Source organism: Nansenia antarctica (assembly GCF_963989245.1).
Source record: "Nansenia antarctica genome assembly, chromosome: 4".
NCBI lineage: Eukaryota > Metazoa > Chordata > Actinopteri > Argentiniformes > Microstomatidae > Nansenia > Nansenia antarctica.
Window position 1 is genome coordinate 70,848,490 of NC_137689.1, and position 71,318 is coordinate 70,919,807.

Sequence of the window (71,318 nt, forward strand, 5' to 3'; positions counted from 1 at the left end):
GGTAAGACGTAGTTAGACAGACACATAACATTCTGGGGTGGTCCAGTGGTCCAGCACCATTACATGGACTACAATGCACACATAATCATTCTATTCCGGCCCTTCCCCCTGTTCCTTACTTTCCTGTCTCTTTCCACTGTCTCTATCCAATAAAATGAAGAAATATAAGAGTTTGACTGGCCCACTCCAAAAATATCCTTTAATAAAAAATCAAACATAACATTGATGAATAGATGGCAACTGGCAAACTGTCCAGCCTGCAATGCAGAACCAATCATGTCTAAGCCTGGCGGATCGGGCTTGGCAAGGACGGGTCCGCTCCGTGTCCTGCCAGCGGTCCAGCCAACGTGTTTGTCCAAAACTCTCTAAATTCTTGTTTAACAGACTGACAAGGAGAGTCAAAGTCCACACTGGAGGAGAGTCACACACTGGAGGGGGTTTTAGCACTGGAGGGGGTTTAGCACAGATACAGAGACCACATGGCGTGCGTATTATCCTGCCTCACGGCTCGTTGAGAAACTTGCTGATCTTACTGGCTACGGAGAAAGTTGGAATCTGAAATGTGTGTGTGTGTGTGTGTGTGTGTGTGTGTGTGTGTGTGTGTGTGTGTGTGTGTGTGTGTGCGCGTGCGTGTGTTTTTGTGTGTGTGTGTGTGTGTGTGTGTGCATGTGTGTGTCTTCTGTGTGGTCCATATGGATCTAAAATGCAGCATTTCAGATTGGCTCTGTTTTGGGGATTATGTTTTCTGTAGTCTGGTGGTGAGAACATGTCTCACACTCAGACACTCTGATCATCTTACTGCTGCTGTTGTGAAACACACCCAGTTAAACAGTTAATGTAACTGAACACCCCCCATATATCTTTTGGCTGAAAGCTCTCTCTTTCTCTCTCTCTTTCTTTCTTTCTTTCTTTCTTTCTCACTTTCTATCTTCTACCTATCCCGCATGAACTCACTCACACACACAACACATACCAGGGCTTGAGGTTTGTTTTCTATGGAACACAGTCATACCCCACACATGTTCTACTGGGAGGATAACACTACTGTATGGCTGCACCCTGATAAGAGGCATGCAGATCACATTTCTTCATGGAGAGAGAGACAGTGTGAGAGAGAGAGAGAGAGAGAGAGAGAGAGACAGTGTGAGAGAGAGAGTGAAAGAGAGAGAGAGAGAGAGAGAGAGAGAGAGACAGTGTGAGAGAGAGTGAAAGAGAGAGAGAGAGAGAGAGAGAGAGAGGAGAGAGAGAGAGAGAGAGAGAGAGAGAGAGAGAGAGAGAGAGGATTAAAGTTGGAACCAAACAGATATGAAACCAGAGGACAGGCTCATTGTAATGCATGGAATGGAATGAGGACCGGTATCAATCACACACAATACCATTCCTCATTCCATTCAATGGATTACATAATGAGCCCGTCCTCCGATTCTACCTTCACCAGCCTGTGGGAGTATGTTGGATAATGAGAGAGAGAGAGAGAGAGAGAGAGAGAGAGAGAGAGAGAGAGAGAGAGAGAGAGAGAGAGAGAGAGAGAGAGAGAGAGAGAGAGAGAGAGAGAGAGAGAGAGAGAGAGAGAGAGAGAGAGAGAGAGAGAGAGAGAGAGAGAGAGAGAGAGAGAGAGAGAGAGAGAGAGAGAGAGAGAGAGAGAGAGAGAGAGAGAGAGAGAGAGAGAGAGAGAGAGAGAGAGAGAGAGAGAGAGAGAGAGAGAGAGAGAGAGAGAGAGAGAGAGAGAGAGAGAGAGAGAGAGAGAGAGAGAGACACTGTCGCTCTGTACATCATGGGAGAGGAGTATACCTTGTTTGAGAACCTGATGAAAGAGTTGAACTAGTGTGTGTGTGTGTGTGTGTGTGTGTGTGTGTGTGTGTGTGTATGTGAGACTAGCATGAAGCCAGTGACCAGCCACTGGTTACTGAATGCATCTGATCTATTAGTTCAGTCAGGACACAGACATCAATTAATTAGTTTAATGAAAAAGGTAACACAATAGGTTTGATACTAACACAATAGGTTTGATAGTAACACAATAGGTTTGATAGTAACACAATAGGTTTGATAGTAACACAATAGGTTTGATGCTAACACAATAGGTTTGATACTAACACAATAGGTTTGATGCTAACACAATAGGTTTGATGCTAACACAATAGGTTTGATGCTAACACAATAGGTTTGATGCGAACACATTATGTTTGAGGTAGTTGGATGGCTCCATTCTAATATAACTTCCCACCTGAAGTTAAACAATAAAATACAATATCATAAGGCGGCGGGGAGCCCATAAACTTAAATGTAGGTTGGTAAAAAAAACAACACTGAGTGAACCCTCAGGTGGGAGCTGGAGAGGTGGGTGGGACGACCGAAAGGTAAACTTCCCACTGCTGTCAGGGCTGCAGAGTCTCTCCCTATCTGTCCCTGTAGACTGAAGACCCATCTCTTCAGGCTACACCTGAACTGTCCCTCTTGTCCCTCTACTACCCCCCCTTGTACTGTTTCCCCGGTGTCAAAAACTCCCAAAAGAAAACATTATTTCTTCTAGCACTGAACGACTGCCAATGGCTCCAGGCCTGAGCGTAGATTACTTTTTCCTGCAATGACTGGTGCATAAACGATTCACTTACTTAGACAAATGTGTTTGTTGTAAGTCGCTTTGGATAAAGGCGCCAGAAATGTAAATGTACAAATGGTAAACTAGGCAAAGCACCTAGGCCAGCTGCCATCTCCTTGGAAGTGTCTGGCCTGAACACAGGTAGACTTCACGATTGAGACCGACCTTGTAGGAGAATCACACAATGAATCACACCGGTACATAAACGTACACATTGTACAGAACTCCTGTTTGACACAGAGATGAGCAGTAGTAGCACGACTGGATGACATCATCATGTAAAATGGATCCAGGCCTCGTTGAGAAGTCCAGAGGACGGCGTGCTAGCGACGCGCCTTGGCTTTTGCCATTTTCCCTGGCGTTTCCTGGCCGTGATTGATTCTCTAATAAGCGGCGAGCAGCGGTCCTCGGCACTCTGGGTAATTGTCATATTTGTCACCTTTAGAAAAGAGCTGCTTGGGCGGTGAGTGCGTGTCCCTCTCTGTGATCTAATTGGACAGAGTTATCAGGAGAGGAGCAGCCACAGGAAGAGAGGGGTGATTCATATGCTGCGGTCGGCAGGAAGAGCCGTCGTTAGAGAGACAGAGAGGCATTAACAAGCACTCCACACTGCGCCTCCCCAGTTAGCTGTACTACCACGTCTGTGCACTTCTGCAGGATTTATTACCTGGGCTACTTGATTTTTTTCGTCGACAACACGTTGTGGCGCGGCGGGTGCGCACGCGCACACACACACACACACACGCACACAGACACACACACACACACACACACACACACACACACACACACATACCCACGTTATGATCTCTGACAGACAGATCTCTGTGTGTGAGAGAGAGAGAGAGAGAGAGAGAGAGAGAGAGACAGAGAGAGAAGACAGAGAGAGAGAAGAGAGAGACAGATCAAGAGAGGGAGAGAGAGACAGAGAGAGAGTGAGAGGAGAAACAGATCGAGAGAGAGAGAGAGAGGGAGAGAGAGAGTGAGAGGAGAAACAGATCGAGAGAGAGAGAGAGAGAGGGAGAGAGAGAGTGAGAGGAGAAACAGATCGAGAGAGAGAGAGAGAGGGAGGGAGAGAGGGAGAAGAGAAACAGATCAAGAGGGGGAGAGAGGGGGAGAGAGAAGAAGAAGAGAAAGAGAGAGAGAGAGGGAGAGAGAGAAAGAGAGAGTGGGAGTGGGAGCAAGACACTGTAGCTCGTACATCATGGGAGAGGAGTATACCTTGTTTGAGAACCTGATGAAAGAGTTAAACTAATGTGTGTGTGTGTGTGTGTGTGTGTGTGTGTGTGTGTGTGTATGTTCCCCTGCAGCTGTGATAATAGCAGTGCTGAGCAACATTCCACAATGAAAATGATGGGGTGTGTTTCAGTATCATGATAACAGAACATTGCTGTATAATTTATCTGTCGGCATAAAATATGCAATGACTTTTGTCTAATTTGTTTGGAACACATTGATCACTGGTCTCTCAGAATATTGCCCAGAACACCACACAATATCAGCAGAACAATACTTGATGTACCAGTCAGAGGTTTGAATGGGAAAGTGTGTCCAAACTTTTGACTGGTACTAGGGCTCTTCAGTTTCTGAGGGCACAACAAGATACACAGTGCGACTGCGTAAGTAAGGGCCTCTATACTCCAAAAGTTTGGATTTGAAACCAAGCCATTACTTCTCCTATACCGTTGCCATAGCAACATGTTTTTCAGGGCCAAAAGAGGGAAAGTTCATTGCTGGCCAGAAAATACATCAAAACAAACAGCAACCGAAGACGTCTGCAGTACAGGCCTGGCAGAGCATCACCCGATCTATAATACGCCCAGCGTCAGGTGGGGTCGATGGATCGCAGACTTCAGGCAGATATTGAACACAAAGCATTGTCGACCAAATACTAAACATGAGAGCTTAATTCGGACATTCTACGAATCTGTCCACTTATGTTTGGTGCCCTGAACTTACTCCGGACTTTTCTTTTGAAACACGAAACTACGTTTCAACGTTGTTGAGAATCTCAATACAAACTCGCTAGTCGCTGTGCAAGCTGTGTTAGTTGACTAGCGATGTGTCATTGATTTTCAACAACGCATACATGTATTCACATCAAAGAAAAGTCAGATCATTACATCGGATCCCGACATGAGGACCAAAGCATTAGAACGTGTCACATATGTACACCAATACCTGGGAATCTCTACTTTAACCCCAATCTCATACTTTAACCTGCATTTAGAATCCAAACTTTTGGAGTATAGAGCCAAAAAAGAAAGCATGCTTCAATAACCCTTTACTTATGCAGTGCAGAGTGTTATTGTTTGTGGTAAAACATTTTGAATATTCAAACTGATTTGATCTTTGATAGCATGAGCTATCATGAGTCCGTGAACAAATATTGTAATTGCTATTTCTGGCGCTGGACATATGTCAGTGCATAGTTATATTCTCTATATGATGAGTCATCTAACACAGTTTCCCATGGAAAAAACAATTTTCTTCCTTTCTGTAGCCATAAAATCTGTTTTCAGTTTGAGCTATTTGAGCTAGCTCCTTCGTCGTCAGTAATATACTGACCTTTGTGATGTCACAGTGTCACTCTGGGGGCATGGCTCATCACAGCTAACACATCAAAGTTTTATTTATTTATTTAATCCAGCCAGTCTTCATTAAAGAGAAACCCTGGCTTTGATAGCCATTTCAGAGTACTTTGCTGGTAATATCTCAGCCAACATTATGACTGTAATTATGTGTATGTCAGTCCAACCAGGCATTCAACATAATTGAGTCATAAGGAATTAGCATAAGGGCTAATTTGTTTGATTATGCGTGAATTTATTTTAATTCTAGGACTGAATGACAATGGCAGGGAGGAGGTGTGGTCAGACATAGTTTCACAGAGGATTGTTTACACACTTAAACAGACACATACCGCCATACAGTCATCTACCACAAGCATAGCCGCTCTCTCTCTCTCTCTCTCTCTCTCTCTCTCTCTCTCTCTCTCTCTCTCTCTCTCTCTCTGAGAGAGAGAGAGAGAGAGAGAGAGAGAGAGAGAGCAGCTATGCTTGTGGTAGATGACTGTATGTCGGTATGTGTCTGTTTAATGTCGGTATATGTCTGTTTAAGTCTGTAAACAATACATGCATATAAATCAAACACACACACACACATTAGCAGACACACTTCTACGGTCCCTTCCTTCTTCTTGTCGCGCCTCAGCGTCAGTCATCACACACCAAATGAGGTCGAGCCGGGCCTTTGATTTCCACCATTAAAGAAGCCGCCGGGGAAAATATCATTCCTGTGAAGTGATGTGTAATCTCCTGAGTGAGGAGCCATCGCTGGTCGATGACGTGTGAGGCCAATTTACGCCGTATACATGAATGAACCAATAATCAATTCATCCGAGAGGATCGCTAGGTAGCTAGCAGCCTGTAAACCCAATGCCACGGCCCAGTCGCACGTGTCCCCGTGTCCACGTGTCTCCGGGTCCTGGTGGCGGCGGAGGGGAGAGACTCTGGCCGGGACTGGTGTAATACAGCCGAGGCAGCCAACTGTAGAAATCCAATTTGCTGTGTGGAAGTATTAGCCTTCCTGTGTTTAATTCTGTCTGAAATGACTTCCATTGGCTTTGAGCAGGGGGGGGGGGGTGTTGGAGGAGGAGGAGGGTAGGGGGGGGGGGGCATAGCGTGAAGGCTTGGGGTGTGGGAACTCGGGTGGACATAAGCCCAGAGAGAAATAAGTAACTGCTTTCCAACGGGCGGTGCAGTCCGGTCACATACAGACGTGCTAATGCTAACGAACAGGAGGAAGAAGGGGGAGGAACCCTAGCAGCCCGTCCTCTCCTCCCTGCACAGTGATGAGTAAGTGATGTTCCCTCTCTCTCTCACTCTCTCTCTAACTCTCTCTCTCCCTCTCTTTCTCTCTCTCTCTCTCTCTCTCTCTTTCTCTCTCTCTCTCTCTCCCTCTCTCTCTCCCTCTCTCTCTCTCTCTCTCTCCCTCTCTCTCTCTCTCTCTCTCTCTCTCTCTCTCTCTCTCTCTCTCTCTCTCCTCTAGCTCGGCCTCAGACAGTCACTCCGTTGGAATGCAGACGCTGCGGGCCGCTCCGTAAAACACGCCATGAGCCATGACGACGGTGATGAGTGACACACGTCGACGGTGATGTCACCTGCTTGTGTTTAGGTCTGAGCACACGTGTGTGTTGTGTGACGGAACAACGACACACTGTAGGCTACGCTCTCGGTCTGACTTTCCTAAAGGTCGTTGACGGGGAAGTTCAGAGTTCACCCTTTCACTGTAGGTCAGGCAGAACCTGGTAAATGGACCGCACTTATATAGGCGCCTTATTCCAAAAGGGCTTTACAATGGTCTCTCGTTCAGCCGTTCGCACACCGACGGCGGCAAGTTCATCGGGAGAGATTCAGGGTTCAGTGTCTTGCCCGAGGACACCTCGATACGTGGCCAGCCGGGGATCGGACCGCTGAACCGCCGATCATTAGCGATCATTAGACGCCGGCTCTACCTCCTGAGCCACAGTCGCCCCAGCCGAATAGCAGAACCTGGCTATTTGTTGGAGGCGCAGTGCTGAAGTCAGAGTAGTAAGGCTTGAGGTTAGCCAGCCAGTCAGTGTCTTCGGGGCCTCCTCTAATGGTACATTAGCATACCTCGCTAAACACACACTTCCATTGTTGGGTTGTCAGCTGAGACCTCTCCTGGCTACATGGCGTCCAGATTGTTAGCAGAGCATAACGTGGATACCGCACACGTGCACGTGCGGGCACACACACACATGCACACACACACATGTGGGCACATGCACACGCACACACACACACACACACACACACACACACACACACACACACACACACACACACACACCTGGAGGACAAACACACGACTGTCTGTGTAAACACCTCCTCTTCCTGAACCTAGCTGTGGAAAACTCATCTGTTCCTCATGCAAACACACACATGCACAGACACACACACACACACACACACACACACACACACACACACACACACACACACACACACACACACACATGCACATGCAGTGCGCACACACACATGCACCTCGCTCTCTCTGGGTGGTCTATTTCTGACACAGGAAGTGTCAGGTTCTACCCTGTCCTGTCTGAGGTGCCATCCGTCTGTTCTGATGTTGCTGGTTGTTGACATGAGCAACGAGACTCTTCCTCTCCGAGGTGAGTGGGTCCCAACCAAGAAAATACACAATATACATGAGTAATTGGAGCTAAAACAAATCATATGGAATGGAATGTTTTTTTTTTTTTTTTTAAAGCCTAGTATATGCATAGCTAGCCTAGTATATGCATAGCTAGTGTTTTGAGGGAAACGTTCCGTAAACTATTTAAAGCTGTGTAAATGCAGTGACAGATTATCACTTTAGAGAAAAACGTCACTGCAGTTTAGGTTTCATTCTTGGCCACTAGGTGGAACCGTTGCTCTATTATCACTGGCCAACAATTCCTGAATAGTCCACTAGAGGGCAGTACCTATCAATGGAAGGTGTTACAGAAGCAGTAGACTGAACTCCAGCAATCCAAATAATATTAATAATAATTTATAGCACCTTTTTTAAACAATGTTACAAAGTGCTATACAACTAGATAAAACATCTAAAAACAAAAATATACGTTAAAACAGTAACACAGAGAAGAATAAGAACAGCATAAAAAGTACAAAAAACAGTAAACACACACACACATACGCAATAAGGGCAGCACCAGTTAAAGGCTAGTTTATAATAATAATAACAATAAAAAAGAAGATATTTAAAAGAGACTATTGATCTTGCAGTACCTTGGTTTTACGCCTGCAGTACCTCGATTCTACCAGTAGATGGCATGTGTCCTACATCACAATGGGACGCCAGGGCAGCGACCAGCAGCAGGTGTTCAGGAGTGATGGTGCGTTTCCTGCCTCTGAAAACTGACTCACAACACAAGGCCAGAGTCGTTAACGTTTGTTGTCATTACAAATGCTACATTTGCAAATGCAAATCCAATTTCCTTTTCAGAGTTTGTATGGCCAGCATCTGATGAAAGCAACATTCATGCAGAAATACTCCCTGTGTGTTTTGGGATATGCATAATATAAACAATCTGATGATTCAAGCACACGTTACAGAATCCAGGGACAACCAGGTAAGCGTTTATCCAACCAGATCTGCACAGGGGCGGGGGGAACTTACAGAAGACGTAACAGATAGCCATTACTTGTTTTTTAACAAGACTTAACCGATACATTTCGGCCCTTGTACAACTAATTAACAAGACTACTAAACAAGCTACCCTCTCCTCTTACTAAAAACAACACACGCCTCACTGGTGGTGAGACATACTCCACACAGCTAATTAAGACGAGCTCCATTACTGAGACCACAGAATCCCTTTCTCTCTGTCCTTTGTAGTGCTTGGGTGCTGGAGGGCCAGAGGGCTAGTAGAGCCAAAGCTGAGCTGCTGTTGGCTGGGTCCTCCGCCCCTGCGTGGGCCCGTGGTGGTAGTGAGGGTGATTCCTGAACAGAGGAGTGGGCTGTGTCCATATGGCTGCCCTCTGGGGCTGCTTTGTGCTGTGACTGATGGCCTCACGTTAATGCCTGTCAACTTTAAAGGCTCTCTCTGTCTTCTCCGTAAAGCCCTGATCGTAAACCCAACTCCAGCGGCCCCCCCACCCTCCCCTCTGCTGCTGTGTTGGGCCTCTTTCTCTCTCTCCCTCTCTCTCTGTCTCTCTCTTTCTCTCTCTCTCTCTCTCTCTCTCTGTCTCTCTCTTTCTCTCTCTCTCTCTCTCTCTCTCTCTCTCTCTCTCTCTCTGTCTCTCTGTCTCTCTTTCTCTCTCTCTCTCTCTCTCTCTCTGTCTCTCTCTCTCTCTGTCTCTCTGTCTCTCTTTCTCTCTCTCTCTCTCTCTGTCTCTCTTCTCTCTCTCTCTCTCTCTCTCTCTCTCTCTCTCTCTCTCTCTCCAACAACCCCACCCTCCCCTTTGCTGCTACGTTATCCCTCTCTCTCTCTCCCCCCCCCTCTCCAGTGGCCCCACCCTACCCTCTGCTGCTCTATCTACCCCTCCCTCCCTCCCTCCCTCCCTCCACCCTGCACACTCCCCGGTCCAGACTTTGTGTTTGTGAAAGGGACCGTCTCAAATGTCGTCTCTCTGCGGGCCCGGCAGCTGCTCCTGGACCACGCCATTCTTTCAGAGCCTTGACGGGAGAGGGGGGGGTCTCAGTGTACCTTTGTACAGTGCCCCCCACCCCCCACCCCCGCCTATTGAAGAGGGTGTAAGAGTGCTGGCTGCTGCTTTTGTCTGAGCTTTGTTTTGGGGAGGGAGGCGGAGGAGAGGGGAGGGGGGGGGGGGGCGTCCACACGACCACATTTAACCATCTTATCTGGGCCTAGACCAGCACCCCTCCACCCCCCCCTACATGGGCCCCTCATAGTCCCCTTAGGGCCCTCCGGCCCAGCCTGCTGACACTGGCAGCACTCAGAGCACAGCTGGCGAGCAATGCCTCTATAGCCTCAATGCCCCCCTACACACACACACACACACACACACACACACACACACACACACACATACACACACACACACACGCCTAATGCACACACACAGAATATGGAGCTGAAGAGGGGTGCAGGGTGTGTGTGTGTGTGTGTGTGTGCGTGCGTGTGTGCGTGTGTGTGTGTGCGCGAGTGTGTGCATGAGTTTGCATTAGGGGGAGGTGTGTGTGTGTGTGTGTGCATTAGGAGGGGGTGTGTGCGTGCGTTTGTGTGTGTGTGCATTAGCTGAAGAGGGGTGCAGGGTGTGTGTGTGTGTGTGTGTGTGTAAGGGGGAGGGGTTGCTCCTTCAGCGGTGTTTTGGCAACAGTTGGCAGCATGCGTCAGCAGCATAGATCCATGGTAACAGCACTAGACATGACAAAGCTGTACTCCCCACCACGCCTGCAGATCAGCATCAACACACACACACACACACACACACACACCCTTCAACTGAATGGTAAATTGGAATACACAAACGCACACAAACAAACACGCACTTAGCTGCACCTGCTGCCAGCCTTTCCAGTATAGTGGAGTGGTGTTTTGATGTAAACAAAAGACAGTTTCTTCAGTAATCTGTGCAGAACGTCATGCAGGCAGGTTAGAGATCTCATAACAATGATATCAGATGAAATGTTATCAGCCTCACATCAACGTCAACATGAGAGTGAAAGGGCTTGTCGCCTCTGCATGATGTCTTAACAGAGAGGAACTGGCAGATGTATGTTAAAGGGGCAATCTGGGATTCATACAACAAAGCGGGTCTCCCTGCCACTGTTTTGGTGACCAGCTGAGGGATGGGGAAATTATGTTAGTTATGAGTGTGAGGACGGATCATCCATGATATTGATGATACTTTAACCATGTTTTAAAGCTGTACAATGTGAAAATTAATGTACATCCCAGATTGTCCCTTTAAGAATGTTGAACATGTAAGCGTAATCAGTGTGTAAACGTAATCAGTGAACAGATAAATCATGAATTCATGAATCAATTGAAAAGAGGATGCATGCACAAAACCACCAATCATTTGCATATCAACATTAGGAGGGGCTGAGGTGTGTGTGTGTGTGTGTGTGTGTGTGTGTGTCTCCCTGTGAGTGCGCGTGTGTGTGTGCGTGTGTGCGTTTGTGCGTGTGCCTCCCTGCGACTGTGTGTGTGTGTATGGGACAGCATGTGTGCATATGTGTGCCTCCGTGTGTCTGCATGCATACGTGCACACGTTTAATGCATTCCTGACGACCTCTGACCTCCTGCAGTCCGACAACAACGGCAGCTCTATGCTAATGAGCTCCATTAGCATCGCCAGCAGACTGGACTGAAGACAGCAGCGTGTCGCTACAGAGCGCTAACCAGCTGATGCTAGCATCTCTCCACACCCCCGACTGAACACTGGTTTCATCACAACCACCATCTCCAGTAACGCTTCAACGCATTTTGATGCTTTTTCGAGTAAGCGGTCTTCCTTTGCCACCTCTGCAGTGCACGTTACGTTAACCTTTCGCTCACATCATTGAGTCGAGAAGAACAGCAGCTGTTGTCAGACAACATTACAGTATTATGCACAGCAGCTGAGGCGACGTCACACAGCGTTTTACGCCGTTGTGATGTTGTGAATGATCGGTGCGACGCACGACAAACCGACAGTAGAGCCGTGTCGTAAAAATCTTGTTTTGTCACCAAACTGTCTCCATTGACTGGAGTCCAGAGACAAACAGCCAGTGGTCCCAAACCTGCTCCAGACCGTGTGCAGGGATTCCGATGGCTCAATCCTAGGCAACAGGCCCCCCCCAACACACACACACCCCCACCCCCACCCCCCCCTCTACCCCCTGCCTCAGCACCATCTGCTGTTGCTCCTGGGGCATCTTCACCTCGCTGGAGGGGCTGGAGAAAGAGGGAGGGGGGAGGGGGGGCGGGGCGGGGGTCGTCGTGTTGAAAAGACACTTGAGAAGAGCCATGTGGCTGGAACACAGCCCTAGTAGAGTGGGGTGATGCGGGGGGCATCCAGGATAGGGGGGTGGGGGGGGGTGGAGATAATGAAATATTATGACACAGAGCAATTAAAGCTCCCTGAGCCCCTTACCAGTACACACACACACACTCACACTCACACACAGGCACACACAGGCACACACACACACACACTCACACACAGGCACACACACACACAGGCACACACAGACACACAGACACACACACACACACACACACAGTGTGCATATCAGAGCAGCTGTGCGGTGTGCAGAGATAGAGACAGAGTGCGGCCTTGTGTGCTGTGTGTGTGTAGCCGCAGCAGCCATATCTGGTGTCATATATCTGTGCAGTAAAACCTCCCGGGTGTTTAGCATGAATGATGTCTTCCATCACTCCATCAGCCCAGATAAGCCTCAGCCACGGCCTGCTGCTGTGGACCTCTTGGCCTGGCCCGGGTCTGCTGGGACTCCCTTTGTATTGCCTCATCCAGGGGGGGGGTGGGGGTGGTGGTGGGGGGGAGGGGAGGGGGTGTCTGAATGGATGAATGAGAGCTGGCTTGTGCCAGGCACAGGGACCTCCCTCCCTCCCTCTCTCCCTCTCTCCTCCTCCTCCTCCTCCTCCTCCTCTCTCCTCCTCTCCTCTCATTACGCGGAGCAGCAGATGGAGTGAGGGTTTACGGGCCCGTTGCCGGGCAGATTGAAGGGGGGGCGGGGGGGGGGGTGCGCTGGGGGGGTTGGTGGTTGTTGTAGGTGTTTTGGTGGGGGGTTCGACGGGGTTGGTTTGTGGTGTCGGCAGGCACTCGCTGTCTGAGAGCGGGGACAATGGAGCCGGCTGGCTGAACGCTGACCCACAGTGCACTGGGGCGGCTCGTTAAACACACCAGGCTGGGGGGGGCGGGGGGGGGACTGCTGCCATGGGCTGCTCAGTGGAGGGCCACAGATCCTGGGGTCAGATAGGATTGTGGGTGTGTGTGTGCGCGTGTGGGTTTGCGTGCGTTTGTGTGCATGTGTGTGCGTGTGCGCGTGTGTGCGTGTGTGTGTGTGTGTGTGTGTGTGTGTGTGTGTGTGTGTGGTGCAGAGGGGGGTCAGGGGCGAGTCGGAGCATGTGGGCAGGGCAGCTGTTGACTGCTACATGGGACACAATGCTTCAGGAGGGACGTTCAACACGCTGGGCCAGAGTGACTTCAGAGACGGGCTCCTGGAGCACAAAAGCCCCGCCGCAACCCCACCGCAAAGTTCAGACCCTCGCCTGAAAGACGGCGACTCTCACAATCACAAACGACGTGTGCCCACCGCAGCCCAAAGTGCACAATGAGCCGCTCGATGTAGGTTTAGTTCGCTTTAGCTTCGCTGTACTAGAGGACAATGTGTGTGTGGAGTAATTGCCTGACAGAGACAGCAACGGTCTTCAGTAACAGTCTGTCCTGTAGGTTTTTAGTGGGTGAATATTAGGCTATTGTCTTGTTGTCACTATTGTCACAACACCTATTGAGGTGTAGTATATTATACTGTATCAACTTGTAAATGATCCATATTCATATTCATGAATTCGCAATTATGTTCATTGACTCAGCCTCTGTACCTCAGAATTCATCTCAGCTCAGAGTATTCTCAGAGTATTTCAGGTTACATCTTAACTGCTCCTCCTGAGACATCTTCTGACCCTCACCACTACGTCTCCTAAAGACACCCGCTTTCCCCTCTACTGTGTCCCTAAGAACTTCTATTGCCCCCCTTGTACTGTTTCTCAGTTTCTCCAGAAAAATAATAATAAAATAAAGTAAAATAAAACGTTTTAGTAGAAGGCGATAATAGGGAGAAGGTTTTTCCTTCTATCAGTGGCCCCGGGCAGTGGCCCAGTACTCTTCCTGCAACGAATGGTGGACTGCTGATTCACATGCTTAGGATTCAAATGTATTGATTGTAAGTCGCTTTGGAATAAGGCGTCTGCTAAATGCCAAAAATGTAAATGTAAATGTAAATTTCCACTGCAAATTAGCCGCCCGGTGTTGTTATTGCTACGCTAATGGTAATCTTGTGAACATATCCCACTATATGGACATCAAGCAGTATGGAATTAAAACTATTTGTCAGAACCCAGATCTCCTCTCTCAGCAGAGACTTTCATCTATTATCAGACTATGAGTCCCATACCTAATTAATTTACACTGCAGCTAATACCAGGCCAGACCAGGGCTGATTATTGGGCTGTATTTCACTTCACAGTAACAAATTGCTCTGGATGTGCAGTAGGCTGATTGAGAAATTATATTTCACTCCCGTGGTTTCTCTCCACTAACTTTTTGTTCATCCATCTCTCACCACTCCCATCTATCCATCTGTCTGTGTCTCTCTCTCTCTCTCTCTCTCTCTCTCTCTCTCTCTCTCTCTCTCTCTCTCTCTCTCCACTCACTCTCTATTCATCAATCTCTCTCTCTCTCTCCACTCACTCTCTATTCATCAATCTCTCTCTATCTATGTATATATGTATATGCTATTCAGTTTTTCCTCCTTTGTCTCATCTCATTTGGGAGATGAAAGAGAGTGTTTGAATACCTGTGGTATTGATGGGTGGAGGCATTTAGCAGCAGATTGCATTTAGCAGCTGATTGATACGTCACGTGTGAAATCAATAGATACTGGGACTCAGCTGAGACTAATCAGCTCATAATCAATAGATGAATGGCATAGAAATCACATGATTGTGCTGGAAAAAAACTAACAAGATTAATTGCCTGATTAATTGTTTTCTTTCTTTTCTCTACCACTCTAACTACTTGTGGCACTTAATCTTATAGAATAGTCTTAGATGAGATGATTGTGATAATAATAATAACTTTTCCTGCAAACGTTGCAGCTCAAAGTGCTCCAATCATTATATAATCATCATTTAATTATTTAGTCATTTAAAAAGATGGGTTTTAGTCTTGACTTGAACATGTTTGCTGAGGTTGCATCCCTAATGTAAACTGGCAGTGCACTCCACAATCTGGGTGCATAAAATGAGAATGCAGCCTCACCAAATCTCTGCTTTTGTGATGTGTTAGTTACATACCCCAAGACCTATTGCACTTGTTCTGTACCTCTCATACTGTACATATCATATTGATATTCATCTCATGTATATTCACTTTATATTCATGTATTTATACCATAATACCTTATACTTTAATATGCACTGTCTACATTGTCATATCTTTTGCACCATGCCACTATTTGCAATATCTGGTTAGATGCCAAACTACATTTCGTTGTGTACATTTTCACTCTGTGCAAAGACAATAAAGTTGAATTGAATCGAATCTAATCTAATCTAGTTGTTTCATTTACTGGAGGAGAAAGTACATTGCCAGTCGCTCTGGCTAAAAGAGTCTGCTAAATAAATAACAGATAGGCTACATTTAGTTTCCTCTGCTAGTTTCTCTCTCCTGGTGAAAAAAATCCAACAGTGGTCTGACATGGTTTATGAATCTGTAACAGCCAAGTGACAGACAGTAATAACCTATAATCTATTATATTGTTGATCTCCATCCACTACCTGTCAGATGCAGTCCCTCAATGCCCTGCATCTATTCTAGAAACCTGCACATAGTACGTAGGCAATAGGCATACAGGATAGTTAGCCTCGCTAGCACCAATGCTAATCCCTCTGTATCCTATCCTGTGTGTGTGTGTGTGTGTGTGTGTGTGTGTGTGTGTGTGTGTGTGTGTGTGTGTGTGTGTGCGCGCGTATGTGTGTGTGTGTGTGTGTGTGTGTGTCCGTCCGCTATGTGTATGTGAGAGGTGTGTGTGTGTGTGTGTGTGTGTCCGTCCGCTATGTGTATGTGAGAGGTGTGTGTGTGTATGGGCCTCAGCTCTGTGTCATTGTTACAGGTATGTGTAATCAGATGAGATTACATTAGGCCTTTCAGACGTGGGGTCAGGAGTCAAAGTGGATATGCATAAGTAATAACTATAACTAGTAGTTAGAGCAGCAGATGTTACTAACAGATGCAGGTTAGTGGAATGATTTCACTTATACCAGAGATGTGTTTTGTTGCATTCTCTTGGATGTAGAAAAAGAAGTGCACTATCTTTGGTCAAGAGAACATTTCGAAGACAAGATATTATGTTCAACTTTTTATTAATCAGTTTGTAACACATGAAAACCATTATAGAACAACAAAGTCTTTCACTTTCTTTTTTTTTGCCCATAATACATAGTTGTGAAGTGAAACCTTCAGACAATTGTAAGTACACTCAGTTGATTTCTCCTTTTTGTTTGTTTTTGCCATAATCAAGATTTCTAAAGTGAAACCTTTAGTTTTTTTTTCTTTTGCTCAATCTTTGCCATCATCAATATGTCTAAAGTGGAACCTTTAAGACAACAGTTAACTCATTCATTTATCTTTCTTTTTTTCTTTTTAAAATCTTTTGTCATAATCAAATTTTCTAAGGTGAAACCCTTAGAGAATTAAAAGACAATTCTGGAAAGAGGGAAGTATTTTTTCGCCGAATGCAAAGAGGTGGTATGTTGCTCAGCGAAGAAGACGTTTCAAAAAGTCCCTTTTCGATAACGCTTCTTCAAGGCACCGCTTCATCTCCTACTGCGCATGCTTCAACGTGCGACGTTCCGCGCCGTGGTGTGGACCACAGGACGCAGGACGCGCTCCTCCTTTCTCTCCAAACCTCATCCGCACAAAGAATGAGGGCCGTGGGTGTCGCTCTGGTGGCATGCCTGACCTCATTCACATAAAGAATGAGAGTCATCTTGGCATGGACGGTACCGAGAGACGACGATCGCGGGGGCCACTCGGGCCGGCCACGCGCTGCCTGGACAGGAAGCCTCCTCAGGAGTATCCAGGGATGAGAAACAGTGTCATCCTGTGAAGGATGAGTATTTCCTTTAAGAAGTAGGTTTTACAGAATCTCAAGAGAGAAGAGTAAAGTCCCGGATCAGCGCTCAGCGAGGATGACCTCAGGGACCCAGTCGTTTAGACTGCGGCTCTCCTCACAGAACCGGTGCAGCTTCTCCAGAGCCGGGTCCTCCCAAGAACCTTCAGTTGGGTTCTGTTGAGACAAGAGAGGGAGAGGGGAACATTAGTGACATGAACACAATATAGGCCTTTTCTAATCATCCGTAATGAAATGGTTTAAGAGTCCGTCTGTTTTGGGTTCTAATACATACCGTGATGAGGACACAGTGGGCGTCTTCAAGCTGACCGGCCTTGTCACCGACAATCTCGGCCAGGCGCTGCGCGTCGCTCACTCTGACGATGCTGATGTCGTTGTCGAAGCAGAAGGACTGGATGAGAGTGAAGTGGATCTGCAGAGCGATGTCGCACTCCCACTCCTCGTCAGTGGCCAGCACGCAGAAAGACACACTGTCTGGGTCACTGTGGAAACACAAGAGAAGCTTTCATTAGTCACTGTTCAATGCAACAAGGTGTTATGCTGTTCAGCAAAGATGTCATGTTTTTTTACCACTATTTGCACTTCTGGTTAGATGCTAAACTGCATTCCGTTGTCTGGTACTTGTACTCTGCTATCCATGACAGTAAAGTTTAATCTAATCAAATGGCATACAGTATGATAACAGCAGTTTGAATTTAAAGAACAATATAAAGGAGAAGAAGAAGAAAAAAAAGGCACAATCTGATCAACTTACTCATTCATTATTTTAGCACTCTCATAGACTCCAACGGTGAGCCGACCCTCACTCTGTGCAGAGTTGAGGGCTTCCTTGAGAGATTTGCCAGTAGACTGCATCTTGAAGTTAGTTCAGTGGATGGATCAATGCTCCGTTCGATGAGTAGGTGTCAAGAAGACTCAAGGGAGAAGAGTGTTTGTGCTGAAGTCAAGAAACGGCTCGTATTTATAGTGGGGACCCCGGCACACGCGCGCTCTGTGATTGGCTGCTGGGACACAATACCCTGGCGACCCCCCCGTGCAGGCGCGTGCCTATAGACGGAACTTTCGAAGAAAGGATCAAATGCGAAACTCCCTGACCTCGATCCGACACTCTGAACTTACTGGAATAATTAATTCAGACATATCATAGAGGCTCGTGTCGGTACATTCAGTGGTGTTTGGATTAATTATGTCACTCAAAACTCACAAATATTTACACTTTCTAATAGATTAAATGTCCAAAACGCGTGCAATGCACCCTACTTCAGCGATTGCACGGTGTATGATAGCTAGATATGGACATCCACTATTTCATGTTTTAGAGCATCTGGTCAATAAATGTTTGCAAAGTCATCTCAAACTTACTTCTGCGCAACATAGGCTAGAGTTTCTTACTTGTATATATATATTGTATATATATCCAGATAGGCCTACATCCGACCGAGTGTATCATTCTGCTGAATAGACGACTATTGGTGACGGGAGTTTCCGCTTTCGTCAGATTGTGGCACGCGTCGCAATGTGCACTGTCCTTGGTCAAGAGAACATTCAGAAAACAAAATGTTATGTTCAACGTTGTATTAATCAGTTTGTAACACATGAAAACCATTATAGAATAACAAAGTCCTTCACTTTCTTTCTTTTTCCCATAATAAATAGTAATAGTGAAACCTTCAGACAATAGTACATACACTCAGTGTATTTCTTCTTTTGGTTTATTTTTGCTCTAATTAAGATTTCTTAAGTGAAACCTTGAGAGAATAGTAGGCTATATTAATTAGTTTTTCTTAAATTTTTTATATCAAAATGTCAGCAAAAAGACAACAGTTAACTCAAACGTTTTTTGTGTTTATTTATTTTTTAAATAACACAATAAAATGTTCTAAAGTGAAGCTAATTCTAAAGTGACAGGTATTAGTGACAGAAGTTTCCACTTGCATCAGACTGAGGCACGCGCCGCCTGCTCGCCCTGACTCCAGGCGCGTGGCCTCCGGGATGCCTCCAGTCCTCTCCATGGCAACCCGGCGGAAAGGGAGGGGCTTACAAAGGAAACGTCTGCTGCACCTGCAGGGTGTAATAACAGCTCATCTAATCCCTCTGCTGCTACTGCTGTTGTCCCATATAGCAAACAATTAATATGTTATTCTTTGAACAACAAATTCGAACAATACATTAATAAACAAGTAACAGCAAGTGATAAAGTACAATTTATTGGTTGCAGATATAGATGCTGTAAATTCTGCTTAGGCCTATATGTTTCTGAATAGTCCAAATCATAGGCTAGTATGTGTTACCTTAACCCTAACCTATAGGCCCGTCAAAATAGTTTGTTACCAGGGGTATATTAAGGCCGATGAGGGTGTTAAACGTATGTTGGTATATACAAACTGTGGATGTTCCCCATCTAGTCATGGTTGCCTTCATAAGCCTATGTAAGATGATGACAGCATTTTGTTAGCTACAGTATTCTGAAGAAGTTGAAGTTATGTTATTAAGCTTTGTGCTCATTTGCATCTGCACAAAGAGGCTTAGGCCCAGGCTCAGTGTTCATGTAACCGGGCTGGGCTGGGAACACCTGTCACGCGTTGCTAGGGAGGGGGGGGAGAGAGAGGGAGGGGGGGGAGAGAGGCCCCCGTCCGGCAGATGTGCGCTTCAAGAACAATGCGTCGGTATCGACTTGCACGCGTCTGCCGTGTTGCCATGCTCGGCTGATCCTTCCAGAAATAGCCCGAGTCTTTCAGCTGCAATCAGCTGCATCTCTCTCTGATTAACTTTGATGTGGTCACCTTATCTGAGCAATGTTTACAAATGGGTGCGCAGTATGCTGGTTGATGTTGTGTGTTACGCAAGCTTTACAACTGTTGTAGACCAATGATGGTCCGTTGATAATAAACCAATTACGGCATGGCTACAATATAATTACCACGTATTCACTTTCTTTGTGCTGTAGCTGAGGAATCTTGTTTAATCAAAACATTCTCTTTTTATTATTATTTTTAAAAAAAATACGTGTGTTTTGACCACAAACAGATTCACTCCCGGGCCGCGAGTCAGACGCGTGGCCACTTTTAGAGATAGGCCTAGGGCTGGGCTGATCACACTGTCGGGGATTCATAGTCTTGAGTTTTGGCCAAATAAAGCTTGGTTTGTTCGCATTTAAATTGGATCAAAACTCAGACAACAGACTTCTCTCGCCCAGTGAATGTAAAGACTCGCGGACAATGGAGCGTCGTGCCTCGGGGTCGGCCGGGTGAGGGGGGGGTGGGGGGGGAAAGGGGGGGCTCCTCATAGCGACAGTTCTCCATCTGCCGCATCGCTCTCCGTCGAACAATGGTGCTGAATCAATCACTACCAACCTGTTATCTGGGGCCCTCTGAAATTACGCAGCAGCCCCCCTCCAGGTTTATATATGCAACTATAGAGAGCATGAAACTGCGTTAAAATGTATATGCTTATCTGCACCATGTCTGCAGATGTTGCATGAAATAAGTCTGATCTTTAACTAAGCAGGACTACATGTTGGTCAAAGTTTATATTGTTATGAAATAAGGAATACATATAATATAGGCTACAGTAAGTATAGGGTATGTCGTTACTTGGCTGTGGTAAAACAGTGAATGTAATAATTGGCTGTGAATGTAATACAACGTGCATGGTTCTCAATGGCACTCCTAAAAGTCCGTCAATGTTGGAGAAATCGAATAGTATTCCGTCCATGCAAAAGTAAATAAATAACAAACCAAAAAAACATGCATGGGTTTTGGACAGCTGACGGTCGGTCACGTGGTCAGCAGGGCACGGCAGTGCAGATTGTGCGTCCCGGCACGCGCTGTTGATTTACATGTGTATGGGGGGGAAAGAGAAAGATAATAGGAGTTTCTGCACAATGGGCCGTTTTAGCCTCCACAGATGGCCCTCCTCCACCTGCCCTCTCTCTGCAAACGCCTTCTGCACACTCCGCTCTCTCTGGACACACACTTTCACCTAAAAATACAACTTTGGGAAATATATTTCAGTGACAATGATTAAAAAAAAAAGTGTAACGTTTGTAAAGTGTTTTGTTAATATCCTGATATATATTTATATATATATTTATATATGTATGTGTCTCTCTATCTATAATGTTATATATATATATATATATATATATATATATATATATATATATAATGTTATGCTATATTTGGGGAATCTATTTCAGTGACGATAAAAAAAAGTGTAACGTTTGTGAAGTGTTGGTGCTTTGTTGATATCCTGATAGTCGGTCACGTGGTCAGCCTAGGCCGGCAGTGCAGATTGTGCGTCCTGGCACGCGCTGTTGATTTACATGTGTATGGGGGGAAAAGAGAATAGGAGTTTCTGCAGCACAATGGGGCCGTTTTCCACAGATGGCCCTCCTCCACCTGCCCTCTCTCTGCAAACGCCTTCCGCACGCTCCACTCTCTCTGCACACTCACTTTTTCTGCACAAACAACATTGGGAAATATATTAATATATGATCTATGATTTTTTTTTACGTATAAAGTTTGCAAAATGTTGTGCTTTGTTGATAGCCTGATAAGGACATGTATGCTAATGTTTTAGCCTGGGATACTGATGAGACTGTTGCCATAAAGCTGCAGCTGCACCTCTCTATTTGCATTAGCCTATATACGCATTCTGTGAGAAACCTTTATGAACTTGCCATGCAATGAGCCTCATACGTAATTGCAAAAGCTGCTATTTTTGTAAGTATGATACGTTTTAACATGGACAAAAGTGTGTGGGGTCTGTACCTCTTATCAAAACGCATTTAAAATAGCGAAAGTTATTATTTTCGTTTGGGGTGGGTGGGTGGGGGGGGGGGGGGGGTAGGGGGAGCACGCCTGGCACAGAGACACTGTCTCAATGACCCCTATCAATCTGCCACGAGCCGGAGTGTGACAATAACATTACCATACCAATGCTCCCTGCAGGTCAACCAATGAGAGCGCAGCCCATTCACGGGGGCCACGAGTTCCACCGTATAAAAGCGCACCGCTGTCCTCTAAGCGTCACTCATCTTCTGCGGATCTATTCTCCGACAACCTACTCTCTCTCTCTCTCTCTAACCGAAGTTCCTTGTGGAATATCTCATCGCATCATCGCCATGACTCTTGAGGAAGTTCTGATCCAGTCCGCAGAGCGTGCCCAGTGCACCGGCAATGCCCTGGAGGAAGTCCTGCTGTCCGCCAAAGACAACGACTGCCTGACCGTTGGAGTCTACGAGTCTGCTAAAATAATGAATCTGTAAGTAGAAGTTTCTCGAATGTGGATGTATTAATAGCCTATTAGATCTAGTAAATGTCACTCTCTCAAAGATGTTCATTTTCAGTCCTACATTTCGTACAGTATACTTATGGTCCTTTTGTTTTCTCTCTCTGCAGTGACCCAGACAGTGTGTCTTTCTGCGTGCTGGCCACTGATGAGGAGTGGGAGTGCGACATCGCTCTGCAGATCCACTTCACTCTCATCCAGTCCTTCTGCTTCGACAACGACATCAGCATCGTCAGAGTGAGCGACGCGCAGCGCCTGGCCGAGATTGTCGGTGACAAGGCCGGTCCGCTTGAAGACGCCCACTGTGTCCTTATCACGGTATGTAATTAGAACCCAAACAGAACATAGATAGGACTCTTATTAATTCAACCATTTCATTACGGATGATTAGAAAAGGCCTCTATTGTGTTCATGTCACTAATGTTCCCCTCCCTCTCTTGTCTCAACAGAACCCAACTGAAGGTTCTTGGGAGGACCCGGCTCTGGAGAAGCTGCACCGGTTCTGTGAGGAGAGCCGCAGTCTAAACGACTGGGTCCCTGAGGTCATCCTCGCTGAGCGCTGATCCGGGACTTTACTCTTCTCTCTTGAGATTCTGTAAAACCTACTTCTTAATGGAAATACTCATCCTTCACAGGATGACACTGTTTCTCATCCCTGGATACTCCTGAGGAGGCTTCCTGTCCAGGCAGCGCGTGGCCGGCCCGAGTGGCCCCCGCGATCGTCGTCTCTCGGTACCGTCCATGCCAAGATGACTCTCATTCTTTATGTGAATGAGGTCAGGCATGCCACCAGAGGGACACCCACGGCCCTCATTCTTTGTGCGGATGAGGTTTGGAGAGAAAGGAGGAGCGCGCCCTGCGTCCTGTGGTCCACACCACGGCGCGGAACGTCGCACGTTGAAGCATGCGCATGCGCAGTAGGAGATGAAGCGGTGCCTTGAAGAAGCGTTATCGAAAAGGGACTTTTTGAAACGTCTTCTTCGCTGAGCAACACAACACCTTGTTGCTTTTAGCGAAATCTTTCCCACTTTCCAGAATTGTCTTAATTCTCTAAAGGTTTCACTTTAGAAATTTGAAATGGCAAACAATTATAAAAAATAAAAAAAATAAAAAAAATAAGATTAACACATAATGCTCTAAAGGTTTCACTTTAGAACGTTTGATTGTGTTACGAAAGAAAATAAATGTTACGAGGAGAAATTATAATAAGAGAAGAAAAGTAACTTGTTTAAAATGCTCTAAAGGTTTCACTTTAGAACGTTTACCTATGTCTACTAAGAACAATGTTTTAGATTATTAAAAGAAAAACAATGTTATAAGAAACTAACTTATTTTTCTAAATGAATAAATGTTTTAGATGATTAAAAGAAAAACAATGTTATAAGAAACTAACTTATTACCATAAATGTAAAAAAATGGAAGACAAAAACAACTTTAATAAAAAACTAATTGAATCTATGTTTTGTGTCACGTGTATTCACTTCTTATTAGCATGCATAAACAGAGCTAACTTGGAAATGTTTTGTTAGGGGGTTGAGGGAGGGAGGTGGGGGGGGCGAAGTTTTTTTTACTAAAGTAAATTTGCATAGCAGGCGCTAAAGTCTGTCACCTGCTTGCTGTTGCCCCTTTAGTAACAATCTGCGGTACCTCCCTCCAGTCTGCCCTCATCTGCATGTGTATGGAGGCCGCACAATAGCGCTCTGCTGTCATATCCAGCGGTCCGCACAGAGGGGCTATTGTATGACCGGCAGATGTCTTCGTGGGCACGCCGCGCCATCTGCCGTTTCTCTGTCGGAGGGGGCTGGACGGGGAGGAGTCGGGGGGGGGGGGGGGGGGGATTGTGTGCCAGAGGGCCTGGGGAGGGCTTGGCTGGGGGGGGTTGAGCGTTGGAAAGGGGCCTGGCTGTCATCTGGTGCGCTGCCAGCTGCTGTTGGCTATTGTTCAGGGTCTTGCAGCAGGCATTGGTGAAACTTCGTAAACACTTTGTTTAGGAGGCTGGATAGGACAGCGATAGCTCTGTTTGGTTGCATTAGATTCACAGTCACACACTTGCTTCAGGAGAACCCAAACATTTAGCATTTTATTTCTGTGACCAATTGTCAGACAAGTTAAGTGTTAAATCTAAGACAGGAACACGCACTTGTGCACAATTGGTCTTACTTCGACAGAAGTCAAATAAACCAGTGACCATATAACAATCTAGAGCCATCAGACTAACAGTGCTCACCTTCTACTGAGCTGTGGATGAAAGCAAGCCATCACTTACAGTAACTGTAAATACCAGACATATTATATTGGTATTAAATTGGTATTAAAGAGAGCTGCATTGATTTTGAGGGATGTGAGAAAAAAAAATCATCTCATGAGGCACTTTTTACAAGTACATGTTTTACAAAACACAGAATGATCATTGAACCTATTATTTTCCCATGCCAAACCAAACACTCTTTCTTTCTCTCTCTCTCTCTCTACTGTAAGGTAAAATCAAACATGTGAAACTACAGTCCATAAGACTGAGTGAATGCTTAATTGTTTGTCTCGTCCGTTACGAAAGCACACAGAACTTGGAGGTGTGTCTGAGGCCCCTGTAAGCATGCAGTCCCTCCCGTCTGGGGTCCCGGACCACCCCTCTGACCACGGGCAGGGTCTCCGACCCCCGCCTCTTCTGCGCGCGGTGCTGGAGGATCCGGTAAATCCCGTTAACGGGGCTCCGGCTGCCCCTCCCCCCCTGCTTCTTCCTGAGGTGCTCCGCGGTGACCCCCAGCTCCTCCAGAGTGGCCTTGACCTCCGCCTCTTCCTCGTCCAGTTCGTCTGCGTCCGCGTCCGCCAGGTGCAGGGAATCGGGCCTCGGCGGCACCGGCGACAGCATGGACCACGGGAACTCCACGGGCAGCAGCCAATCGCAGCCCAGCATCTGGTCCACCGCGTTGCGCTCCGCGGCCACGGGTTTCAACATCCCGCGGATCAGCCGCTGGCAGGGGCCGGGCACCCAGGGCGGCAGGGCGTAGACGCCCTCCAGGACGCAGCGCCGCAGCTTGCCCAGGGTGTCGGCGCGGAACGGCGTGGCGCCGGTCACCATGAAGAAGAGCAGTACGCCCATGGCCCACACGTCCACGGGGGGGCCCGTGTAGCACTCGTCCCTGAAGAGCTCGGGTGCCGCGTAGGGCGGGGAGCCGCAGTAGGTGTCCAGAGCTTCGCTGCGGGAGGAGACCTGGGTGCAGAAACCGAAGTCGGCGACCTTCACGCAGGCGCCGCAGGTGTAGAGGACGTTCTCCGCCTTCACGTCCCGGTGGATGATGTTGTTGTCGTGCTGCAAACACGAGACAAGAGACATGATTGGACTTTTATTATTATAGATTAGGATTTTTATGATTTATTTTTTTATTACTTTTATCACAGATTAGGATTTTTATGATTTATTTTTTTATTACTTTTATCACCTGGTGCATGGATGATGGTTGTTGTTTCTAGTCATGACTTTTATTATAGTCTATGATTTTTATTACTTTTATGACAGCCTATAAATAACGTTGTTATATAAGTCTCATATTGACCTTGTCATAACATAGAACTCAAATGTTCAAATGGTGACACACGCACAATAACTGTTTTTGTTTTGTTTGGTTTTGATCTCAATAACCTTCTTTAAACACATTTTCTTCACAACATGTACTGTATGTTAACGAGGGAAGACCATCACTAACCACACGGCGCAATTATGGCCTGAGAGCCGAGGTCTGGTGGTGTGTTCACTGGGTGTGTAACCTACAAGGCTGACCACTGACCATGTGTTTGATGGCGGACAGGATCTGGGCGAAGGTGATCTTGCTCTCGGTGTCTGAGAGCCTTCCCTCTGAGCAGATGCGGTCGTGGAGGTCCCCCCCCCCGGCGTACTCCAGGACCAGGTGGAGGCGGCTGGGCGACTCCACCACCTCGTACAGCCTCACCAGGTGGGGGTGCTGCAGGCTCTCCATGCACGAGATCTCCCTGGTCAGCTGCCTCTGAGCCTGGACGTCCAGCCGGGTCTTATCCAGCACCTTTATGGCTACCTTGTCTGGAAGAGAGAAGAGGAGGATGGAGAGAGAGAGAGAGAGAGAGGGAGGGAGAAGAGGAAAGGAGTTTCCAGCTCGTGTTTCAGATTGCAGCATTGTATGTATCTCATGCGTAACAGGAGTCCCATTTGTGAGTTACTGATGACAATCAGCACAATCAGCCAATCGGACAGTCGGTGAAGCCCTTTTACCTTTAGTGAGGGCGTGGAAGGCCATTTTCACGTGGGAGAACGTTCCGCATCCGATCTCGCCGCGGACCTTGTAGAAGCCCACGCGGCGGCCCACCACCAGCTCCTTGATGGTCTTCTCGTCCTTGCACATGTCCGTGGTCAGCCTCTCCAAGGGCGTGAGGCGCTGGGGAGGGTCCGCCTCTGCCCCTCCGGCCCCCTCCTCCTCCCCCGTCTCCTCCGGCCTGCCCTCAGAGCTGACCGACAGGCTGTAGAGGCTGTGGCGAGGGTTCCTCATGCTGGTGCTGGTGGTCACCTGGTACTGGCTGCCTGGCATCTCTACTGCTCATTGGGGCTCATCGTGGCATGACCAGGCACTAGAAACAAGGCACGCACCTTTGGTCATTAATGAGTTGATTGCATACACCGAGTTACAGAGTATTAAGGGCAGATATTTCATCCTAATGAAATCACTGAGACTAATTTGACCAATTACTGAAGAACCACAATGCAGTGCTTAACGGCACATCCCATTACAATCAGGGTTAGACTACTACTTTGACTTTGAGTCGAGGGCACGCTATACATGCAGCATTCATTCTCACCATAGTTTTGAAGCGGTCGTTGTTTTCCTCTCAGACATGACATATCTCCATGTCTCTGTTTCTTAGAATCGGCTCAGAGCAGCTGCACAAGACCTGGTACTGTAGAAATACCGCCAATCCTTTCTCTCTTTAGCCAACCTGGGCACTCTCTCTCTCTCTCTCTCTCTCTCTCTCTCTCTCTCTCTCTCTCTCCCTCTCTCTCTCTCACGCCAACCTGGGCACTCTCACTCTCTCTCTCTCTCTCTCTCTCCCTCTCTCTCTCTCACGCCAACCTGGGCACTCTCTCTCTCTCTCTCTCCCTCTCTCTCTCTCTCTCTCACGCCAACCTGGGCACTCTCTCTCTCTCTCTCTCTCACGCCAACCTGGGCACTCTCTCTCTCTCTCTCTCTCCCTCTCTCTCTCTCTCTCTCACGCCAACCTGGGCACTCTCTCTCTCTCTCTCTCTCTCTCTCCCTCTCTCTCCCCCAACCTGGGCACTCTCTCTCTCTCTCTCTCTCTCTCTCTCCCTCTCTCTCCCCCAACCTGGGCAGTCTCTCTCTCTCTCCCTCTCTCTCACGCCAACCTGGGCAGTCTCTCTCTCCCCCAACCTGGGCAGTCTCTCTCTCTCTCTCTCTCCCCCAACCTGGGCAGTCTCTCTCTCACTCTCTCTCTCCCCCAACCTGGACAGTCTCTCTCTCACTCTCTCTCTCCCCCAACCTGGGCAGTCTCTCTCTCACTCTCTCTCTCCCCCAACCTGGACAGTCTCTCTCTCTCTCCCCCAACCTAGGCAGTCTGTCTCTCTCTCCCCCAACCTAGGCAGTCTGTCTCTCTTTCCCCCAACCTAGGCAGTCTCTTTCTTTCTTTCTCTCTCTCTCTCTAGAGCCAACCTGGGCAGTCTCTCTCTCTCTTTCTCTCTCTCTCTCTCTCTCTCTCTCTCTCTCTCTCTCTCTCTCTCTCTCTCTCTCCCTTACCAACCTGGGCTGGAAAACCCAGATCCACAAAGTTCTTCACTCCCCTGTGGATATTCTAGTTCCAGCGTCTGACACCAGCGTCGACCTCCGTCTCAAGTGTGCCAAACTCCCAGGGTGCATCTGCCTCGTTGGTTTCCAGAGTCTAAGTGGGACTCCCAGTGGCATGTGCTTCCCTCACCCTCGTGTTCTGTCTGTCTCCTCCTACTCCCCGCCCCCCCCCCCCCCACCCCCGCAGAGAAAGGATCAAGGTAGTGTCATGTATTTAAATCCCCAGGCTTTATTTAGGCCTGTCTGTGCCAATCCCTGTAGATCGCTAGTGTGCCTGCGATCGATAGGAACAGCAACCCTGGTCTCCAAATGATTATGTTCCGGGGGAGCGTTTTAGCAGACCAAAGGATACGATCTGTGTGGTGGTGGCATTGTCTAGCTGTACTGGCAGGTAAATACAGCAGTCAAGGATGGCAGGGGGACGGTTGCATTAACCATTTCCTGGTCTGCAGACAGAAACTATCTCCCAGAACATAATCAGACTGTGTTGTGGAACAGACACCTGGGTTCATTCATACACTACATTAATGCATATGTACAGTACACGAGAAGAGAGCTGTACTGATTCGGACCCTTAGGCCTACGCTGTAGACATATGGAGGACAGGGAGCAGCACCGATGCAACCAAAATGGTGGTGTACCTCGAAAAAGGCTGATCAACTGACTGCAATCTACTGACTGTGAGTGACAGTGCGGATCAGATGTTATGTAACGGTTTTAGCTTATTAGCATGTTCCCAGGTATATCGGCTCTGCCATAGACCCTCTGGGGGCCACAGGTGAAGAGATTAGTTAGTCTAGCAATCCTGCAAGCGAAGTCACTCAGCTGCCTGCTGCCCCTTATTACAACACTAATCCAATGTTCATACTACAGAAGAGAGCTAGAAGATTGGTAAAGCCCCGTCATCGTTCTAAGATCCAGTGATCTTGTCCGACTCACCATCCCCAAAGCCCGTACCGTAGTCGGGCGCAGCGCTTTCCGGTTAAATAAATAAAATAAAATAAATAAAAAAAATAGACCGGATTATTACGAACCAACCAACGCATTTTTTAATCTAACTCGCATGCTTTAAAATGTTGTGATGTAGATCTCAAAACTACACAGATAATGTACACAGCACAGAATAATTCACTACCTAACTGTATTCAGGGGTTGTTCGAAACTTGAGAGAACCAGTATGAAATCAGGTATGTTCAAAACACAGGTTTTCCTCTCTCCTCTGCTGTCTGAAGGATGACTTTTGCATGTGTTGACCAGGCCACTATGCTCATTGGATTAAAGGCTTTAATAGACCTGGGTAACGTGTGTGTAGGAGACCTGTGAGAACACATCCTTCCTGTCTCCAGTGCACTCGCCACCTGCAAACTGCTTCACCTCCTGACCCCAAGCAAAGACAATACTCTAACGCAACATGGCACTATACTTCTTCCGAAAAAAAAATGCATCATCTAATCATCATCATCTATCTTTGACTTTCTTTTTAATTTCTTTTAATTTTTTAAATCTTTGACAAATAAAACGAAAAAACAACAAGTTCCACTTTCAAATTCACTTACAAATACAACGTTGGTCAAAAGTGACGCTAGTAGTTAGTCACGCTATTGTGGAATGAAAATACATTATGTTTCAGAACACATCCTGACTGGAGTCACACACACAGTGGACCAGGCCGAGCAGCCCCAGCTACCCAGCCCCAGGATGAAGCCTGCGCCACACCGGATACCTCTAACCTCAGCAGCATGTGTTGTGTTCGTGTCATTTCGGCGCCCTTGAGCCGTGCGGCGGGTGCCGAAATGAACACACGCGATTGCTGATGTCGACGTATCCGGTGTGGCCCAGGCTCGGCACCAAGAAGCACCAGCTAACCACCGCCAGTCAGGCACTGAGTAAGACCAGTAAGCTTTTAAATGACTAAATGGTTAAATGGCTAAATCTTCTTCTTCCTTTTTAGACGGGAGTTAAATCTTCTTCCTTTTTAGACGGGAGTCGAGGAACCCGCTGCCATGATGCGGCTGATGCTCCAGTTCTTTTATTCTCTGACGCAGAGCCTCAATCTCCCTGTTCTTCTCCTCCTGCAGGAACTGCAGTTTCTGAGAACGACAGGCAAACAATAGAAAGTTTAATCTCTGTATGCAAGGAGACACGTGTACGCAGGTGAACACACAACAACAAAGAAACTACACTGGCTAAGGGCACATTGTCTAGAGACCAAACAACCATCATGATCAGTGACATACACTATCTCTCTCCTCAGGGGCCACAAGTTCATGCGAGCTCTTTTCTAAGACGTTATTTTTTAATGTTATGATAGTTTGATGTGAAGATCATCAGTGAAGTGTTTGTTGTGATACATACACACACACACACATACAAACACACACACAAACACACACACACACACACACACACACACCACACCACACCACACACACACCACAGTCATGAGTAAGGTTGCTGACCCGTTTGTAGATGTTCTGGGGGAGGAGCCCGGAGTCCTGGGGCTGCTGGGAGGTCCTCTGTGACATACTCTGCACCCTCGCCAACTTAGCCCCAAACTACAGAGACAGAAAACGTTTTGGATCAATGTCAGCCATACGTGAGATCCAAGATGGCGCCGTACATGGCAGCCTCGGTCAGAGCGGCTCTACAAATCTATTATAATCTGTTATTTGTTATCTATTTGTGTGCAGAACGTCTCCAATGTTAGATGTTTACTGTTAATATATATATATATATATATTTGATCTTTTTATCCACATGTTACATGTATGTTGTACCTCACCTCCATTTGTAGCTTCAAGATTTCACTCTGCCTCTCTCTCTCCTGGTCCCTCATTCTCTTCCTCATCGCCTCCATGTCTGACTCCTTTCTCTCCAGGATCTCAGAGACCTCCGCATCTTTAGCTTCCACTGCAGAAACACAACGGAAGACAGAGAGCGAACGACATGAACTTCAGAGTTAGTAAGTAAGTAAGTAAAATGTATTTCTATAGCACCTATCCCAGACCAGGGGTCACAAAGTGCTTTACACATACAAGAACATAATAAAAGAGCAAAAGTCATAGCAGGTTAAAATAGGCAAACAAGTGAAAATAAGAACAAGTAACAAACAATATCAACAGGACTCAGAAAGACAGGCTTTTGGCTAACCCTATACAGGACAGTCTTGCCTCGACCGAGTTGTGGTCCATTATAGTCACTTCCGTGATGCAAGACTTATTACTTATTACATGTAAGACAAAACAAAACACTTGTATTCTTACTAGCTTTGAGCACCCTTTTTTTAAATCAATGTTGTTGTTTTTTTTGCAGGTCGTTATAGTTCATCACATTTCACCCTTGTGTATCACACACAGGTGCCTGGCTGGTGTTGTAGCTGTGCTTACAGCTGCCCTGTGTTTTCCTGTGAGCGACGTCGAGCTCCCTCCTGCACTGCTCCCTCACGGTGTCCAGCTCCCTCTGGTGTTTCTCCCCCTCGGCGCTCCGCTCTGCCACCAGCCTCTGGATCTCAGCCCCACACTCCTGGACACACCCGGCCACAAGGGGGCAGCAATGGCACAACATTCAGGTTCTCTGATTTATCTGCTGTGTACATTCGTAATTTTAAGAATTGTATCCATCTGGTTGTGGAAGTGATATATAATGATACAATGACACACACACACACACATATATATTTATACAGTATATACTATGATATGAAGATACATAATGATGTAAACACAATGTTTGCAGGAAAAGTGCTATACAAAAGTTATTATTATTATTATCATGTCTACATCATCACAGATGAAGATACGTAATGGTGTAAAAATAAAAATAAATAGGTAGGTTATTCCTTTCTTCCTCCTCCTAGCACGACTGCCAATAGCCCCAGGCCTGAGCATACGTATATTAGCCTACTTTTTCCTGCTATGACTAGTGGATAGATGATTCACTCGCTCATTCAAATGTTTTGATTGTAAGTCATTTGGGATAAGGCGTCTGCTAAATGCCAAAAAATGTAAAATGTCAAAAATATAAATTAAGAGGACAATGCCCTCCTTCTGTCCCTCCGTCCATCCTTACCTCCGCTCTCCTCTCACTGTGTACCTTCAGGTCTGCCACGATGCTTTTCAACTGGTCATTCTCCACTACAAGATACAATAAAACATCTTGATGACTAGAGACTACAATGGAGTCATTGTACACAGTACACACATGATACTGTGATACACACAGAAGGCCATCGCTATGTCCTACACTGAAACAGCTGACTGGAGTGTTTCCTGGGAGAGTAAGGAGGTAAGAGGGCTACATTACCTCTGAGGTCACATTGCTGCTGTAGCGCCTGCTGGAAACCCTGGACCGTCTCCAGCATCCCGTCTCTCTCTGCAGCACGGAGACATCACAACTGCTGTCTGTCTGTCTGTTTCACTGGCTGTTTCACTGTCTAGCTTTTAATTGATTATAGCAGTATTTACTATATTAGCCTATATATATGTCACGGTACATGTGGGAATACGGTACATGTGGGAAAACTAGGGTTAGGGTTAGGTGCTAGGGTGCTACGGTTAGGGGTAGGGGTAGGGGTAGGGTTAGGGTTAGGATTAGGGTAGGGTTAGACATGCCAGCATGTACCAAGTCGACGTAGCACCTAACCCTAACCCTAGTTTTCCCACATGTACTGTATTCCCACATGTACCGTAACATATATATATATATAGTGGTTATAATAACTTATTATTATAACCACTAAGTACTAGTAGTGCACTTCAAATAGATTACTCCTTATTCCAAATGCTTCCCCTCAGATCACTGACTACTTACTACACGACAGCTTCCAGTTAAATGTGAGTGGAGTAGTACCACTAATAACCGCTAGAGGTAGACATAGACTACATACTGTGTTATAGAAACACTTTTATATTGGTTCAAGTTCAACTAGTTACTAGGCCTACTGTTCACTACTGCTCGGCTTCAATGTGTAGGCTAGGAGATCCACATGTCAAGATTCAACGTCTGTGTGTGTCACGGCTGTCGGCTATTACCGAAATGTCACAATAAATAATGTAAAACACGACGAGGGCATTGGTTGAATGATGATCACCTTCAATCAACCACTTCTCTTTGGTCAAAGCGAACTTCAGGACTCTGTTGGTCTCATCCACTTTGATCTCCAAGAGGTTGTTCTTTCCCTTGAGGTCGGTTATTTTCTAGTTGAGAAAATCAATAATAGCAACAAACATAGCTTGTATTACTTTGATGTTCTAAGATCTTGATTTATACTCTTCACTCACATCAGTGACAAGTCAGAGAGGACAGTACTATTTGAGGCTTCTGTTTGCTGTACTCTAAATATAATCCTATGTATTGCTCCCTAAAGGCGCTGAGAGTTCACAGCTGTCTTCTAATAACGAGAGTTCATAAATAGAGTATGTTTATGTTAGCTAGCTACATGGCTAACCACACATTGTACCTGTTCCACTTGAGAGAAATCCTCGACGAGCTTGTCGAGATTAACAGACGTAAACTTCTTCATCTCCAGTCCAGATAACTGTGGTATCGTAAATCAAATGCGGGAACAAAACGATAAAATGTGGGAACAAAACGATAAAATGTGGGAACAAAACGATAAAACTAGTTGTATTTCTTAATGAGGTGGAATGTTTTCCGAGTGTGCTGCCAGGTTATGGCGGGAAGGGAATTGGATAAGCGAACGAGACGAGTGTTCTATCGACGTGCACGAGGAGGGCAGGAGGCTGTGCACGGGCACGTGGCGTGAAGTCGTGACGTTAGAATTATAACGTTCTATCTCCATTTTTTTACATAATCTGATCCATTAGGTGTTTATTAATGCCTGTGTGGTTTATTTTGTAAAATGTTGACATTTTTGAGTGAGTAATTAATAAAATACAAAGGTTCCATCTCACAAAACATAATGCCATATTAATGGAATGTAAAACACTTTGACGCTCAATATCTCTGAACTGCCCTAAACGGAGATAGAACCTTATCATTCTAAGCTCACGAAGTGTCGCCAACGTTCTATGGACAGTCATTCAGAGATGACGTGTTAGTAGAGAGCCATCAGCAAAATATCAGTTTGAAAGCTGTTTATTTGTTTTGTAACAACATTAATAAACTGTACAAAGACAATGGTGACAGATTAAGACATGTTTTGAACCATTTAAACCCCACTTATTCATAGTTCCAAACAGATGGAAACTGTTGAATAATCCCTAGTTCTGTCTGATGTAAGTATGCACATATAAAATGTGTTTATTTTATAACAACAAACATGATCATGTTTAGGTATATAATAAAAGAAAGAACAACAACAACAACAACAACAAACATTAGCTTAGCACACTGATGACCTATTACTCATCTATAGCTACTCCAGACATTTAACAGCTACCAATAAGCAGTTGCAGAGGGTGTAAAGCCAAATGCTTTCCTCCTTGCCACAATATTTTTCTTTTCATATCTGATCCGGGAAATCCATCTCATCCATCAAAATAAAGCCAGATGTTTTGATAAGTCTTGCAAGACTTATCAAAATAAGCCTGGATTTTCCTTTAGCGAAGTTGATGGAATACCCCCCTGCAAATACTTTTCACAGTTGCAAGAACATAAACAAATTAATAGGATTATTGTAAACAACATCACTATCAACAACACTGTAAAGTAAGTGTAAGAGCTTTGAGCTGGCATTTTAAGTCACTTAATCTGGTTCTTGAAAAATATATTTATTTCACAGTGATTGCAACATAAGACATTTACACGGCCAGGTTCTGTGAGACGCCAATTCTGAATTCCAAACGGGCCCAAATCCAATCTCTCCGTGGCTAAAGGTGTAAGGGACTTTGGGGTCCCTTTTTAATAGTTATTTTCCCTTTGTTCATGAGTGTCGTTAAGGCAGTTTGGACCTCGAGGAGAGCCACTGCTGACCCCGTGCTTCATTCCCGTAAGCCGCCCACAGAACCTCAAAGCTCTGGTAACAAAGATTCACAAATGACGGGAGGAGGAATGGGCAGAGTTTGCGGGAGGAGAGGCCCCCTCTATTTTGGGAGACGCGACATTTTGTCACCCCCCAAGTTTTTCATACCCAGTCACTCAGGCACTGGTATCCCATGTCAACTGATAAGTGTCTATCAACATGATCTCTTGTCTATACCGTTAGATTAAGGCGTGATGTTGCCCATGAGTTCGGGGGTGAGGTAGCCCTCCGGTGTTGGCATGGGCTTGGTCATCAGGACCGGCTGAGGGCCGGGCGGGCAGTTATTGGGCTTCAGAAGAAGGCTGTTCTGCCTGTCCACACACTCTACCATGGTGTAGACAGGGGCAGGGGGCAGTGGGGAGATGGGAGGGAGAGGGGAATTGGGAGACATTTCTGCCCCCACCACAAAATAAGGGCTCTGGTACTCCCCGAAGGGATGGCCTTGCACCAAGCTCAGATCCTCCTTTGGAGAGTGCTCGCTGGAGCCGCTGGTGGACAGTCTCGCGCTCATCTTCCCGGCGTCCAACTCCGAGGTGTAGCCTCCCCCGTCTGCATTCATCACCGCCGGCTGACGCTCCTTCCTCTCCTTCTCCTTCTTCTCTTCCCTCTCGGGGTGCACTTCTCTATCCTTACCCAGGGTCTTCTTCTCCATCCCCACCTCCACTTGCCTCCGCTGTTCAGGGCTCAGCATCACCTCTCCGGTTGGTCTGACCTCGCTCACCTGGGCGTAGAGGTCCACCCTGCCAGTAGGGACGGCCCAGGGGGACTCCCCCCCGGCGGTGGGGCTCTGGGGGACAGGGGAGCTGGGCTCGGAGGCGGCCGGGCCGGAGCGCTCTTCTACCACCAGGCTGGGGCTGGCGTTGGAGAGGAGTGGGTGGAAGGCCGAGGTGTCGGGTTCAGGCAGGTCCGGGTCGCAACAGCTGGCCCGGCCCGAGTCGTCGTCCCTGAAGCCGATGGTGAGAGGGGAGCAGTTGGAGGAGGGGGAGCGGTCCATCAGGCACTCTGTGTCCATGCCAGTCAGGATGTCGCTGGGCTCCTCGATGTCCAGCTCGATGAACTCCACCCAGGGGTCGTCGCTGTACAGCTCTGGCCTCAGATCAGGGTGGCCACCCAGGATGGAGGTCAACTCGGCCAGCTTGCCTTTCTATGGTCAAGGAAAGATAAAACCCAAGTGTGAGTTAAAGGCCAACCCCACCCACTTATATAAAGCCCTTTATTTCACAGTTATTTTCCCTTTGTTGATGAGTGTCGTTAAGGCAGTTTGGACCTTGAGGAGAGCCACTGCTGACCCCGTGCTTCATTCCCCTAAGTTAAAGGCCAACCCCACCCACTTATATAAAGCCCTCTCACATAACTCCAATGGCAACTGTTGTAATGACGGGAGTAATAACACTTGACACAGTGAGGTAAAGTAATAGCTTCCAATAATAGGAATGACGTAGGTGAGCTGGGATGATACCTTTAGGAGCTGCGGGTCGATCCCTTTGATTTTGGGCCCAGGAATAGGAGGCAGGATAATAAACATCAATCTGAAAGACAGTTAGAGAGAGTATTTAGCTCAAATTACGTTCTCATAGACTCTCATTAACATTAATATTATTAACCTAGTAAGCACAAATGACACTACAATTTAAACCATTTTTAAATAGACAAAGGTGTTGAACTAGACCCAGTGCCTAGAGCAAAAATACCAAATTCCACTGACAAGCAGATTGCATGGCAATAAATCAGTAAGAATGTCCTAAAAATAGAATGTCCCTCTCCCTTGGGTTGGGACCTGGGGAAGTGAGTCTCTTACTTCTGTTGCTGGGAAACGATGACCAGCATGAGGATCACTACTAAACAGAAGACTACGAACACCAGCAGGACAGCGACAGGAAATCTGGATTCTTTTAACACAAAGACAGAAATTAATGATTTTCCACATTCACATCAATCAGGACCTTTCTCACGGGCAGAAAAACTGGTCTCGAACAGTTCCTAGAAATAACACAAGACGTAGCTTGTTCTCGACTTTTGAGACATGTGTTGAAACAACAACAACACAACTGTTTTTTTAACAGCTCTAAGACAGTAAAAGCCATTGCCCGTCGTCGTACCTTTCGAGGGAATGTGTATGAAAATGGAGTCGCTGAATTCCCCGAAGTTTCTGAATCCCAGCATCGTGCACCGCACCCTGACCTCGTGACCTACGTCGGTCTGCAGGCCGTAAAGCGATCGTTGCGTTCCTTTCTCAAGGTCGAGCTGCGGTAAACAGTAAAAAACAGTAAGAACACAGAAGTTCCCGTATCAGTTTCTCACTGGTTTCTCAGACAGGACAAAGTCCAACTCACACCTGGGGGGGGGGGGGGGGGGGGTCCTCCTCTTATCCATGAGACTTTGTGAAATGGCTAATCCACAGAGGGTTTATCTGAGGATAAGTCACCTTGAGAAAGGCTTTTTTTATCATGCTTGTTAAACAAAACAATCAAGCGGAGAGCAGTCGAGCCTTGGTCTGTCACTTTAGCAGATTAGCGCACGCTAGAGTAGCCTTATGTTCACCAGCACGGAGGGAGGTGAGGTGGAGGAGGGAGGATGAGAGCAGGACAACAGTTTGTAATGATACAGAACAATGATATATTATAGCAGTGGAGGTTGAAATCGGAGGACAGGCTCATTGATACCATTCCTCATTCCATTCCATGCATTTCAGCAACATGCTGACATAATGCTGACTGTCCTGACAGAACCACTGTATAAACCTCCAGCTGGTTTAGCCTTATGTGTCATTGATTAGATTATGGTTGAATTTATGTGGAGTGAGGCCAATGTATTATCGACCATTAGCCTATGTGGATGTGGGAGAATTGTTCTGACCGACCTCGATCATATTACAGCAAATTTTATTTTATTTAAACCACACAATAACCACAGCATTTTCAATGTTTCTGTCAGCTGCTCTCCAGATGACAGAGAGGTATGTGGGAAAGGGAGGAAGACGACTTGGCAGACAGAGACCTTTCATGACTGAATTCATCTTCTAATATAACTTTTGAAATAACACCATATCACTTAGCCGCACATTCAATCCTTATTGCCCATGTTAAGACTTTCAAATAACATAGAGACATAGTTTTACAGAACATAATCGATTATAATGCACATTGGACAGACTCCAAACGGTTTTTTTTGCACTCCAACCCTGCTCTACTCTGCCAGAGATTCCCAGAGAGCAGCAGCCGCTAGCTCTAGTGTTGTTCAACAGAAAGACCTAGCGTGGGAGGGAGAGGGGACACTTGAGAGTTGTAGAAATGTACTTAAATGGACAATTCAGAAGATCAAGACTGACGAGGGCAATGAAAGCGAGATCTTTTGACTCAATGCAACATTCTTCTGTGAACATGTCTACTATTGACTAATGAAAACAACAAATCCACTGGATTACAGGGTACAATTCTGCTGTAAAACAACATGAACATAGACTCACCGTTCTCCACAGTGTCGAGTTGACCTGGCGGTGCTGGACCTCGTACTGCAGGGTCATCCAGCCCATCTGGACGTCAGCGGAGTGGGGCGGCTCCCAGTTCACCATCACGTCGAAGTGGGCCCCCGTCACGCTCACGTTCAACAGGCTCCAGTTCAGCGCCACCGGGGGGTCTGGATGCACTGGAACACGTTCACGACAAAAACAACAACAACAATAACAACAACAACAACATTACACAAGGGCGACGTTTTCCGAAACACATGAATTAAATGGCTGCTCAAAGCCAAAGGTGAGGCCCATGGTCAGTGTTAACAAAAAGGCAGGCAGTCACAGTTTCTAATTGATTTTAATGATAGTAATTATGGCAACATTATGTACTTCTATTATAGACATGTTGCTCTAATTACTGTCATTACATCAAAGGGAAACTGAGTGCGTTTTCAAATAACGAAGAAAATGAGTGCCATTATGAACATTCCCTACGCTACATTAGCATTAGCATGACAGAAGCGCTTCAGGACAAACAGGCAGATTCTGTTGGTGGTGCTGAGGTTGACACACTATTAGTAATAGTTTACACACCATTACAAAAATAAGTGGGGGTTTAAGTAACTATATGGGGGTGATCTTCAACTAGATGGGTCCTCCAAATAGAGAGGTATATTTTCCTTTTGGGGGTCTATGGTTTGGTGTTAGATCATATTCCTTGTATACATTGTTTATATGGTTTAGTATTTTTGTTGTTGTTGTTGTAAAGCACTTTGTGACATTTCTAAGTAAAAAGTGCTATAAAAATACATTTGATTGACTGATTGATAAATGGCATTAGGACAGAGGACAGGCTCACCTATATCGTTCACGTGGAAGATGAGCTCATCGTAGAGGACTTCCTGGTCACGTGACCGGAGCTGGACGTTGTAGGAGGTCCAGACCGACGTGTAGTTCGTACTGAAGAAACACTCGTCCGCCCTGTCGGTGCTGTAGTGGGGACACTCACTCCACTTTGCGGAATTGGTGCTGGAAGGGTGGAAAAAGACAACAACAGGGGTCTTTAATACCTGAGTGACTGCAGGGGGGAGGGGGAGGGGGAGTGGTGGGGGGTAGAAAAAAAAAAGGCTTGCTTGCAGGAGCGTTAAAGGTCATTCTTGAGCATGCTCATAGCTCGTGGCTTTGTGCCATTTCTTTCTTTGTAAGATAAACAACAAAGGCACAAAACAGTCTCCAGGGGCGGGGCGGGGCGGGGCGGGGGGCTCTCTATACCTGATCAGCAGGTTAGAGTTGGAATGTCAATACTTCACACACAAAAAAGAGTTTCGCTCCCCCAATGGAAGACAATAAAAAGGGAGTGAAAAAGTTCCATTTTATTAGCATTAGAATCTTGATTGATCTCCTATGGTTATGGCTCTTGGGGCATCACTCACTTTTTACTCTTTTTATTGATGTAGAACACACGCAGGTCTCCTGGCTCTGTCAAGTTCTGGAATGTTCCCACATTCCATCTGCAACGGAACGTTTCCATGTCCCGGGAGAGGCAGCCAGTGAAATGGGGGTGTGTTTGGGGTAGGTCTGTGAGAGAGAGAGAGAGAGAGTGGGAGAGAGAGGGAGAGTGGGAGGGAGAGAGAGAACAGAGAGAGCGACTTACTGACCACAGATCAATTTCCCTCCCCCCTTTCAGTGGTACAAAATGTCCACGGCCAACAGTCTAGTGTACGTAGTCTGCTGAGGAATCGGGTTAGACCTGGTGTGTGTAGCCTGTGGGGACACTTCCAGGGATAGACAAATGGGAACGTAACATATCTCTTGTGGATTGACACGTCTGAGGGGAGGACAGCTGTGTTTTCCTGGAAACGCGCGGCCCTCTCCAAACCCGCGTGCCCCCCTATAAATATGTCAGCGTGAGGTTACATATTGCAGGGGGGCTTTCGGGTTATCTGTTATCTGTCCTCAGAACTGCCCTGGCATCGTTAGGTGTGTGTACCTCTGACCTCATAACTGCCGTGGTACCGTGAAATGGGTGCCACTGTTCTGAGAAATGCCAAATCCAGCAGGATAGTCACAGGCCAGACACAGCACAACTGAATCCATGTTCTAACCTGAGGTTAGTTATCTGTCTAGCCTGTACACTCACTTGTGGATCGTGAGTTCCCTTGCAAGTGATCACAAATGATCATTCCTATCTTGTTTACGACAGCAATATCTGAGGTGATTCATGAGACATTCAGTAGAAAACGCTGCAAGATAACAAGATAACACCAATTGTGCCCCAGGAGAAAGAGAGAGAGAGAGAGAGAGAAAGAGAGAGAGAGAGAGAGAAGCCTCACATTATGCAAGGTATACACTGCTGTTCATCAGCCCCAGGAGTTGTTCTGGTCCATTAGGATCCATCTCCCGCCATGAGATACTAGAAACAGCTGTCTGCCACATCAACAACACAGTGGGGGAGGCTCACGGTCAGTGATAGGTGTGGACGACACGGCTTCTGCACAGCTGTGCTCTCTGGTGGCTCTCCACTGGCCTGCTAAGCAGCTCATCAGCGTGTGTGTGTGTGTGGGGGGGGGAGGGGGGGGGCAAAGGTTAAAAATAACCTGTTTACCAGATCTGGTTCTCCCAGGAACCGCAGTTCCTCGTGATTAAAAGAAGGAACGATCCAACCCTAGAGAGACTACGCTCAAGGCTTTCTCAGCTTGACTGAAGACAGGTCAGGACAGGTGGTGTGTGTGCGTGTGTGTGTGTGTGTGTGTGCGTGTGTGCGTGTGTGTGTGTGTGTGTGTGTGTGTGTGTGACTGTGTGTGTGTGTGAGTGTGTGTGTGTGTGTGTGTGTGTGTGTGTGTGTGACTGTGTGTGTGTGACTGTGTGGGTGTTTGTGTGTGACTGTGTGTGTAACTCTGTGTGTGTGACTCTGTGTGTGTGTATGTGTGTATGTGTAGTGTGTGTGTGGCAAGTTGCCAGTCTACATCCGCTCATCCAGTGTCCTCATCTTGACATGACCCATATGGTTGTATGCTTTCACTTTTTCAGTTATTTAAGGTCCCATATTATGAAAAACTCACTTTTTCCGTGCTTGTGCTGTACATTTGGCTCTCTAATGTACCCAAACTGTGTAACACACAAACTGTGAAATAAAGCAATTCGGTCCGTTCTTTTGTGGGCTGCATATTTCGGAAAACATGCAATTCAACAATCCATTCAGATTGTCTGGCCTCACCGACGCAGGTGGCGGCACCTGTCAGGCGCTGTGTTGAACATTTCCCCCGCCGTGCATTCGAAGGGAAACTCTGATCGGTTCCGTTTAAATGGTTTTGGATTCCTTCTTTTGTGGGGAACACTGGGATATTTGGTCTTTTAATTTAATCCCCCCGGGAATCACGTGTTTTTTCGCTGCGTTGCCACACCGAGCCATGAAACAGCCCGTCCAGAAAAGGACTGAAACAGATGCGTTTTTAGAGGCATGCTGGAATTAAAATTAAAAAGTGGTATTTTCAGCAAAAAAATTAAATGACATGTTTTGGGGACCCCAGAGACCTACATTAACTTGTGGAAAAAGAGCATAATAGGTTCCCTTTAATAGCGGTAGATGCTAGCTCGCTCTAAGCATTTAATTGAACCGTGCATGGCTGTGTATACTGTATGATCAATACATGTTGATTTGATTTGGTTTGGTACACAATGTTCTGCTCTTCAGGCAGCTCTCATTAAGCTGGATGCATGCACATAATTTCCTGAGGTGGAGGAGATGGCAGGAGGATAATAATAATAATACAAAATAAAATAATAATAATAATAACTTTTATTTGTATAGCGCTTTTCTTGCAAATGTTGCGCTCAAAGTGCTCCAATCATAATTTAATTATTTAGCCTTTTTTTTCATTTGTTTTTCAGATTTTATCCCTTTTTCACCCAATTTGGTAGCCAATTGAACCCAACCTAGCATCCAATTATCCCCTGCCTATTGCGAAGGATCCGCCGCACGACCCCGTGGCCGGCAGTCCCAGAAGAGGCCGCCAGGCAGACTAGCTGACTGGCTCCTCGAGCCCAGCACCTGTTATTCCGGCACCCCGGGGGCGCTGTTGCGCGACGGATCCTTGTCCGGAAATACTCCTATACCGCCCTCGGGAGCGGCCGCCCAATATGCCGCTCCCCGTGTGTGCCCCAGCCATATCCGGATCTGGCGAGCTGGGATTCGATCCCAGTCCCCGGTGGGCAGCTTGCACTAGTGGCCAGTGCTTAGACCGCTACACCACCGCGGGGCACATTATTTAGTCATTTAAAGGCAATATTAAAAAATTGGTTTTTAGTCTTGACTTGAATTTGCTGAGGTTGCATCCCTAATGTAAACAGGCAGTGCATTCCACAATTTGGGTGCATAAAATGAGAATGCAGCCTCACCAAATCTCTTCTTTTGTACATGTGGTACACAGAGAAAACCAGCGTCAGAAGACCTGATGAGGTTCAGATATTCTGGTGCTGTGCCAGTGAGAGCTTTATAAACAAGCAGAAGGATCTTGAAATCTATTCTGAACTTAACAGGAAGCCAGTGTAGAGTCTCTAAAATAGGAGTTATATGAGCTCTTCTGCTTGTTTTGGTTAAAACTCTCTCTGCTGCATTTTGGACTAATTGCAGCTAGCCAATAGCTTTCTTCGGGAAAGACCAGAAAAAAGACTGTTACAATAGTCCAAACGGGTAATAACAAAAGCATGCATTAACACTTCTGCAATAGCTTGCCGGAGAAAATCCGAAATGCCGGATGCTTTCTAAGGCTAATTATCTCTCTCTCTCTCTCTCTCTCTCTCTCTCTCTCTCTCTTGGATCTACATCGCTGAGGGACCCAAGATACACATCATTAAGGAGGATGGGAAATTGTTACGCTTCATTTTAAACGTATGTTATATGCAACGTGTCTACGGTACGTAAAGCATTTGTTTACAGCCACCCGAGGGCAAGCGGTTATTTAGAGAGAGACGCACAGTCACGTGTTCAAGCTTCATCAATCACTGAGCTCACTCTGGGGAGACGCTGTGTGCTTCCTCCTCATTAAAATAACCTTTTCCTCCCCCCCCCCCGCCTCCCCCCTTTCCTCCCTTATTACACGGAAGCAGAGCAGAGTGCTCTCCCTCCCTCGCTGCCTCTGATTCCTGATGCACTGTCCTAACAGAGGAAATGACAACCTCTGTAATGAGTAATACCCAGGAGTGCGTAGGCCTGCCTATGTCCATTAATACGCAGGTCGCTTCAAACCACAGCGCAAGCGAGCAGGCATTTCACAAAATGTTCCTGAAATGAAATGCAATGTACTGTATGAGCAATGTCCATGTTGTCATTAAGTTAGTTAAGTCCTTCTTGACACTAAGTTAGTGAAGCGCATTACGTATTGCAGTTGCAGTTATTCATTCTTGCTTGTGTGGATATAGAGAAAAAAACGTTGCAGTTATGTGTGACACGTTCTAGCGTTTTGGTCCGCATGTCGGCAACCAATCAAAATGTTCAGACTTTTATTTTGAAACACGGAAGTACGTTTCAATGTTGTTGAGAATCACAACACAAACTCGCTAGTCAAGCCAAAATACTGGATTCGGTGAGTAGTCCACATATAATCCACATACCTAATAACCCTACTTTACATTGTTAGCAGGCTCACAAAACAAGCTGTGTTAGTAGACTAGCGATGTGTCATTGATTTTCAACAACGCGGAAATGTATCACATTTTTCTAAAAAGAAAATCCCAACATTAAATTGGATGCCGACATGCGGACCAAAACACTAGAACGGGTCACATACACTCTTGCTTGTGTGGCTATAGAGGAGAAAAAAACCATTGCAGACAGTTATACACTCTTGCTTGTGTGGACATGGCCATGGCCAGGCTAAAAAGACATTGCTACTTACAAGCAAGGTCGACCCTTTCAAACAACCGTAGCGCTTTTTGTGAGGAGAACAGCCTTGGCCCTCTCTGGCATAGGAAGCATTGACACAATAAGCTGTGGAGTGTGTGGATCTCTCTGTCTACCCACACGCGGGCTAAACTCCCACCGCCCGCGCTTCGGGGCCCTCTGTCCATCTAGGTCTCGTAGACAATAACCCTATTGGCCGTAGTAGCGCTGCTGATTCCAAGAAAAATAATTTCCCAGTACATGGTTGGCTGGCGGACAAACCCCTCCACTCATGACACAAAAGTGGAGCCGAGCGACTGTGTGAAAACAAGAGCAGCGCTGTCACGGCAACGTTGCCCAACAACCCTATATACTGTAGGGGCTGAGACAAAAAACAACAGCTCACGGTCTGGTAGTCGAGGAAAACACCTCTTCACTACGACAATTACCATTCAGCCGTGCTGCACAGAGGGCTTATATAATGTTATGTAACAAAACCCAAACAGGGCAGGAGTGTGACTTCATCCCGAAGCCTCGAGCCTAGCATAGTAGCAACTATGAATGAACCGTCCTGCATGGCACACATAGGCCCTTCAGTCGGTGCTCAATGCCCGCCTGTTGAAAAAGGGGGGGGTACTCTGTTGTTGCTGCGTCCCCATTTCTCCTACCCTGTTCCTGAAGTATTCACTTGTGCATGTTATCCGACATGGATTTACATGGGAATGGATTGCAGTGAAAGCCCCCACGATTAAATCATTAATTTGTATGCTTTTAAATCAATGCGGCGGAGGGGGGGGGGAGCACACAAGTGCATACTTCAGCAGAAAGGTATGGGACGCACATTGAATGTACGAGCAGTTTCCCACACTTGACAAGCGCTCTCACCACCCTCTCCAGAGTTCCTGGGAAGGTTGTTCCCTGGAATTTGCAACTCCACAGGCTGGATCGGTCTCTCGCTGTGCCTGTGGCCCGGCCTGCAAGCTAGTTGGCGGCCCTCAAGTGTAATTGCAAGACTTTTATAAGGTCGTTAAAACTATACAGAGCTAGTCTAAACACATTACATGCGCATAAACCGTGCGACACTATGAAGATTTAACCACCAACCACTAAATGAACATCCTCTTCTCACCAGAAAAAACCCCAAAACCCACAGGGATTGTATCCTTAAAAATCAATGGCATCTTGGGGATAACATCCGTATCAAACCCTTCACCCGTGTAAAACTGTTACATAAAACATCATGCTGCGTCTGCTACACACATGGCATACATCCGGTCCTCGACAGGAATCTTAACATTCAAACGAAGGGCTTCTCAGAATGTCGCCTGTGTTCTGATTGCCCTATGAAAGGATAGGCCTCTCTGGTTTGAACCTGTTGATCATTAGTCAAACGTACCTTGCTCAGGGGCGGACTGCTGCTGCGTTGACACCGCCTGGCCGCGGAGGAGGCACAGGAGGAGGATGAGAGAGGTTGCCATCGTGGTGTTCTTCCCTAGAAAGAGAATGAGAACATTTTCATGTCAAACCATATTAAACCATAACCCTGAGCACAGCCCACATCGTAGGGATGCTTTAGCTCCTCCTCAACTGTACTCAAACGCCCTTAGTTAGTCCAGAGTCTGGTGAGTTTGGTGAGTCTGGTGAGTTTGGTGAGTCTGGTGAGTTTGGTGAGTCTGATGAGTTTGGTGAGTCTGGTGAGTCTGTGATGATCAGTGCTAGCCAAGTTTTGTTGGTGCGTGGCAGTAGCTTATCTATGAGTTAACATCATGGATTAAGCTGTATTTGTGCACATTGTCCCTTGTCTAAATATGATGTTTAATCCCTGGCGTTTGAGGTTGTTTGACAATGACTGAGGGAGCTCTAACAATATATCAGAAAGCTAAGAGATGCTAATTCTTAACCGATTGGGAAATATTTTCTAATATTTTCCTTTGGCATTTTGCAAGAAGTTTCAGCGATATGAAGATAACTTTAGGAGAGAAAAAAAAAAGCTCTTGCATAAATGTAGTCGTGGCCTAGCGGATAGTGAGTTGGACTCAACAACACCACCGCTAGTGTGCCCTTGAGTAAGGCACTTAAGCCCTAAATTACTACAGGGAGATTAGGGTTAGGGTCCTACCACGCCAGCAATGGACCACACTGAACCGTCTACGAACTGGTGTCGGTCGCTTTAAAACATTAATGAAGGCGTGGGTGGCGGACAGTGCGGCATGCGAGTGCGGTGACCCAGAGCAGACCGCCGACCACATAATCACCATCTGCCCCTTATATAGACCACCCTCAGAAGCCAGCCTCTTCGACCTAGAACCAGAGATGCGGGCATGGCTACGCGACACCGAGTTGGACCTCTGACGTTACACGAAAGAAGAAGAAGGGTTAGGGTTAGGGTCGCTTTGGATAAAAGCGTCTGCTAAATGGTTTAGAATTTAAATGTAAACAGGTTCTAAAAGTAGTAAACAAACTATACATACACAATAGCCAACTGGGCCTGTGCTTCTGAAATTACATCTCTATTGTCACAGTGTCAAAGAGGTCAAAGGTCCTGGACAGGGAGCGGCATAGTCGTGTTAGCAGCAGTGGTGTCCACTCTGCCTGATATTACCCTGGCTGTATTTCCGAGGGCTATTGAGTTTGCTTGCTGATCCGTGAGGGTTGTGAAATCTTACAAAGCAAACACAGTCCTGTTCCAGTGCTGAACATCCCTCCCAAGCCAATAACCCTGGGCACTCTCCAACGCAGCCTTGTGAAAGATATCCCTCCTAAGTCTTGGACCCTGGCCAGTTCTTTTCCCCTGTACTACCATATGGAAAATATAGGCATTGTGCTTCTCAAATGAACATGCGTTTTCTTCCTCTCTCTGTATTGTACGCCAATGACAACACCCGACCGTAGGCAGAATGAAATGTTTAATATTTTAAGACGGAAAGATCTTAAATCTTAGCAACATGCGGATTGGGCCTGGATTTCTGTTCTGGGAGAGAGAGAGCTGTTTGTTGGAAAAACAGGGGAAATGTCACCCATCTGGAGAAGGAGAGAGGATGTGGGAGGGGCTTGGGAACAGTCGAGGAAAGGGGGCCAGTAGTGTCAGTACCTCGTAAACAATGGTCTATAAATGTGTTTGGTGTCAAATAAGTAGGTAAGGGGGTAAGTATGTAAGTAAGACGGTTTGTGTTGTTGTTGTCCTGGTCCCCATGTAGGTGAGAGAGGACAATTGTTTTTATCATCTTACAAAATGTCAGATAAACACAATGCTGGTATAGAGTTGGCCTTTTACCATACAAGATCCAACCGAACATCTTTGAAACGGAAGGGAGCCATTGTGTAGTCCCTTACTAGAATATTGTTATATGTCAATACTAAACGTGACAGTATACAGAGTAGATTGTCCTACAAAGACACTTAGATTTAGATTTAGTAATCAAAAAATGAATTAGACCTCTATACTTTATTTCTTTTTTTGTTTCTTTTTATTTTACTACTCAATCTTTTCAGTTTGTAAAGCGTCTTTGAGTGTCTAGAAAAGCGCTATATAAGTCTAATGTATTATTATTATTATTGTTATTATTATTATTATAATTATTATTGGATTGTTGATTGTTGAGATGTTTCTTGCCCTACGGCATTTCATTGCACTCTATCTAGTACATTGAGCAGTGTAAAATAAATGTAACAATCAATAATTCAATTCAAAATCAAATCAATTACTCATTGTTGATACAACACAATACCTCACTATTGTGACACATACAATGAGATTTCATTTGATTTGAATTATATGTCTTCAGAATGAACTCTATAGTGCAGTAGGTGGATCCCCTCCCCTCCCCCACCCCACCAGCCAGTGGTTATTGTTTAGTGTGGATGTCTTGGTAGTCTGTTCTTGCCAGCCTGCTGACAACCCTCTCAGGACAGGGGGGAAGGGGGGGTGGAGGCTGGGGGGGGGGGGTCTGGGATGTGGCTCCTATCCTCCAAGAGGATGTCCCACACTGATAAATCTCCCTAACAGAAAACAGTGCGTCTGTGAGAAGGTAAACTGTCACACAGATGGCAGACACTGTTGTGTTTTGATAAGAGGCAGTGGTGGTTTAGACTGACACACTCAGGATGCTATCTGAGGTTTCTCATGAGAAATGAAATGTGAGACAGTGACGTAGAGAAGACGTTGCGAAAGGCACAGTTCGTAAAAAAAATAGAGGTTTCTTATGGTAGAAGAGTGTCAGCAGGATCACCGTAAACTGAGGACCTATCTCTTCAGGCTACACCTTAACTGTCCCTCGCGATACCTCCCCATCCCCCTGTTCAGTTTCTCTACTATATATTAACAAACAACAACACATCCTTCTTCTAGCATTATGACTGCCAATGGCCCCTGGCCCAAGCAGAGATTAGGCTACTTTCCTTGTGATGACTGATGGATAGATGTACGGATAGACAAGTATATTTTTGCTTTGGATAAAGGCGTCTGCTAAATACCATAAAAGTACAATGTAAATCCCTACAAGGTAGTATTACGGCGCCGCACATGGCAGCTATGGTTTTACAGTTTGTTGTGTTCTGTCTGCACTGCTGTCTGTCCTGTGTTGTTTTGTTTGCATTGCATTTAGAAATGCTCTTACTGTAACGCCAAATCAAATTCCTATATGTGTATGCTTAATGTGTATGCATAAATGGCAATAAACTTTATCTCATCTAGGACCCCAATTGAAATAAGCCAGTGGCTTTCTTGGGTTTTTATCCTGTTAGTTGACCTTGTATGTAATATGTACTTTCATGTACCTACTCCTGTAAATCTTCTAATAAAGTTTTCAATCAATCAAACAAATCTCATCAGTGCAATGTGGATTAGGACTGGGAGCTCCACTCAAAACTGCACCCACTTACTTTTAGCATTAGCCTAATCAATGGCATATCGTGACATTGGAATTATAAGGTTCTATCTCCATTTTTGGTCAAAATTGAGTTTTGTGCATAATCTGATCCATTAGGTGTTTATTAATGCCTGTGTGGTGTTATTTTTAAAATGTTGACATTTTTGAGTTAGTAATTAATAAAATACTACGGTTCCGTCTCACAAAATATAATGGAATGGAATGTAAAAACGTTGACGCTCAATATCTCTGAACTACCCTAAACGGAGATAGAACCTTATCATTTTTTTTCTTTAAAAAAAAAAAAAATTAAATTTGTTTTTCAGATTTTATCCCTTTTTCACCCAATTTGGTAGCCAATTGAACCCAACCTAGCATCCAATTATCCCCTGCCTATTGCGAAGTATCCGCCGCACGACCCCGTGGCCGGCAGCCCCAGAGGAGGCCGCCAGGCAGACTAGCTGACTGGCTCCTCGAGCCCAGCACTGTTATTCCGGCACCCCGGGGGCGCTGTTGCACGACGGATCCTTGTCCGGAAATACTCCTATACCGCCCTCGGGAGCGGCCGCCCAATATGCCGCTCCCCGTGTGTGCCCCAGCCATATCCGGATCTGGCGAGCTGGGATCCGATCCCAGTCCCCGGTGGGCAGCTTGCACTAGTGGCCAGTGCTTAGACCGCTACACCACCGCGGGGCTGAACCTTATAATTCTAAGCTCACGATATGCAATAACAATATATGGACAACATATGTCTCTTCAAATACAGGAGATACACACTCATCTGTCAGGCCTCTGTCTTCACCAACTAAGAGTGAGCCTCACTTGGGGAATTGACCCCACTCAGTCGACACAGCAGCAGGATGTCTGGTAGTCAGCAGGTTCTTATTAATGTGCGTGGGCGTTTTCTGTCTTTACCTGGATTAATTGGGGCGGCTGTGGCGCAGGAGGTAGAGCCGGCGTCTAATGATCTAATGAAGTCGGCAGATCGGCGGTTCGAACCCTGACTGGCCACATGTCGAGGTGTCCTTGGGCAAGACACTGAACCCCAAATTGCTCCCAATGAGCGGGCCGGCGCCTTGCATGGTAGCTTGCTGCCATTGGTGTAAGAATGTGTGTGTGTGTGAGTGGGTGAATGAGAGGCCGTTGTAAAAGCGCTTTGGAATAAGGCGCTATATAGGCTAAGTCAGTCCATTTACCATTTACTATTTCATTGCCAAGCACCAGTTCTCACATGTTTGGGATTTACATATTACTTTTCGATGCTAAATTGTACATAAGCAATGCAAATCATCATGACAACTAGAATGAATTTGTCTTCCTTTCTGTAGACGTCTAGCATAGAGCTCCATGGCCAATCATCTAAAGACCCTGAGAGCATAAATAATTAATAATGGATTATATTATCATATATTTTAATAATATATAGTGCAATATCATTTGAGGAGCACAGGGATTAATAGCAAAACAACATAGACATATTCATTTAGTGTGAGAATTACATTTTCAATCTCCACCATCTGAGATATCAGGCCCAAACACTAACTTCACTGTCGGGTATGATCAAGAAAACCGCAAGCTAATGCGGAGCAGAGTGAAAAATCCAGATATGTATTCCTTACTTTGGCAGTGTGCCAACTTTTGTAAGGAACAGTTTCCCATTATTGAACCTCATTTCGCACAGCCAGCATACACAAAGTTACACTTTTAAATGATACTATGACATATACTTTATATAAATATATAAAAGTGAATGCAATGTATTTTATTTTTTATTTTTATGTATAGGTTCCTCTCTTATTACTAGGCTATATTAGGCATGATGCATGCCAATGTTTGCCATGCAGGTAGACACTTTTTGGGCGAAACACATTTAAATCAACTAAAACTTGTATACATAATCGGTCTGACCAAACGTGCGCATATGCAGCAGATGTTTAATAACTAACGACATCTTATCAAAACAATAATAGCCTAACAATAATACTACATGGTGTCGCTCACCGTATATCAGCAAGTTGCCAAATCGCTGCTGCTTTCTTCCAGGGATATCTTCTCGCCACAGCAGCAGGCACAGTGTTTACCACCACAAAAGCTGACACGTCGCGGGGAAAAGTCCATTAAGTCAACAACAAATGATGAATATTCAAACTCATATTCACTCACCCGAGGCTTAATGCGGACAACCTCTGGCGGACTGGCAGCTGCTCATGTCACAGCGAAGCGTGCAGTGGTCTGGTGGTCGATGTGAGTCCATCTGCTGCTCTGCTGCTTTCTATGCCAGATGTGAAGGCGCCATCCTCAGGCGACCATTGGGTACGACAGGCAAGACTACAAGACTTTGTTTACGCACGAAAGTCCCGTAAGAGTGTTCAAACATAACATCGTTGGTATAAACCATTGACATGACATTTAAAAAAATAAAATAAAAGATAAATTAGAGATTCGCTAGATTCATCTACTTCCAGTCCAACTGTTTTATTATTTTATAGTTTTTATTGTAGGTCCCTGTGGCTCTTATTGTCTTATTGTTTTATTGTTTTTAGTCCTTTTATCTTCTCTTTTAATTTGACCATATTTTGTATTACATTGTATTGTGTGCATTGTGCTTACTTATTTCCTGCATTTTATCTATTTTTACTGTGAAGCACTTTGGCTCAGCATTGCTGTACGTAAATGTGCTATACAAATAAAGTTGACTTGACTTGACTAACTGTTGTTGTTCTTTAAAGTGTTCACGCCCTCCTCCCATCCATCTCCGCCGGAGACTCTGGCCTCATTTACAAGGACGCACACCCCCGAACGGGCAACACGAAGCGGGTGCTTTTCTCTTATCTGGCCCGTTTAAACTCTGTGGTTCTGGCCCGTTTAAACACTGTGGTTCTAGCCCATTTAAACACTGTGGTTCTAGCCCGTTTAAACTCTGTGGTTCTGGCCCGTTTAAACACTGTGGTTCTAGCCCGTTTAAACTCTGTGGTTCTAGCCCGTTTAAACACTGTGGTTCTAGCCCGTTTAAACACTGTGGTTCTAGCCCGTTTAAACTCTGTGGTTCTAGCCCGTTTAAACACTGTGGTTCTAGCCCGTTTAAACACTGTGGTTCTAGCCCGTTTAAACACTGTGGTTCTAGCCCGTTTAAACACTGTGGTTCTAGCCCGTTTAAACACTGTGGTTCTAGCCCGTTTAAACTCTGTGGTTCTAGCCCATTTAAACTCTGTAGTAGGTCTATTAAACTGGGGTTTTCAGAACAAGCTGGCCACGACACACCTACTGTAGACACACTGCATGCACTGTACTTAGCACACTTAGGCTATAGAGAACCCACTTTCATTATGAAGTAGGAAAAGTCAATTAAAACACTATTTTGTATGTTGCTTGTTGGTGAGTGGCTGTATTACTGAAATATGCGATCGTTAATCATTCTTATTGTTCAGAATCAGGGGCGTGCGTGCGTGTGCGTGTGCGTGTGTGTGTGTGTGTGCGTGTGGGTGTGTGTGTGTGTGTGTGTGTGTGTGTGTGCGTGTGTGTGTGTGTGTGTGTGTGTGTGTGTGTTTTCATCCTTAAATAAGGGAGTGCAACATTTAGCACTTGACCAGAGCATTTTAGACGGTATCAAGAGCCACTATTCCTGAAGAGAGAACAGAGAACAGAATATAACAGAATATAAGCACGTCTCCATCCTGTAATGTTAATATTGTGTGTAATATGGAGAAAGTGGTGGGAAAGGAAGGCTGAATAGACGAGATATTTTGTACAGATAAACCCTAAAAAAGAAAAGTAATGTAGGCTTATCCTACAATGGGCTACTGTACAGTATACTTACGGTACATGTGAGAAAACTAGGGTTACGGTTAGGTGCTAGGGTGCTACGGTTAGGGTTAGGGTAGGGGTAGGGGTAGGGTTAGACATGCCAGCATGTACCAAGTGGACATAGCACCTAACCCTAATCCTAGTTTTCCCACATGTACCGTAACATACATACTGTATACACCTTTATTCTGCTTTGATTACATTTTCAAAGGTCATGCTCTCCAAATGTGTGTTACATTGTGGACTCAAAAGAACACATCACAGAAAAGGAACGTCCTTTACCCCATTTCCCTCCGTCTTTCTCTTCTTTCTATCCTTATGTCCTTTCTTCTTCTGTTCCTCTTTCGCAGCCTTCTTCACTTTCTTCTTTGGGTGAGAAACAAGTCAGAGAGAGACCGATATGAGGCTGTGCATTACAATTAAACTCTGTGCCACTCAACATTGATACATTGTGGCCACCGCTGGACTGGCCATACAATCTTTCTGCCCGCTGGCAGATGGGCCGCGCTAGTTTTGGGCCGGTCGGGCCGCCTGACCCCCCCCCCCCCAACAAAAAAAAAAAAAAAAAAAAAAAAAAACTAGCTCGGCCCAAAATAGCGCGGCATCAACTAACGCTGAATCAAGCGGCGGCCCCCGTTTATACTAACACATGGGCTGGCCCAATCACATGCTTAGGCCCTGCTGTCCATCGGCCCCCTCCCCCACTCTGATCCCTCGGCCGACAACCCAAGTACAGTGTCATAGATAGATAGATAGACTTTATTTGTCATTGCTACAGTACAGGTACCAAACAACGAAATTTAGGAGGGGAGGCTCCCCTGGTGTTTAGGAAAGGAAAAAGAAACACATTTTAGAAAAAGCATAGATGCATAAAATCACAAGAAGGTAAGGAGCTGGTTTACATCAATAAAGGCTATGTACACAATCCACTGTACTATATTGCACAGATAGTCAACTAGGGTTGTCATATTGCACAAGAAAGTCTTTTTTCACATTATTTTAAAGTGTCACAGTTTGCAGGCTTGAAAATGTACATGTTTGTGCCTCAGCACTAGCTGCCATACAATCCGTCCGGACTGTCCTGGGCCCAGAACTTAGGCCTTTTCTGTGTTCAGGGCCTTGACGGCCCTGTGGTAGAAGCTGTTCTTCAGTCTGTTTGTCTTAGCGGCCGGGGTCCTGTACCTCCTGTTCGAGGGCAGCTTGACAAAGTGTTCGTGCCCAGGGTGGGTCGGGTCCTTGGAGATCTTGGAGGCCCTCCTGAGACAGCGTGTTTTGTACAGCTCCTCCAGAGAGGGGAGGGGGGCGCCGGTGATCTTCTGTGCTGTTCTCACGACTCTCTGTAGCTCGTTTCTCTCCGCTGTTGTGCAGCTGTGGAACCAGTTGGAGATGCCGAAGGTGAGGATGCTCTCCACTGCGCCGTGGTAGAAGGCCACCAGTATCTCCTTCTTGTTGTGTTGTTTCCTGAGGCATCTCAGGGTGTATAGCCGCTGTTGTGCCCTCTTGATGGTGCCTTTAGTGTTGTCCTTCCAGGCCAGGTCATCCCGCATGTTGTGTCCCAGGAATCGGAGGGTTGAGACTATCTCCACGCTATCTCCGTCGATGAGCAGGGGCAGGATCTCGGACTTTTTCCTCCTGAAGTCTACGATGAATTCCTGGGTCTTTGACTTGTTTAGCAGCAGGTTGTTAACCTTGCACAGCTTGCTCAATTGCTCTACCTCATGTTCGTAGATAAGATAGTGAAAGGGGGTGCCCAGAAAATTAGGGAGAAAAAAAGTAAGAAGCTAGCAGAGGATGCCTCAAAATGTCAGAAACTGACAGATATGTTCTCTGCATCGACTGTGGGGGCTAGGCCTACTACAGCTGCGGCTGCCACAGCAACATCTTTACCGCTAACTAACGTTAGCACTGATGTGCCGTTAGCAATTGAGGAGGAGACAGAGGACACAGCTAGAGAGGTAAGCAATGTTGTTACTTGGTTTTACAAAAGCAAAGTTATGTTAGTCGCTTGCATTGGCCAGATTAAGGGAGCAGCAGCAGAGAATGTCTTATGACTTATGCTAACCCGTACAGGCAGCATGATTGCATTGCGCTTCACCAGGACTTGGCTGGAATTCATGCACACACAATGATCTCTCTCGTGGTGTAACGTTAGTGCTGCTTGGCTGTGGACTCTATAGCTAACGTTAGATGGGGGTGTTCTGCATTTTGTTGCTAGCTAGCAAGTTGAGGTATCACTGTCACTGACATAAATGCAATACCAACAATGGGTGTTAATAATACTTTTTATTTGGAAAAAAAAGATATAAAAAAAAAATCTACACTAGCCTAGTTCAGAACTAATGAATGCTTTTTATTGCATGGAGAAATAAAACTCATGCAGTCTGCAACCCAATAATGTTGTCTTGCAACCTTCCATTTGAAATGACTGGGCTTCTGGTGTAACATAATGCAATCATGCAGCCTGTGTGTACATGTAAATGAGAACTTTGCTGATTTTGACAACCAGTTAGTTTACTTCTCTGTCCATGTCTTGTTGAACCAGGTTGAGCTGCTGCTGCCCTCCCCAGAAAAGCAGAGTGTCAGGGAAAGAGAGGAAAAGGAGAGAGAAAAAGATGAAACAGAGGAAACAGAGTGCCACGTTCAGGACTTCAATTACTTTGCCTGTCCTGAGCCTTCCATGCTAGATCACTTTTTAGATTAGGTCGATAGATTTTTAGATTATTCGTCTTTCAGACTGCCAGCATGTTGATCGGCGGTGTCGGACCGATTGTGTTGGGCCGGTCTGAGCCACATGGCAGGGCCTAATTTTTGTCCCAGTCCAGCCCTGATTGTGGCCCAAATGACTAGACCGTGTCACATACTGTATGTCTTGCATTCTATAATCTGAAAATACTTAGGGTTAGGGTTAGGGTGTGCAGGTTGAGAATCAGCATATCAACATTCTTAATGTAAACAAAATACTTGTGCAAAGAAGGTGTGCAGGTTGCAGTGCGATGTGACACACTGTCAAACACTGTGCGATATGGTGCAAGTGGAGTAGTCTAGACTAGAGTTCAGGTAGGTAGTGACCCCAGTAGTCAGGTAGTCATAATGTATTGTTAGTGCAGTGGGGGTGCAGTGGGGGATTGCTTTGTGCCAGTGTTCTTCCCTAGGAGTCTGATTGCTTGTGGGAAATAGCTATTCAACATCCTCTGGGTTTTTGCTCCGAGGCTACAGTACCGTTTCCCCGACGGCAGTAGTTTACCTTTGTGTGTGTGTGTGTGTGTGTGTGTGTGTGTGTGAGTGTGAGTGAGTGACGGGGGGAGTGGAAGTCCCAGAGTCAGTTATTACCTCATGTCACTCAACAGCTAGCAAAGAGCTAGAGGCAGGTGTTTGATTTATATGCAGCTGCCTGGTCAGAGGGTTCAGAGTATACTATCTCTCCAGCTCTGAGAGGGTGTTTGCTCATGTACTTACCGCTGGCACACCACTCAACACAGGGCACGTCAACCCTCTGAGATCACACACACCCGCCCTGCACGTGCTCTCTCTCTCTCTCTCTCTCTCTCTCTCTCTCTCTGTTTTTTATCTCTGTCTCTCTCTCTCTCTCTCTCTCTCTCTCTCTCTCTCTCTCTCTCTGTTTTTTATCTCTGTCTCTCTTTCTCTCTCTCTCTCTCTCTGTTTTTTTATCTCTGTCTCTCTCTCTCTCTCTCTCTCTCGCTCTCTCTCGCTCCCTCTTTCATTCCACTTTATCTTTCACACACACACACGCACGCATACACACACGCACGCATGCACACACACACACACACACACACACACACACACACACACACACACACACACAAAGTGCAAAAAAAATGCATTATAACTGCCAATGGCCCCTGGCCATATAGCCTAGATTACTTTGTGATGACTGATGGATAGATGATTCACTTACTTAGACAAATTGCGTCGCTTGGGATAAAGGTGTCTGCTAAATGCCAAAAATGCAATTGTAAATGTATTCTGTTTGAACTACCAGTAATAGCATAAAGTACCTTTCTGCATTAAATCTTACGGCACTGTTGGCCTGTGACTATTAAAGTGCCTACTGTACAGAATATGGCGGCAGGGCAGTGTTAAGGACTGTGTTGTAATATTCACTACGCATGTACTTGTGCTTAAATGTATCTTGTTTTTATGAGTATTTCTATCAGCCCTAATGCCATAGTCACCATGTCAAGTCATGCGTTCACCTGCTGCAAGAATTGGAGGTCAGCTAATACTTCAAAGGTCAATTTAACTGAAACTTTTAGGTGTTTTTCAGTTAAAGGACAGACGAATACAGTTTAACTTCGCAGATTGATTGGTGGATCTATGATGTGTTCCCTTCCCATTCAATCCATCAAACCCTCTGTCCCTCCAGGGCCTCCCCCGCCTCCCTCTGGCCTCATGACCAGTGGTGACAGACAGAGGCCAGTGACCTGGATGTCAAACCGCCTCTCGTCCTCCGCCATCTGAGGAAGTCGAACAAGGCAGATTCCTAACATGGCTTCCTTTAACATTCTTTTCAAATCTGGGCAATTAAACAGACATATATTATCTGTCTACAGGCAGAGAGCCACCCGTCCTCAGGAGTATGGCAAGGTATGAACATCTTTGTTGGACTGCCAATAATCAATACAAATTGTTTGTATGTATGTATTGTATGTATGTATTTATGTATAATCATTACACTATAAGTTGGCTTAATACGTTTATGCACTGTACTAACTGTTGCACATCAAGTTATCACATGCTTTATTAGGGTAACAACTGGTGAACTAAGTGCAGCAGCTGCTCTGAACAGAAGTGTTTTGTTTTAATAGTGCCGTGACTTCCTGCCATTTACTGGAAGGTTAAATTGACGAGAGGCTTCTGAGTGGAGAGTTTTAGAGTGAACATCCTGGCTTCTATAATGATCTGGTATTTTTAGTCTGAATGTCCTGAAGCTCCCGGAGAAACCAACTATTCTGTATTACTACTCATCTTTGTATGGAATGACTGCTTTCTCGAGAGAGGAGAATATTGTATCTCAAATATGACATGCCAAATGCCACGATGAAACCCGGAGCAGGTCTCTCTTGAACAATTAGTTTATCTCAAATGAGACTAACCCAGATAAATAAAAGGTAAATAAAAAACCTTGACCGACTTTATTGATTTTCTTGTCAAATATTCACCCGGTTTACCGAGACATGAATGTGTTGTGTCTGCCATTTTGTCTTGTCACAGAGAGCAGACATCATAAATCATGAATAGTCTCATTTGAATTTTAGACACTAATTTTATAGGCAAAATGTTAACAGCATTTAATAAGTGACTTTAATTCCAATATAAAATAATTTGATAGGTAAATGATAGGTTACATTCTTTAATTGTTTAGAATAGAAATGCTCAAAAGGAAGTAGCTTTTTTCGCTTTTTTATCACAATTTCTCAAGCCAGCAGACTACGGGATTGACTGGGCGTGACGCTCACATTTTTGATTGAGGTTCAGTGGTTTTTAGCTGTCTGTGAAGCTGACCAGTTCATTAGCAGTCTACCACGTCTCTTTTTTTTAATGCAGTATTTATGCTTGCAGTTGGATGCTATTCCATTTTTGATGAGTTACACCCATTACACCAAACACAGCCCAAGGCTTAAAAAGGCTATCACCCCCTGGTACCACCTCCCCTGGTACCACCTCCCCTAGTACCAACTCCTTCTACCACCTCCCCCCTGGTACCACCTCCCCTGGTACCACCTCCCCTGGTACCACCTCCCCCCTGGTACCACCTCCCCTGGTATCACCTCCCCTGGTACCACCTCCCCCCTGGTATCACCTCCCCTAGTACCAACTCCTTCTACCACCTCCCCTGGTACCCCCTCCCCTGGTATCACCTCCCCTAGTACCAACTCCTTCTACCACCTCCCCTGGTACCGCCTCCTGGTACCACCTCCCCTGGTACCTCCTCCCCTGGTACCACCTCCCCTGGTACCACCTCCCCTGGTACCACCTCCCCTGATACCACCTCCCCTGGTACCACCTCCCCTGGTATCACCTCCCCTGGTATCACCTCCCCTGGTACCACCTCCCCTGGTATCACCTCCCCTGGTACCACCTCCCCTGGTACCACCTCCCCTGGTACCACTTCCCCTGGTATCACCTCCCCTGGTATCACCTCCCCTGGTACCACTTCCCCTGGTATCACCTCCCCTGGTATAACCTCCCCTGGTATCACCTCCCCTGGTATCACCTCCCCTGGTACCACCTCCCCTGGTATCACCTCCCCTGGTACCACCTCCCCTGGTACCACCTCCCCTGGTACCACTTCCCCTGGTATCACCTCCCCTGGTACCACCTCCCCTGATACCACCTCCCCTGGTACCACCTCCCCTGGTATCACCTCCCCTGGTACCACCTCCCCTGGTACCACCTCCCCTGGTACCACTTCCCCTGGTACCACCTCCCCTGGTACCACCTCCCCTGGTACCACCTCCCCTGGTACCACCTCCCCTGGTATCACCTCCCCTGGTATCACCTCCTCTGGTATCACCTCCCCTAGTACCACCTCCCCTGGTACCACCTCCTTCTACCACCTCCTGGTACCACCTCCCCTGGTACCACCTCCCCTGGTACCACCTCCTCCCCTGGTATCACCTCCCCTGGTACCACCTCCCCTAGTACCAACTCCTTCCATCACCTCCCCTGGTACCACCTCCCCTGGTACCACCTCCCCCCTGGTACCACCTCCCCCCTGGTACCACCTCCCCTGGTATCACCTCCCCTGGTACCACTTCCCCCCTGGTATCACCTCCCCTGGTACCACCTCCCCCCTGGTATCACCTCCCCTGGTACCACCTCCCCTGGTACCACCTCCCCCCTGGTACCACCTCCTGGTACTACCTCCCCTGGTTGCTGTAGCTCCTATACCCAGTGACCTCCGTCCGTCTCCTTGTTCTTCCAGGGGTGCGTCTGTTCCTTCTCCACCTCCAGACCCAGGGAGGCCGTGTTCTACTCAGACCCCACTGAGGCGGTCAGAGACATCCCTGATGGTTCTACTCTGCTGGTGGGAGGTACGGAGGACCAGGACTCTCAGCCTCAGCAGGGGAGGCTGGCGGAGGCAGAAATCGGAGGATTTCTCAGCCTCAGTTGTAATGCATGGATTGTAAAGAGGAATGGTATCAAACATGTTTGATGCCATTCCTTATTCCACTCCCACTCCCAAACACGTTTGATGCCATTCCTGACTGCATTACAATGAGCCTGTTCTCAAAATGTTGACGTTTAATGTCTGCCTCCACTGATTGTGATTATGGCTGTATTTGTATTCCATTTCTATCTAAAATGGATACGTACTGTAGTTCACTATTTTACACCTTATTATCAGATGGTTCCTAACCTTAAAAGTAGTCTACAGGCAGGAGAAACTGTAATCAAGGGTTCAGAGTTGTTTAAATAGACATGACTAACTTCAACTAGTTTGTGGCCAAATCACCTCAAAGTAACAACCAAGTCAGAGAGTTCATCTGAGGTGATTTGGCCACAAACTAGCTGAAGTTCAAAAGTCGTGTCTATTTAAATAAGTCTGAACCATTGATTACAGTTACTCCTGGCCTATAGACAAAAGACAAACTGTTTTTTGTCTTCCCCAATCACTCCCATTGTTTTGTTTTGTTAGCAGTGGATCAAGTTAGCTGAAGTCAGCTAGTGGCTAACTACAGAACAAAATGTAATAATAATAATAAAAAATGGTGAACTGTCTCTTTAAGTTGCTCTCTTTAAATTTCTCTTGGGGGGCCGAATATGGCTGACCCTGTGCCTAGAGCAAAAATACCAAATTCCAACAATTGACTGACAAGTTGATTGCATGGCAATAAATCAGTCAAACAAAAAAAAAAGACTTATGAATACAATTGGTTTGTTGCTTGTTGTTGCAACAATGACACCAGCTTGGGTGAAGTAAGGTCTCAGACAGACATTCTTGTGAATATTCCAGGTTTTGGTTTGTGTGGGATACCAGAGAACCTGATAGGAAGTCTATTGAAGACTGGGGTGAAAGGGATCACTGCAGTCAGCAACAACGCTGGGTAAATTAATGTTCTGTGTGTGTGTGTGTGTGTGTGTGTGTGTGTGTGCGTGTGCATGTGTGAAAGTATGCTTGTGTGCAAGTGTGTGTGTGTGTGTGTGTGTGTGTGTGTGAAAGTGTGTGTGCATGTGCGTGTGCATGTGTGAAAGTATGCTTGTGTGCGTGTGTGTGTGCATGTGCGTGTGTGTGTGTGTGTGTGCGTGTGTGTGTGTGCATGCGTGCATGTGCAAGTGTGTGTGTGTGTGTGTGTGTGTGTGTGCGTGGAATTGCATGTGCATGTGTGAAAGTATGCTTGTGTGCGTGTGTGTGTGCATGTGCGTGTGTGTGTGTGTGTGTGTGCATGCGTGCATGTGCAAGTGTGTGTGTGTGTGTGTGTGTGTGCGTGGAAGTGCATGTGCATGTGTGAAAGTATGCTTGTGTGCGTGTGTGTGTGCGTGCAAGTGTGTGTGCCAATTCAAAGTGGATAACCTTGCATGTCCCATACTTCATCTGCAGAGTGGATAACTTTGGTCTTGGTCTCCTGCTGAAGACTAAGCAGATCAAAAGGATGATCTCGTCCTACGTGGGGGAGAACGCAGAGTTTGAGAGACAGTACCTCTCGGGGGAGCTGGAGGTGGAGCTAACCCCTCAGGTGAAACTTAACACCTGTTGCGTGACGCCAGGGCCCAGTTGTTCAAAACCTTTTCACACACACACACTCACACACCCACACACACACACACACACGTACGAAAATCAGGATCTTTTTAGCTATTCCTGATTTCCCCCTATACGAGTCAATATCAGCCAGATAGATCTGGTCCTGGATAGCAAAAAAGATCCAGGATCACTCTGATCCAGATTAAAAACGTAAAGATACGTTGCGTACCGTATTTACCTGCCAGTACAGCTAGACAATACGATCACACAGATGGTATTCTTTGGTCTGCAGAAACGATCTCCCGGAACGTAATAATCTGGAGACTGGGTAATACAGTATATTCTATTGTATGTATCGATGTAAGTTCTGCTTTATTGGGATAGAGACAGTAGAGATTGACAGGAAGGATGGGTGAGAGAGAGAGAGAGAGAGAGAGAAGGAGGGATGACATGCAGGATAGGTCGATGGCCCGGAATCAAACCAGGGACCCTGCGATTATGTGGCATGCGCCTTAGTGAGCTACGCCACCCAGGCGCCCCTGTAGCGAGTTCCAACATGTGCTGCGTCTCCTGAAGGGTACGTTGGCAGAGAGGGTGCGTGCGGGCGGCGCGGGGGTCCCCGCCTTCTACACCTCCACAGGGTACGGCACGCTGATCCAGGAGGGGGGGTCCCCCATCAAATACAACCCAGACGGCAGTGTGGCCATCGCCAGCGAAAAGAGAGAAGTACGCAAACACACACCCACACACACACACACACACACACACATGCACACACACACACACACACACATGCACACACACACACATACACCCACACACACACACCAGTCGTTGTATATCTACTAGTAACCTTTATCAATCCAGGCTAGTTCACGAGCGATCTAGTTTGATCAGACGGTGAGAGAGAGAGGTCAGTGCTGCGGCCGGGTCATCTCAGAGATGACCCTTGAACCCTGACCCTGACCCATGTGATGTTATCGTTGGTCACAGGTGAGGGAGTTCGACGGCATCCATTATGTGATGGAGAGAGCCATCACTGGGGACTTTGCTCTGATAAAGGCCTGGAAAGCAGACAGAGCAGGAAACATCGTCTTCAGGTGAGGGTCCCAACAACCCTGGTCATCAGATATAACACTGACACACAACTTTAAACACCATGTACGTGTATGACCTTATTACCTAGAGGTACACAGCTGAAATAGAAAAACAGTTCTACGGTTTACTGTCATGTCAAAACAGACAAAGTCTATATTAATACAGTGAATCCGTCTACACATTCTGATTCATATACAGTATCTCTGTTCCCCCAACCCGCCTGATTTCACTATGCATATACACACGCCTATACTGTTACACTCACTCACACACAACCCACCCCCCCCTCCTCCCTGACCCCAATCCCCCCTACTCTTTTGTGTTTGTTTTTGTTTTGTGTGTTTTTCTTTTAATTATTTATAAACCATATATGTACAGCTGAAAGAATAGAAAAAACAGTAGACAAAACTGTGGACACGATTGTATAAGTTGTTGAACCTGAAATAAAAACTAAGTAAAAAAAAAACTCAAAGTCCAGGAGAGGTCAGCATGGATGTTCATTCTTCATTTCTCCTCTGTCCCCTGTTGATTTGTCCTTGTTTCTCCACAGGAAAACAACAAAGAACTTCAACCAGCCCATGTGTAAAGCAGCTAAAGTGACCGTCGTAGAGGTGAGTGGGGCTGTAGAGAGACCGTATCCTCCAGCTTTTAAAGAGCATTTAAATAAAATCGAGACAGAATTGCCATTGGAGAGTTACTGTATTCCCAAACTTCCAAACTGATGGAATAATGCCGTTACGACGAAGGTATGAGAATGAGAATGTTCGGGATGAGAAGGGAGGTCATTTTGTGTGTGAGAACTGATAGTTTTGTGTGAAAACTGATAGTTTTGTGTTAGAACTGACACCGTTCTGTGTGTGAGAACTGATAGTTTTGTGTTAGAACTGACAACGTTTTGTGTGTGAGAACTGATAGTTTTGTGTGAAAACTGATAGTTTTGTGTTAGAACTGACACCGTTTTGTGTGTGAGAACTGATAGTTTTGCGTGAGAACTGATCGTTTTGTGTGAGGACTGTCGCAGTTTTGTGTGAGAACCAACGACTCCCTAATATGAATTCCCTATATCTATTTCTTTGTCGTTGGCTGCGTCAGGTGGAGGAGGTGGTGGACGTGGGGACCTTCGCGGCTGAGGACATCCACGTCCCCAGTATCTATGTTGACAGGGTCGTGCAGGGGGCAGGATATGAGAAGAGGATCGAGGTGAGCTGTGCTGTCTGTGGTAAACACTGTGGAGTCAGGTTTCTCTCTATGGAGCGGCTGTAAACAATCTATTTTACCCAGGTGTCTAGGCCAATTATAGCCCCGTCTGCTGCTGACATGACCACTCATTTATAAACATCATTGTCACGTATCAGGCTCTTGTCCGATAGGCTGTGTGATTCACTGACTGGTGGTGGTCGGTCTCTGTGCAGAAGAGGACCGTCCGGAGGGGCTCGGTGGAGACGCCTGGACCCAGGAGAGACGCAGACCTGGTCAGGGAGAGGATCATCCGCAGGGCAGCGCTGGAGTTCCAGGACGGGATGTACGGTATCCTTCACAGAGGAGCAGCCAGGCCAAACACAGGAACACACAGGGTCACACAGGAACACACAGGAACACACAGGGTCACACAGGAACACACAGGGTCACACAGGAACACACAGGAACACACAGGAACACACAGGGTCACATAGGAACACACAGGAACACACAGGAACACACAGGGTCACATAGGAACACACAGGAACACACAGGAACACACAGGGTCACATAGGAACACACAGGGTCACATAGGAACACACAGGGTCACACAGGAACACACAGGAACACACAGGAACACACAGGGTCACACAGGAACACACAGGGTCACACAGGGTCACACAGGAACACACAGGGTCACACAGGAACACACAGGGTCACACAGGAACACACAGGGTCACATAGAAACACACAGGAACACACAGGGTCACACAGGGTCATATAGGAACACACAGGGTCACACAGGAACACACAGGGTCACACAGGGTCACACAGGGTCACACAGGAACACACAGGGTCACATAGGAACACACAGGGTCACACAGGAACACACAGGGTCACACAGGAACACACAGGGTCACATAGAAACACACAGGGTCACACAGGAACACACAGGGTCACATAGAAACACACAGGGTCACATAGAAACACACAGGGTCACATAGAAACACACAGGGTCACATAGAAACACACATGGTCACTTAGGAGCACAGAGGGTCACATAGGAACACACAGGCCAAACACTAAAAAGTGCTTTATATAAATGCAATCGGGTTTTGATTAGAGGGGACCGTTACGACGAGTACAGGCAGTCCACACAATGTCACCACATAATCACCATATGAGGGCACCATATAATCACGAGGGCTTGGCATAGCACAACAGTTTAAAGAAAGATTGTTGTGATCCCAAAGCTTTCAGAACTGCGTGTTCGATTCTGCATTATAAGAGTACCACAACACAACCCTTGACTGTAGCGCCCCCTTCAGCCAACCTAGGGATCGGGATCCCCATGATGGCCAGCAACTACATCAGCCCTGACATCACCGTACACCTGCAGAGTGAGAACGGACTCCTGGGCCTGGTATATGCTGCTGCTTTGTTGAGTGTGGAGTAGATTAGATTAGATTAGATTAGATTAGATTAGATTAGATTAGATTCAACTTTATTGTCATTGCACAGTAGTACAAGTACTGAGACAACGAAATGTAGTATGGCATCTAACCAGATAGTGCAAATAGTGGCAGAGTGCAAAAAACATGACAATGTAGACAGTACAAGGTATTACAGTGAGTATAAATAAATGAATATAAAAAGGGAATATACAGTACATGAGATGAATATCAATATGATATGTACAGTATGATATGTACAGAACAGGGGCATAGGTCTTGAGGTACTGTATGTTACAGAAGTATAATAATACTTATAATATTAAGTAAAATAATAATTAGAGACTAGTATAAAAAAGTATATACATTTTCATCAATATCCAGTGGATTTATAGACAGCGTTAAAACACTCAGTGTGTGGGGAATCGCACATACTCCTTTTTGACCCGGTGTACTCTGTGTCACACAGGGTCCGTACCCCACGGAGGCCGAGGTCGACCCGGACCTTATCAACGCAGGTACGGTGGGCTTTCCAGTGACGTGTAGCGAACGGCAGGGGTGGAGGGGTGGGGAGGAGCTCGCTCTAAGCGGGTGTCGAACTCACAACCTTCCGTTGACAAAACAGGCGCGCTAGCTGCAACACGCCAGCTGCAACACGCTAGCCGTAACACCAAGAGAGTTAGTGTAGTGTATTCTTATTGATTATGAATCAAAGAACAGTTAGTTTAAGATAATTTAATTAGTTACAGGCAGGTTTATACATTACATCTGTTCCCCGTGGATCCTGGGTGAGAAGAGCGCGCTTTGCCTCTGTCTCTCCCCCTTCCCTTTCAGAGGGGAGGGGCCAGCGTGTGTGTGTGTCTTTGCCCAACCCCCAAAGGTCCCTGCTGGTCATCTGTGTCCCTGCATGCCCTGGCATGTGTGTGTGTCTAAAACATACCACATATTCATACATAGATCATACATACTACAGAAATATACTACACATCCCCCCTCGGACCACCCAGAGGGTGTTCCGAAACTAAACTACCATAAAACAAAAACAAAAACACAAAACCCCACAAAACATCCCAAAAAAAAAATTCCTTTTTTTTTTTTTTTTTTCAAATAAAATTAAAAATTAAAAAATAAACAACAACAGACAGAAAAACTACACCAACACACAACACAAGAAGCACAATAACACAGACCAACCCAGGACCAGTATTAGGAACCAAAGATATCATAAACAAAAAATAGAAAACAACCAATAATAAAAAGAATTTTGAAAATAACAATCACAATTAAACTAAACACAGTTTATCATGCACAAATCAATACAGAAACTTCCAACGACCGATGTTTTCTTTGTCCTTGAAGCGTCGGGGTCAGAGGTTACTAGCACTTGTACCCAGTTGGAGAACAGCCTTTACCGCTGTCTCAGATTGATAACACTTCCATAGTCAGGAGCTTTCCATTTTCGTTGCGCTAGGAACAGAACCTCTCTCCTAGCTTTGTATAACCACCACATCACTTCTCAACTGACCTCAATCACACGATATAGAAACAAACAAACAATACACAAATAATGACATTCAGTTATCATAACACATAATTCTCCAACAGTAAGCATAGGACAAAGGGAATGCATTAATGCATAGATCTTCACCTCAGGTGAGGACTAGTCTTCTGAAAAGTTCATTAACGTGGACTGAGTGACTGATTTTCCAAAAACAGTCAATGAGGCCCTGCCTTCTAAGAAAGTCAAAAATCATGTCTGCTATAATAGGTGCTCCTATTTTGGCAAAATAAGTTTCCCATGCCCCTAAGACCGTTTCCAGCCATGCTATCATCTGCTGTCCATTCCCGTCGTTCCCTTTGATCTGCTGCTTCACTACCCTATTCATAGTCTTTAATCTTTTCCTAACTGGTCGTCGTCCGTCAGTGTCATTGAGGTTCAGGTAGCCGCCTGGTCCCCTCCCACGCTGATCAAGGTCTGGGGAGTCGCCCTCAGCATCATCTGAAGCATGGTGCAGGCACTCGCCAGCATCCCCAGTAGCACAGGTGTCCAGGCTTTGGACACTCCCAGGCTGGACCTCCAGACTGTCAGCACTCTCTGCTTCGTTGGTTTCTGGTTCATTGGCATCTGGACAGCTTTCCGCTGTCCCCTCGGTTTCAGGCACTGCCGGTAATGTCACTGGCTGTAACACTGGCATTGCCACTGGCTCTGGCAACACCACAGCATCTCCTCGTAGCTCCTCCTTCTCAGGTTCTCTGGGGACCTCGGCACCTGTTGGCACAACATCCTGCCTACTCTGTACATCCACCCCCCTGTCCACCACCCGTGGCCCTATTGGGGTAGGGATATGCCCAGACACCACTGGTGTACCCACTCTGATGTTGTTTCTCCAACAGACCCCACATTGACCTAAAGCATGGTCAATCTGTTCCATCAAATATGGACTCCAAAACCCATATTTCTTGGTGATCTTGCGTCTCACCTCCCCCCTAGCCACATGTGCTAATCCATGAGCTTCCTGTATTAACATGCCTAATAAATCTGAGGGTGCTACAACCAACCCCTCATGATTCCTCCATAGACCTGTGTCATCCTGACTTGCCCCCCTTGCTAGCCAAACGCTCTTGTCTAACGTAGTTACTCTACTCTGTAACATCAATAAATCCTCAAGTGTGACCATGCCCTGTAATTGCTTTTCATGTGTGACCAGAAGACCTTTACCTGCCTTGTCTGCTCCTGTAATGGCTTTGGCTGCATCCTCTGCAGCCCTGTTACCTTGTGTGACATGTGATGAGTCAGACCTGTGTGTGGCACACTTCACTATAGCTAATTCCTTTGGCTTCATCATGGCTTGTAACAGCTTCATGATCTGTGCGTGATGCTGTATAGGCGTACCATCAGTTCTCTTAAAACCCCGCCCCCTCCATACAGCTCCATTAAAATGACAAACATTATGTGCATAGGCAGAGTCGGTGTACACTGTCACTCTCCGTCCGGTTCCCAAGTTGCATGCTTCTGTGAGGGCAATCAATTCAGCCAACTGAGCCGAGCAAGGCTGAGGAACTGCCTCAGCCTGTTCTACAATAAACTTTGAATTTTGTGCTTTAACTAAGGAATACCCAGCGCACAAAGTTTCTCCTACCCCGTAACAAGACCCATCAACCCAATATTCTATATCAGCTCCCTTTAAAGGCAAAGCTTGTAGGTCTGTTCTATGCTTAATCACTCTGGCTGTCGATGGAATCTGAGCACCGGATGGCACCGTCACCTGACAGTCGTCAGGTGTGCATTTTACTGTACAGTTCAATTGGCATAGAGCATCTCTCCCTAGCAGCCCTGTTGGCGTGTGTTCTGACACAAGTGTTGACAGAGTTGCTCTCTGTCCCTTGTACTCTAAGTCTACAAGCTCAGTTGTAGGAATCAGCTGTTTAATTCCCTCAAATCCGATTGTCTTCACATATTCTCTAGACATAGGGAGGTGCGTGGCGCCTTCAGGCTTCTGTGTCACCACCAGCTGGCACCTCCCACTCGGATCTTCCGGGCACCCCTATAGGCCAGCTGCTGGGCCTCCGTAAGGGTTCATCACTCCTGGAGCAGGTGTAGTAGGGGGCCAATATCCTCCTCCTTGGCTCCCCCCTGCGCCCCCCTGGGGCCTGTTGCAGCAGGCACAGGCTAGATGTCCATTCTGGTCACATTGGCATGGTTCTAGCATCTCCTTCCCTGCTGCTGTCCATCCCCCTGGTGGTGGTCCTTGGCCAGCCTGTGTGTACATTTGGCATGGAACCGCTTGCACCCCTGGTGGCCCTTGTGGGTATGGATACCCCCCTTGTGGCCCCTGTGGGTAGGACTGGTAAGTAGCAGGATACCCCCCTTGTGGCCCCTGTGAGTAGGACTGGTAAGTAGCAGTCTGCACTCCAGGTGGCTGTTGCTGTGGGGCTAAAGCCTGCACTCCCTCTATGTTCCTCTCGCTTTCAGTCAATTGCAAATGAGTCAATATTCTGAGGGATTCTTCGTCTCGTGCCTTCTGTATCTGAATGTTCTTTCGATATAACTCAACTTGATGCGCTACGTGGTCTATATAAACAGCTTTGTTCATGTGTCGTAGCCCCACCACTTCTGCTAGCTTATCCTTAACTGGGGTAGGAAGCCCTTCTTGTATTTTTTCCCTGATTATGGATTTTTCTAAGGGGTTATCTTCAGCGTCTTTCCCTGTCACACTTCTCCATTGAGCGTGCATACGGGCAACATAACCCCTAGGATTCTCATCCCCCCCCAGTGGCTTCACAATGATATTGTCTGGGTGAATGTGAGTAGGGTAGGTCTCTCTGATTGCTTTCCACAGCCTGCCTCTGTTTGCTGCGAAGAGCTCTGGATCATAAACTGATGTATTGATATATCTATGAAGTCCTGCCTTCATCAATATTTCCTGCATTGTATCCAATCCTGCAATAAAAGCTAAGAGTCTTTTCAGGTCTCCCATCGCGGCCTGCGTTCCTATCAGTATCACGTCGACCTGTCGCGTCCATGAATGTCCTCCCTCTTGAAGAACTGGGAGTTTCTCGATCACTTCAGACAAATCTGTATGATGCCACGGATGATATTCCATCTTGTTACCCCGAATCAGCACTGGACAGTTCTTTAATGTATTTGATGACACTCGGTGACAATCTCCCTGTTTCTCCGGGCGTCTTCTCCCACCTTTCCTTTCGGCTGTGGCTATCATCCTCCTGACCTGCGCGTTGTAGCCTCCATCTGCACTGTCGTCATCACTTGAGTCTGCACTGCCATCTTCGCTGTCATCTTCCTCGTCACTCCTGTCGTCCCCTTTTCCCCTTGGCTCCTTCTTCTTCTTCTGGGAATGATCCTCCAGTGCCTTAGCATATGGAGGGGGACTGGAGGCAGGACACTGAGCTATTTTCTGTCCCTCTACCTTAAATAGATCTAAAATAGCTAACTCTAACTTGCGTTTCTCTGATCTAATCTTTCCTCTTTGATGTGCTTTGTGCCCATTGATAAGGATTTCCAATGTTGCAATTAATTGTAAATTAATGCTGCCCTCTTTCGGCCACGGCTGTTCAATGTATGCCCAACGGCTATTCCATTTCGTAGACATCTTGCTAATTTCCCTAACAAGAGGATTCATTTTTTCCACTACAGCCATAGGGGATAACGTAGCCAACATTCCACGATGTTCACTAATATCTTTTAACAGCTTCGTGGAATTCGACCCCATTCTACTTGGCTCAATATGCTGACAATATTCTATATTAGATAAGGTGTACGCTTCTTACAACCCACCTTATTCTGTCTTGTTTGCTAAACAAATGCTAGTCCAATATAACTGTATTAACCATCCCCACAAAAACCCCGCAACTCCAGAATAACAGACTTGCCTCTTGTGTATGTCAGTGCAGTATTAACTTAAATCTAATAGCTGTGTAAGTACTTTATACTTAAATGTGTTTCCTAATTGTTTATGAATGTGTCACTTAATTACTCATTCAATACTAATTACAGTTCTGGTCAACACAATTATTAAATCACAAAGGCTGATCAACACCTAAGTATTCACCGATCCACAAAAACCCTTTTACTGCTTAATTATCAATACAAACTATTCTGCTATTCTTAATCAAAAACTGTGGAAATGACCTAACTAAAATAAAAGATGTAAATTACAAATATTAATTATAACCTGTAAAGAAATCGACTTGTTATTTGGAAAAGAATGAATGATTAATTATTAATTACACACT

The 71,318-nt window shown here is 46.2% G+C and overlaps 6 protein-coding genes across 6 annotated transcripts in view; 2 read left to right on the top strand and 4 right to left on the bottom strand.

Moving 5' to 3' along the window:
• Positions 1–17,065: 17,065 nt before the first annotated feature.
• On the bottom strand, positions 17,066–17,878 carry LOC308156813 (growth arrest and DNA damage-inducible protein GADD45 gamma-like; the record flags this gene model as incomplete). The annotated part of the gene is made up of 3 exons (XM_080530252.1): positions 17,066–17,179; positions 17,298–17,505; positions 17,778–17,878. The coding sequence occupies 3 exons, from the start codon at positions 17,876–17,878 to the stop codon at positions 17,066–17,068; spliced, it is 423 nt and encodes a 140-aa protein (XP_080386378.1).
• Positions 17,879–22,148: 4,270 nt separating this feature from the next.
• Positions 22,149–22,878, top strand: LOC308155458 (growth arrest and DNA damage-inducible protein GADD45 gamma-like; the record flags this gene model as incomplete). The annotated part of the gene is made up of 3 exons (XM_080528779.1): positions 22,149–22,288; positions 22,426–22,633; positions 22,765–22,878. The coding sequence occupies 3 exons, from the start codon at positions 22,149–22,151 to the stop codon at positions 22,876–22,878; spliced, it is 462 nt and encodes a 153-aa protein (XP_080384905.1).
• Positions 22,879–24,860: 1,982 nt separating this feature from the next.
• Positions 24,861–26,871, bottom strand: nim1kb (NIM1 serine/threonine protein kinase; the record flags this gene model as incomplete). The annotated part of the gene is made up of 3 exons (XM_080529671.1): positions 24,861–25,625; positions 26,101–26,369; positions 26,559–26,871. The coding sequence occupies 3 exons, from the start codon at positions 26,869–26,871 to the stop codon at positions 24,861–24,863; spliced, it is 1,347 nt and encodes a 448-aa protein (XP_080385797.1).
• Positions 26,872–30,095: 3,224 nt separating this feature from the next.
• ccdc152 (coiled-coil domain containing 152) lies at positions 30,096–33,658 on the bottom strand (the record flags this gene model as incomplete). The annotated part of the gene is made up of 8 exons (XM_080529672.1): positions 30,096–30,227; positions 30,597–30,692; positions 30,920–31,047; positions 31,524–31,659; positions 32,206–32,270; positions 32,440–32,508; positions 33,227–33,332; positions 33,596–33,658. 8 exons carry the CDS (start codon positions 33,656–33,658, stop codon positions 30,096–30,098), a joined length of 795 nt encoding a protein of 264 aa, XP_080385798.1.
• Positions 33,659–34,217: 559 nt separating this feature from the next.
• Positions 34,218–51,542, bottom strand: LOC308156950 (growth hormone receptor-like). Its single transcript, XM_080530413.1, has 9 exons — positions 51,324–51,542; positions 45,851–45,946; positions 40,007–40,151; positions 39,433–39,602; positions 38,586–38,764; positions 37,219–37,363; positions 36,918–37,008; positions 36,579–36,648; positions 34,218–36,263 (listed from the first exon to the last, which is right to left on the bottom strand). The coding sequence occupies exons 2-9, from the start codon at positions 45,930–45,932 to the stop codon at positions 35,304–35,306; spliced, it is 1,842 nt and encodes a 613-aa protein (XP_080386539.1). The 5' UTR covers positions 45,933–45,946; positions 51,324–51,542; the 3' UTR covers positions 34,218–35,303.
• A 5,997-nt stretch (positions 51,543–57,539) lies between these two features.
• The window catches only part of LOC308154719 (succinyl-CoA:3-ketoacid coenzyme A transferase 1, mitochondrial-like), a 17,508-nt gene continuing 3,729 nt past the window's right edge, over positions 57,540–71,318 (top strand). The window contains exons 1-11 of the mRNA XM_080527903.1: positions 57,540–57,734; positions 60,076–60,184; positions 61,108–61,198; positions 61,693–61,828; positions 62,413–62,562; positions 62,830–62,936; positions 63,485–63,545; positions 64,027–64,134; positions 64,347–64,461; positions 65,442–65,536; positions 66,034–66,082. Coding sequence (XP_080384029.1) covers positions 57,636–57,734; positions 60,076–60,184; positions 61,108–61,198; positions 61,693–61,828; positions 62,413–62,562; positions 62,830–62,936; positions 63,485–63,545; positions 64,027–64,134; positions 64,347–64,461; positions 65,442–65,536; positions 66,034–66,082 — 1,120 coding nt within the window. The 5' untranslated portion in view covers positions 57,540–57,635. The remainder of the gene's footprint in view (positions 57,735–60,075; positions 60,185–61,107; positions 61,199–61,692; positions 61,829–62,412; positions 62,563–62,829; positions 62,937–63,484; positions 63,546–64,026; positions 64,135–64,346; positions 64,462–65,441; positions 65,537–66,033; positions 66,083–71,318) is intronic.

Bases quoted from the DNA above. Each gene is read 5' to 3' on its own strand.
- LOC308156950 (XM_080530413.1), bottom strand. From the start codon at position 45,932: ATGGCAACCTCTCTCATCCTCCTCCTGTGCCTCCTCCGCGGCCAGGCG. The intron at 37,364-38,585 runs GTGAGTCTATGT...TGTTTACCGCAG, and splicing joins ACTCGACACTGTGGAGAACG to CTCGACCTTGAGAAAGGAAC. The intron at 37,009-37,218 runs GTACGACGACGG...TTGTGTTAAAAG, and splicing joins CATACACATTCCCTCGAAAG to AATCCAGATTTCCTGTCGCT.